Source organism: Notechis scutatus, chromosome Z (assembly GCF_049901735.1).
Source record: "Notechis scutatus isolate UNSWTSFEM ecotype Mainland chromosome Z, rNotScu1.2, whole genome shotgun sequence".
Classification (NCBI taxonomy): Eukaryota; Metazoa; Chordata; class Lepidosauria; order Squamata; family Elapidae; genus Notechis; species Notechis scutatus.
The window spans coordinates 98,242,664-98,304,456 of NC_142025.1; the positions used below are offsets into that span (position 1 = coordinate 98,242,664).

Genomic DNA, 61,793 nt, shown 5'->3' on the forward strand with positions numbered 1-61,793 from the left:
TTACAGCGTAAAAGGTTGAAATCCCCTCTAAAAGTAACATCTTTAAATCAGGCTTGACTCAGATGGCACCCACGTGGTTTTCATAGCAACATGAGTTTGTTACTGACTTCAAAGATGGCTTTGTCTTCTCAGTCTAGTCTATAATAATAAGCAGGTTCAAAGTCAGTCAAAATTCATGAGTGTTATCTAATTGGGCAAAATTCTTATCAGATACTAATACATTCTTATTAGGGGCCATGACAATAAAATATCCAAGCCTGATGGCATTCTTAATGCGGAGCTCCTAGTTATGAAAGGGATAGAATGTAACTCTTCCTATGGAAAATGGATTTTATATTGTTGTCTCATGGTGCCTTTAATGTTGGGATAATTGGTACAGTCCTGTTCTCCACAGATCAGATTTTGAAATTTGCTTCTTAATACACAGTATTTAGAAAACAGGTGCTGTGTTGTTCCTTGGTACAACATAGGTGGGATAGGGTAGGAAAAGAATAGAAAGAAGGAACTGGAATGAAACTGAGGAGAAAGGGATGGGAAGAAAGGCTGGAGCACACTGTAATTAAGGGAGGCATCTAATTTAGTATTACCTCATCCTTAGCAGTACTGCTTCTATCTGGTACAGAAAAGACCCAGAGCCACCACCTCATCCTCTGCTGTCCCTTTTCCCTTCTATCTTGCCCCAAATCAACATCTTTTCCAATGAGTCCTCTCTTCTCAATAAATGACCAACTATTTGCATTTCAGCTTCAGTATCTGTCCTTCCAAAAAACACAAAAGACAAACATGACACAACCTAATAATAGAAAAGCCAAGGTGTGCAATTAAATAGGTTTGTGAGCACAGCCAAATCATAACAAATATATTTAATTGCCTTAGTTTCTTTGGATGGCTATGTCTAAGTAGTGCTGGATTATAATTCTAGACATTTTTTAAATTTTGTTCATCTTCAGGTAAAGCTGTGTTCTAGTTCATCCATAAGATGTGCATCTTTGATACTGTTCCAAATGTACAGCACCTTATTGTTTGGGACAATATCTAATCAACATGTTAATGATGACTAGTTCATCTGAAAAAGATCCAGATGCTTTGCTACTAATTGCTTCCATGGAAGAGAATACTAAGTACCTATGAGAAGTTGTTGAAGATAAACAGGCTACTGGAAAAGCTTCAATTAGTGAATAAATTAATTAACTTGGATTCTTCACCAAAGTCCTGTGGAAGTTAAGAAAAGGGGAGCTTTGAAAGGACTATAGTTAATTCTGACGGGCTTTGTACATCTAGACAGCTCTCTCTATTTCAGCATTATAGCCTGTCTTGAATTTGTAATAGCATTTCATACTGCCACTTTGTACATTTGAAAAAAAATGTTGTATATCCGTATATCCATTATATCTTCCATCAGTATGATGATTATCTCACTCTTGAACATAATGCACAAGTTCTTTCTACTAATGGTATTTTTTTTCAAAAATATATTTTAATCACTTTTATGATAAATGTTTTGAACCATTGTGACATTTGTCTCCAGCAAGTTCAACACATTCCATATTGCATTAATACTTTCATTCTTATTTCTGTATATTGAAACTGTATATTGTTTATGGAATAATAAGCTAAATCCATATTGGAACTTAGCTTATTACTCCATAAACTGGACTATATCATGAACATAACTGCATGATTACAATATGACACTGACTAGAATATGGAAAGGCAATCTGGAAGGAAGCTTTGGTCGCCAAAGTGGGCTAATGATGCAAAGTAGGTGGGATGAACTTTGATGGCAATTCTTAGCTTTATAATTATGTTGATATTGTTATTAGTCCTAGATTACTTTTTTTATTTCTTTCATGTTCAAAATAGAGAACTGTTCCTGATTTCTGCTGCCCCAAGGGATTTAGAGTAGGAAAACATTAAATGATGGAACAAATGCATAAATCTCTTCATATGTAGAGAATAAAATTGCACTAAAAAACCAAAACCAAAATATAGCAGCAGTTAGAATTTGCAAATTATGGTACACTAGATTCACCAACCAGGATTTTTCTAGCAATACCTCACCAGATTTTCTTCTAAACCAACTTTGCAGAATTACTAACAATGACCTTAGTAGCTGGGAATTCTGGGAACCAAAGTTCAAAAATCTCAGAGGCTGAAAAGGGCTGTTATTAAAATACTGGCTATTGTGCTGCAGTATTTGTACATGCTTGCTGAGCAGAAATGTGATGCTCAGTAAACTTGGTTACTTGGGACACATTGACAGGGATGCAACAGTAGCATGTAGTAACAGCATTAAATTCCTAATTTTAACTAGGTGACTCTTATTTCAGATACAGATATCTATATCCAGATGCGGACAGATTTTTTGTGATACATTTCAGTGCTCAGAACAGGATAGTTTCATTGCTTTTTATTTGATGCTGCCTAGTTACACTGGAATGGAAGCAATGACAGCAGATGTGGTATTCAGCAGGTTCTGACCAGTTCTGGAGAACCGGTAGCGGAAATTTTGAGTAGTTAGGAGAACTGACAAATCCCACCTCTTACTGGAGATTTTACAGTATCCTTCCCTGCCATGCCCACCAAACCACACCCACAGAACCGGTAGTAAAAAAAAATTGAATCCCACCACTGAATGACAAGTTTTATTTTCTTGGCCTCCAAGATCACTACAGGTGGCAACTGCAGCCGTGAAATTAAAAGACGTTTGCTCCTTGGGAGAAAAGTTATGACAAACCTAGATAGCATATTAAAAAGCAGAGCATCACCTTGCTGACAAAGATCTCTGTAGTCAAAGCTATGGTTTTCCAAGTAGTAATGTATGGCTGTGAGAACTGATCCATGAGGAAGGCTGCGGGCTAAAGAATTGATGCGTTTGAGCTGTGGTGTTAGAGAAGATTCTTGTGAGTCCCTTGGACTGCAAATCAGTCAATCCTAAAGGAAATCAACCCTGACTTTAAAAGGACAGATAGTGAAGCTGAAAGCTCTTAAATGAGAAGACATGTTGGAAAAGACCTTGATGTTGGGAAAAATTAAAGACAGAAGGAGAAGAGGATGTAGAAGATGATATGATTAGACAGTGTATCATACCGAATGCAGTAGGGATGAGTTTGGCAGACTCAGGGAGATAGTGGAGGACAGGGGGCCCTGGTGCGTTATGGTCCATGAAGTTATAAACAGTCAAATACAACTTAGTGATTGGAAAAAAGTCAAACTGAGAGAGTAGCCCAATGCATTCAGTTTAACTAAAATCTTCATACTTTGTCAATAATCACCAAGGCATTTTGCCTTATAATAATCAATAATATACTTTTATTTGGCAGAGACATAGAGAAAAACTATAGTATAGCTCAATAAAATTCTGAAGACACCAAGCTCCAGAGGTAGAGCTGAAAAAGCCCTTCCTGAAAACTTGGAGATTTGTTGTGAGTCACTATTGATAATGAAATAGATGAAATGGACCAAGAGCCCCTGATTTTTAAAATGGATATTTCAGATATAATTAAAATATTAATTGTCCTTCAATTGTTTCTTTTTAAAAAATGACCTTGGAATAGCAGCAGAAGCTTATAACATTTGGTACTAACTTTTATGAAATGTGATGAATAAACTTTCCTTGAGCTTTTCAGCACATAAAGTAGAAGTACACTAATGACAAACTGAGCCAATATAGGTTAATGAGTTGGCTAGACGATCAATTAGGATTAAGACAACTAACTAACAAACAAACAAATCTCATTTATATATGTTTTCCAAAAATGATAGGAACATGATTAGGGAATATGGGCAGACAAAATTCCTTTTTGTGTTTTATGTTAATAAGCCAAAGAAGGACGTGCCATTAAGGATGTTTCTTTTACTCACTAAGCATTTTTGCTTGATTTTTCTAGTATTTCAATGGTACTTTTTCTTCAATGGTGCATATGCTAATATTTGCAAACTATAAATTTAAACAATATTTAACCACATTCTATACATTTTTATCTATATTTTAATACATAAATAATTTAGATCTTTTCAAGAACCCACTGAAAGGTTTTTTAAAAATTTCATTCTGGTCTTAACTGAATATATTATTATTATCTGAAGAATATGACAAAGGCGAAACAAGATCTCACAAATGTTTTCTGAGTTAACTAGAATGTATAGAATGAATGTGATTTGTGTTAGTCCAGGATATAGCCAGTCTGCAATGATACAATAACACTTGTGCAGCTGGCTACATATAGACCTATCAATAAAAAACTTTTGTTTAAAACATCACATTTAATTAATTCAAATATTTGTCCAGTTTTAAAATATATAACCTCCAATAGGCATCTATAAAGTATTTTTGAAAGTGGGGAATCACTGTCCTAAACTACCAAAGAATTAAAATTAAAATCATGGCCTTCCAAAAGCTGCTGTCTTCTGATTTACAAAGGAACAGATACAATGTACATTGACACTGATCTCCTAGTTTTTTTTAAAAAGGAAAGCTAATTTCTAATAACATTTTACCTAGATTTTTTCCTATCTGCAAGACATGGGGAGAGTATACAAATTCTTATCACCTCCAATGTCATATGTTACTGCCACTTCCTTCCCTCCTGCCAAAAACTTTTCTGGAAGGTCAGGTTATTCTTGTAAGTAAAACTGGAATATAGTGGAAGAGATGCAGAAAATATTTGGTTTTGGCGTTCTTGGTGCTCTCTGAGCTTGGTTGTTTGCTTGAAGACATTTCATTATCTGACTAGGTAATATCATTAATGCGAGCAAGTGCATTATTGCTACCCTTCAAAAAGACCTCGACTATGTATCAGAATGGTCAAACAAATAGCAACTTCAAATCTCAACAAATAAATGCTCTGTCTTACATATTGGCAAAAAAAATCAGAAAATAAAATACAAGCTGAATAGCTAAGACATTGTTGATGATCCAAACTCTGTCAAGGACCTTGGAGTACTCATCTCTAATGATCTAAGTGCTAGAGCCCACTGTAACTACCGTATATGCCGGCGTATAAGACGACCCGGCGTATAAGACGACCCCCCAACATTTCCACTCAAAATATAGTTTGTTATATACTCGCCCCTCTTCCCACGCCTTCCACTTTTGCACTTTTTTTTTTTTGAGGCACTTTTTGTGCACCGTGGAAAGCAGATCCCGTGAAGCCGAAAGGAGCAGCCAGCCTTCTCCCAGCTCCCAAGGAAGCGAGGCTCGCACCGCCCGGGCTCCGCTGAGGTATCCGGCTGGGGCTGTCAGGAGTTGTTACCGCTGGCACGGCTCCGCGCGGCTCCAGTCCCGCGTTGCCTCGGGAAGGGAAAGGCAAAAAGGAAGAGCCGCGGCGGTGCTTTGCAATGGCAGCAGCGGCTCCTGGTTTTGCCTTTCCTTCCCGAGGCAACGCGGGACTGGAGCCGCGCCAGCGGTAACAACTCCTGACAGCCCCAGCCGGATACCTCAGCGGAGCTCGGGCGGTGCGAGTCTCGCTTCCTTGGGAGCTGGGAGAAGGCTGGCTGCTCCTTTCGGCTTCACGGGATTCGTTTCCACGGTGCGCAAAAGTGCCTCAGCCGCTGGCAGCCGCAGTGCTTCCCAATTACTATTTGCCGGTATAAGACGACCCGGCATATAAGACGACCCCCCCAATTGGAGGCATGTTTTTCAGGGCAAAAAAGTCGTCTTATACGCCGGCAAATACGGGTACATAATCAAAAAGGCATTAAGAGTTGTTAACCTAATCCTGCGTAGCTTTTTCTCCGGTAATATAACACTACTAACTAGAGCATACAAAATATTTGCTAGACCAATACTTGAATACAGCTCATCAGTCTGGAACCCGTATTACGTATCTGATATTAATACAGTTGAGAAAGTCCAGAAATATTTCACAAGAAGAGTTCTACACTCCTCGACTTGTTGCAGAATACCTTATGCCACCAGACTTGAAATTCTAGACCTAGAAAACCTAGAATACGCCGCCTTTGGTCCGATCTAAGTATAGTATATAAAATCATACATTGCAATGTCCTACCTGTCAATGAATACTTCAGCTTCAACCATAAAAATACAAGAGCACACAATAGATACAAACTCAAGGTAAACCGCACCAAACTTGATTGCAGGAAATACAACTTCAGCAACAGAGTGGTCAATGTCTGGAATACTCTACCTGACTTTGTGGTTTCTTCCCCAAACCCCAAAAACTTTAACCTTAGACTGTCTACTATTGACCTCACCCCTTTCCTAAGAGGTCTGTAGGGGGCATGCATAAGCGCACCAACATGCCTGTCCTTTTTGTTCTTATATGTATCCATTTCATGTATTCACAACTATGTTTATACTTATACCTGTTATCTTATAATCGCTTGACAAAATAAATAAAATATAAAATAAATAAATAAATCCCATTCCCTCCCCACCCCACTGACCTGCTTTCCAGCTCCGTTCTCCTGTGCAGGGCAACTAAAGAAGACCCTGCCAATCAGCTGGGACTTGGGAGGCAGAGAATAGATGGGGGTGGGGACAGTCAGAGATGGTATTTGCTGGTTGTCCAAAATACTCAAAATTTCCACTACCGGTTCTCTAGAACTGGTCAGAACCTGCTGAATACCACCTCTGTTCTTGACCCTTCTTAAAATAAGAATCCAGGCCATAGGCAATTTCTTCCCCCTTTCCTTCTCCTAGCAGCACATTCACATTTCATTCCACATTTTCTAAAAAGTACCTGAAATGGAACTTTGGTAATAGCACAGTATTATATTCTCTATCACAATGAGAAATCCAAAGAGCAGCACTAACAAGTTGCAGAAAACAGTGAGTCACATCAATGGGAAACCTGCAGGAAGCAGAATTTTTGCTAGTATAGAGCTGTCACTGTCATATCCAAAATGTAAAGGCAAGACGTCATAATTAAAAGGAGTGAAAATATAAAAACCATAATTTTTGGGTAGCATTGCAAGGGAAGGTGACTACACTATGTTAGCCTAACTTATAACTCTGATGTCTGAAAGAGTGCAGTCTGAGAGGCCTAGAAAAATTGACTATTCACAAAGTGAAACATTCCTAGGCCATAAGGCCTGAAATGTAGGACCTTGATAGAGAATGAAATGTAGTACATGTATGATAACTATCTCCACATTTGTAATCAGTTTAGGCAAACATTAATGGACAGCAATATCATTGAAAAAGAGGAACAAGAAAATCAAGGTTCTTTAAAGCTACTGCAAGTAAGTAAGTACACATTTTGATTAATTCATCTTTGGTGCACCTCCATACTTGGCTTTAGATGCTGAAATGGCTGATAACCACATCTCCTTTTTGATTTTCTAGAGGCAAACCATTCTACACAACATTCTGGATGGGCGTTTCCTTCATTTTTGTTCATAGATACAATTTTGGCCCCCACCTGCATTTTGAGGCTTCCACAGCACCCCAGATTTTGCTATTGAAAATAAGTGTAAATATGCCAGTTTTGATCAGCATTTCTCTCGTCTCCATAATACAATAAAATTACAGCATAAACACCACAAGAATTTATTTATTTTGCTTTTAAAAATCTCCAACCCTCAAAAAAGCAGAAACAATTCCTTTTGAAGGCAGAAAATATTGTCTTCATTGTAGCCGGCAGCTGAAAAACTTGTCTGACTTATTTAGGGTTTCACCAAAAACCTGTTTAGAGAAAGTAAAATTGCAAAGAGCGTGTGAAAGAGGCATGAAGTTATTTTCTCTACTTTTTTAAGTCACTAAACAAGCATTTTCAGATGCCTCATTTCTAAAGAAAAAGATCCTTTACCACTTTAACCCAATTAATAGCTTTGTCAAGTCGTTTACGCCTATGTTTATGTGGGCACAGCCTTACCCAACACACCTGTTCAGGCAGTTGGCTCTTTCTCTCTTCAAACACAGCATTAAATTACAGTATTAAATAAATCTCGTGATGCAATGAGTTTCAAAATGAATACCACAAACACATACTTGATACAAGATATGACAAGGTTGATCATTCTATCACTTGTCAACTGAGACTATTTTTTTTGAGTTAATTTATAATAAACTAACTATTCTTTAATGTCTCTAGCTGTTCATTCAAAAAATGTTTTATGCGCTTGTTTGTTTTCAAAGTTTGAACACATTGAGGATTTCTGAATTGATATTTCTGAAGTATTTCTAGTTTTCTAGTTTTGAGCTTTGTAGTAAAGAACTGCTAACCCTTCAGACAAAATAAATTAGATGTTGCATATTTATAGAATCATGCACAGTTCTTATGTTAGCCAAATAAATACTTTCACTTACATAAGTTAAATGCTGAAAAACAAATTCTCAGTTTCTGTCAATTGATTTCTGACAAGGTTCAAATTGATTTATCTTAAGAAAACGTATGTGATTTGTAAGGGTTCAATACTAAGAACAATAACATACGACGTGGCTGGCAGTAAAAGAAAAGAAAGTATTATTATTATTATTATTATTATTATTATTATTATTATTATTATTATTATTATTACTACTACTACTACTACTACTACTACTACTACTACTACTACTACTACTACTACTATTTGATGAGAGAAAATGGAAAATGTATAATGTCTTTATAGAGTTCAACTACCAAATGAGCACATGCAAAGGAATTCATCAGGTCATCAGACAGCTCTATTTCAAGGATGTTTCAGCTTCAGCTAAATTTCCATCTCTTACTTAGTCTAAAGTTCTGACTGAAAAAAAAAACTGTTTATGTGATCTTCCTTGAAATGAAAACTGTAAAATTAATCCTTAAATTGACAAGGTCAACTTGTTTATAGATTGTATAGATTCTGTGTCTATAATTTTTATGTTACATTAAATTTAGATGGTTACCTAATACATATGATTTAGTTGTTAGGGTTAATTTATGGATATTTATTACATCCCCCCCCCCTCCTTTTTTTCTGTATTGTACTAGTTGCTGACTTTAATAAAATATATTTACCTAATCCAAAGAGTGATGGTAAGGTTGATTTGTTTGGAGCTATAAACGAATAAGACAGACAGATACACAACAACACCCAACTCACAATCAGTTTGTAGGGATTAGGTAATAAACAATTAAATAGTGATGTCAAATTTGGAGTCATACAGTCTCCAACAATGCCATTGACACATACAATATTTTTCTCAGGGAGAAAAGTACCTTTTAAATTCATCCAATAATTCCAAATTTGGAACAAGCTGTCAAAGGCACAGTGGGGTAATGGGCGTGTCAATAGAGAGTTGAAAGAACTGGTGCATGTCTAATAATGATATGAGAAATGAAAAATAGTAATTATGATTACGCCATTACTTTATCTTAAAGAACAGATATTAGCTAATGTTTGGTGGCCCAACATATTAATTCAGAGATTATAGGTGTTCCCAGATTAAAATTGTGTAACTTTCTTGTCTCATTCTCACAATTTTAGGCGTGAAGAGTTGTGCAGGAATAGACATTTATTTTGCAGCTTGTTTATAAAGTTAAATGTTAATGTATACAGGGAATCCTCGACTTACAACAATTCATTTAATGACCGTTCGAAGTTACAACAGAATTAAAAAAAACGACTTATGACCGTTTTTCACTCTTACAACCCCTGCAACATCCCGATGGTCATGTAATCAAATTTCAGGTGCTTGGCAACTGATTTATACTTATGACCATTGCTGTGTCCCAGGGTCTTCTGATCACCTTTTACGACGTTCTGATAAGCAAAGTCAATGAGAAAAACAGATTCACTTAACAATTGGGTAACTAACTTATCTACTGCAATGATTCACTTAACAAGAAAAAGCAAGAAAGATCGTAAAATGGGACAAAGCTAATTTAACAAATGTCTCACTTAACAACAGAAATTTTGGGATCAATTTTGGTTGTAAGTCAAGGATTATCTATATACATATACAATATGTGTATATTATTCTTGATCTGCCCTTCTTGCTGAGGATTATACTTATTTTTCAGTTCTTTGCCAGGAACCATGCTGCAAAACATGAGTTAAACAAGCCAGGACAAAAACTAAGTTTGATTTAATTTACATTAAATTTGATGAACTATTCCTCATATAAATAATACATTTGCCTTCTATGCTACTAAAATTTATAGTTCCAAAACAATTTTGAAAAGTATACTATGTCAAAACTTGAGAGAGGAAGGGGGATTTTTTTAAAATTTAAATATGTATTTGATGACTTTATTTCTGGTTGATATGCAAGCAGAACAATTTTGAATGAAGGGTTTACTTATACTTTCTTTTTTAGTGTTTTTTTTAAAAATGGAGGATTTGGATTACCAGATTGGCTTTTATACTATCAAGCATGTGTTCTAACATGGCTAAAAGAATGGATAACTTTTAAACATAAGAGACTACTATATTTAGAAGGAAATGACTTACAAGTTGGATGGCATGCATTTTTATGATATGAGAAGAATAAAAGCCACAGGTATTTCCAAAATCACTATGTAAGAAATTCATTATTGTTTGTGTGAGGAAAAATAAAAGCCAAAATCTACTTGAGAATCCTAGGATGGCTCTCAATGATGGAAACGTTTATTCACCAAAATCTGGTGAAGTTTGAGAAAATTCTGACATATAAAGATATTTTGAATACTGAAGGGAAACTATAATCTAAATAAGAGCTTGAAGACCAGAGCAATGAACTATCATGGTAGCCTCAGCTGCAAATACAATCTAGATATGACAAAGATGTGAAAATGTATGGCTTCTATAAAGAACAGACAACCTTCAATCAGATATTGTTGAACTCCAATGAAAAACTGATTAAGAAACGATATAACTTTCTACTAAATTTGAAAATGGAAGATGCACAAGTAAAAGAAATAATAATAGAATGGTCAAAAAACTTTGGACATAGTATAGAACTAGAGAAATAGCAAAATATATGGGAAAGAAATTATAAATTAACAATGGCAACTTCATATAAAGAAAACTTATGTTCAGAAATATTAAATGTCTATTAAATGTTGGCAATATAACAAAAAATCTGGCATATATTACCATCTGTGGTAGACTTGTAAACCCCAAAAAATTTGGGCAAAAATATACATCTTAGAAAAGATGTTAGGAAAACATGTAATCTTAAACCTGCACTTTTTTTTATTGTTTAATATCAGAAAAAAATTGATAAACAAGGTGTATATTTAATATTGCATGTATTAACAGCAGCGAGGATAGTATTTGCTCAGCATTGAAAAAATGCTAAATGATGAGATAATTAAGATATTGGACTGTGCAGAAATGGACAGACTTACATTGAAGATTAAACAGAAAGTAGATACAGAATACTATCAAACATGGAAATTATTTTATCAATGGCTGGAAAAAATAGTGGGAATATAATTTGTATTGTTATTGCTGTTGTTAAGCAAACAAAATACAGTGATCCAGACAACACGATGTTTATTAAGCACTAAATAAATATAATAGTAGAAAATTACTGTAATAAAACTTTATTTTTTAGAAAAACCAGTGTGCTACTCAGTTTTGAGATCCCAGTGATGAAACATGTTTTATTATTGTTGGATTTTATTGGACAAAAATCAGTATCCATGGTATATCCCAAATTACAAATTGTAGATGACCAAGATGAGCCTGGAGGCAGGATCAAATCCATGATCAGTTTGAAATCTCTAATCCTCCCCAAAGATGTAAGCCCAACCCTGTTCAGACTCTTGTGCATAGATAGCATGAAATAACTTGAAATACTTTTGATTTCTATCCTGCCTCCTGACATCTCGTACCTGACAAATAAATTCCCAAGTGCTTACAGCTATTAGCAAAAGCCACATTCTCCGACCATATTGAAAATGGAAGTAGCTGCTCATGCTTGCTGTATAAAATGATTTTTGCATGCTCAGTGTTCTACCGTATCATATTCAGTATGAATGAATTTCAAGTTTAAAAGGAGCAAAGATAAATTGTTACATAGATACATGTCACTAAACTTGAATTATCTGCAGAGACTTTAAAATTATACATAATACAATCTATTAAATGTAAAATTACGTTGTAGGTGTGATTTCAGCACCAGCAAAGAAGCATTCACCAAAACTTCCTAAGTAGTACCGAATATTTAAAATTCATACATGAACAGGACCTTCTGAAGACGTCACTTGGTTGTCAATGGCAACACTCTGAATACGGCGCCATTTCGCAAGGGTAATAGGCCCGTCATGAGGCGGTTATACGATTACGTCATCGGGTGGGGAGTGGTAAAGAAACTAACTGCATCTTTAGAGTCTAGAGTCCAAAGATAATGGTAAGAGGCGATTACATTTTCGAACGATAGTTGGTTGTTGCTTCTGTCAATCAAACCATCTGGTTCAAGGAACTAAGCGAACATTAAACGGATTGGGGAATTTATGTTGTCAATCAACGAACAGCGTAGCCGGCCCTCTAACCATCGTGATTGGCTTTTTTTCTTGACATTTTTTTTTGCCTCTGTTAACACTTTTATCTGTCTGGATTCTGACTGGCCGTTAAGCTGTCAGTCGCTGTGAGGTTCGTGGTTAGGAAGTAATGCTTACCTTCTGAGTGGGCAAATAAACTGTCATTCCTCTGAATCGTTAAAAACGATTGGACAAAGCTACAGAGAAGGCAGGAAACCTTGCGATAGCAGTCGAGTGCCGCTGTATGGGCTGAAGACCGGCATTGAGGCAAGGCCTCCTGAAGGTAGTCGCCCGTGCTGGACGGCGATCGCAGGACAGGGAAGGTATACAGATGAAATGATGGATTTCTACGACGGGAAGTTGGTGGAGAAAGCCTAAGCGGGGACAGAATAAAGGGGAGAAGTACTAGAGAATAAAAGAAGGGATTGCATACTGGGGGGTAAAATCTGGGAGAAAGAGGTGGGGGTGACCCAGGAGACGGCCTGCAATATATAAAGGAGGGGGAATTGAGAGGCGTTGGCGGGGATGGTTGAGAACATGGAGGTAAAAATACGAGATCGAGGGCCAGGTAAAGGAGGGCGCTGGGAGGAACAGGACTGAACGAATAATATGAATTGAAGAAAGGCGACTTTCTGCGGGGGAAACGGGACGGGGTTCAGATGCAGACTGGGCAGAAACGAGGTGGGGTTTTAACCAGATGAGGTTTGTGGAAGGAAAGAGATGAGCGGAAGGAAGGTCGGGAGGGAAGAAGGTAAATGAGTTCAGACGTGGGTGGCCTGTGGAAAGAACTAATAGATGGGGTAATATATATATAGAATTCAAAGGGCACTAGGTAGACTGGGAGAGAATAAAAAATAGGGAAAGTTAAGATATGAGGAGGTAAAAAGTTAGCCTGAGAAAGTGAGGAATGGAGAAATGCTCTTCCCTTCTTGTAAGGGAAATCCTATAAGAAAATTTAGGACAGGTAGGATTTGCTGAAAAATGAAATGGGGTGGGGGCGGGGGCTTCTGTGTGTGCTAGGCACTCCTAGAACATAAGAAGCGGAATGAGGTTAGTCCTATAATAGTAGAAATGGAGTAAAACCAGATAGTGGAGGAAATGCTAGCCTAGCAAAAGTAATGGGTGGGGAATTGTTTCTAGAATAGAAGCAGTTTGAAATTTAATTGTATTCTCATGCCACTATCCGGTTTTATTCCATTTCTACTATTATAGGACTAACCTCATTCCGCTTCTTATGTTCTAGGAGTGCCTAGCACACACAGAAGCCCCCCGCCCCCACCCCATTTCATTTTTCAGCAAATCCTACCTGTCCTAAATTTTCTTATAGGATTTCCCTTACAAGAAGGGAAAAGCATTTCTCCATTCCTCACTTTCTCAGGCTAACTTTTTACCTCCTCATATCTTAACTTTCCCTGTTTTTTATTCTCTCCCAGTCTTACTAAATGGATGTGTTGAAGGCCAAGGCTGTTCTGCTTAATTAAAAGAACATTTGCATGGTATTATTCTCTGACAATAATTAGCTTGTGGGAGTGAGCAACCCTGACCTATTTTTTCAGGGTTATTATATTTGGAACCCAAGACTTTTAGATAAATGAAAGTAAGAAAGTAGACAAAGAAAGAGAAATGTCGGATTAATTATAAAATATCAAGAAAAATATATATACTAAATTACATATGGATTAATTCATTAAGGAAAAACTCTTGCCGGTTGATCTCTTGTTTAGAATCTCATTAAATGGGTTGCACTCCTTACTGCACAGGAAAAGAATACTTTTGAATCTAGATAATGTTAACTTGTATATCACATTATAAAGAGATATTAAAAATATGACAGCAAAAGTAAAAAGCTTTGCTTTTGTTGGAGTTGTACTTCCTCATGGTTCTGTGTACTGTAAATAGGACAAGGTTCAAACTTTTGTGTAAAAAGATTTGTGATAGAATTCTCTTAAGTTCTCTCGTATGTCATTAGCTTGCATTTTGAAGAGCTTAAATCTTTAAATTGAGATTGTAGTGAGAGTCCAGAAAGTCTTAGCAATCGAGAAAGTAGGATTAATGAAAGAACATAGGAAAGAAAGTGTCTGGTGGAGAATGTTGGCTCTCATGTCTTTCAAAACAACTACTACTTAGAAATCATGCGTCTGATGGAAATAGAAAAAGGTGCTGAAATATGATAGTAGAAGCATAGATTGGATTAGTCTGAGTATATGGTTGCTGTTCTTAATAAATCAAGGTAAGGCTTTTGGAATTCTTATATTCTGTGTAATTTGTAGTGGGAGCAGATGAAGCAATAGTTGTGATGTAGATTTTAAAAACATTTCAAATTAATTGAAGGACAATTTGTATTGAAAAGTTTGACATGCAAACCAAAAAAGTCATTTCATGGCTTTATATTTAATTCTAAAAATTTGGGCTAGCAATGTTTTCTGATAATATATGTAGAATTATTGTGATATTGACCTTCCTTATCCTCATGTTTCTAACTTTTATCAGAAAATTGTTTCATATGTTTTTAATGTTTAATTCATTTTGATAGATACACTTTAATGGCAATTTAATGACTGTGGAGAGATTTTATTGCTTGAAGCTTGCTGTATACTTACATATGAAAGTATAAGGAAAGTATTTGATCATAAATGTCACCTTATCCATAATTTTAATTAGATAAATAATTGAGGGGAAAATGAAAGAAGTCCTATTCTTCCCAAATTCATTTCCCAAATACTGACCTACCAGCAGTTATAACTCCTCTTCCAAGAAGGAAGGCAACATGTTTTCTATAAATACTGACAATCAAATACTGACATTCTGATTGAGAATCAGAATGCTCAACAATTGGGAATCAGGGAGAAAGATGGGTAGAGATCACCAAATACCTGTAGGTATTAGTAATGCAAGGGTGTAGAATCCCAAGCCCTTGAGGGTTCCTGAAGTAGGGAAAAGAGCTAAAAGAATCTGAATAGCTAAAGCAAGGTTCCATACATATATTAGAAGCTATGTTCTTTATTAAATCCAGTAATTTCTTCAGTAGGCATGAAGTTGTAGGCATGACTTGGGAGAAATATTTGCAGACATAGCTCTTGTGCTGATAAATTGCAAAATCCCTAATGCTCAAAGTGAATTTAAAGTCCTTTTAAATTACTCAGAAATTTATGCTGAATTAAGGCATAATCAGCAAGTTTAAACATCACCCACAGTAAGCTCTCAGTGGTGAGAGAATAAAAGGAGACAAACACCAGTATTCTTTGGAGTGTTGATATTTGGCTCTTGATGGGTAATCAGATGCTAGAAGCCAAATTGATATTTCCTTGAACTGTTCCCCCCCACTTATGTTCACACGTGACTGATTCTCAGAGACTGCCTAGACAAGTCCTTGTAGTTTTCTTGGCATAGTTTTCCAGAAGTGGTTTGCCATTACCTCTTTAGTAGGGCTAAGAGAAAATGACTATCCCAAGGTCATCCAGTTGCCTTTATACCTAATGCAAGACTAGAATTAATGGTTTCCTGGTTTCTAACCTAATGCCTTCATTACTACCCCAGATTGGTTCCCTCTTGAACTGTAGGATAATGCTAAATTACTTAGCTTTTTTGGTCATATTTTTTGTTAAATGTGCACTCCACATCATATTTCTAGCCTGTATATAAAAAAAGTGTTGAACTAATTTAAAATATGATGCCTGTTAATGCCGCTGCTTGATATTTTTGGGTGTGTTTCAGTTTCTGATGAAACTTGCAGCAAGCAGCAGAAGAATCTTCCCTATTCTGGAACCTTGTATTCTTTAACTGCTCCTTCAGGAAGCCTTTTAGAGAAAAAGGAGGAAAGAGGGAAAGATCAAACTTGTAGCTGTTGTAGAAGACTTGTTCCATCTTGTAGTTGCTGTGGGAAAATAGAAGCTTCAAGGAAGTTGCTGGGTGGATTCATTAAGACAGTAAGTCACATGAGTTTATATGCTTTGTTTTGTTGTAAAACAATTTTGTATTCTGAATAAGCTGTTCCAGAATAAAAGTCCACTTAATGTGAGTTTTTTATTCCTGAAGATTTCTCAAATTTATTCATAATCTGAATGCATTTAAAATTTCCTTTAAAATGGAGTATGATCATTTGTTGTATAGTATAGAAAGATATCTCACAAGAGATATTTGAATAAAGTTATTCTAAATATACTTTTTCTTTCTAGAAATGCTTTCTCTGAAGAAATATTTCACTGAAGGACTCATTCAATTCACTATTCTTCTCAGCTTGATTGGAGTGAGGGTGGATGTAGATACTTATCTAAATTCACATCTCCCTCCCTTGCGGGAGATCTTTCTGGGCCAGAGCTCTGCATACACTCAAACACAGTTTCATAACCTGCGGAACACCCTAGATGGCTATGTTATACATCCCAAAAGTGTAGATCTGGACTACTATTTTACAGCTCGACGGCTTCTCAACCAAGTGAGGGCCTTGGACAGGTTTCAGGTGCCCACCACTGAAGTCAGTGCTTGGCTGGTACATCGTGATCCTGAAGGTTCTGTCTCTGGTGCCCAACCCAATACAGGCATTTCCCTTGAGAATGGCAGTAGCCTACAAAATGGAACTGCTTCAGACAATGTAGTCAGAGAAAATGCAATGGAACAAGCATACAATGAAGAGTTGGAAGACCTAGGTGCAGTGGCTCCTCCACTGAATGGTGATCTAACTAAAGAGGTATGTATAGCAATATTCTATGGGATAAACTAAGAGAAAGAAAATAATTGTTTGAGGATCTCTGTAACTTTCATTAATAAATATATTGATTATTGCCAATATTTAACATTTCTTTGATAAGAGTAAAACAACAGTATTAGTAATCTATGTTGATACATGGTGTATATCCAAAAGTCAGACTTCATAAACAATTTATTAAAATGTTGCTATTTTCTTCTAAAACAATGGTTCCCAAACTTTTTCCTTCATTACCCAAAACTGCTTATTAGAAAGTTGAACTTTGAGGACAGGTCATAAGTCCCTTTGTTCATCATCATAACTTTCAATAGTTACTGAATGCATGGTTGTGACTCAAGGACTATCTTTATTAAAAACATAATTCAGTAATCTTTACGTTATTTCAGCAAAGTGCTGTAATAATTTCATTGATTTTCACCTTAATAGGAATAGTTTGGGAGATTTTTGATTATTTTGGGTACACATCACATCTTTTGTGATGGGAAATACATTCAGGCAAAAGAAAAATACAAAGAAAAACTGTTTTTATCCAATTTTGGGTAACATACATGGATTTGAGAAACGTTCTAAACATTTCTTACTCATTTGACAAATGACCTTTGAACATTCCTAAGTACCATAACATTTTCTTTTGGGGAAAGGGATAATGAAACATACTGCAATAATAAGCCTATGGGACATCATTTTTGGTACACCTTGGATATTGTTACCTTAGGCTAAATTTTTTATTGTGTCTTTTAGGTTTTTTTAAACTGTTTCTTGTGGAGGCATCTCAGTTAATAATATCACTGGCTTAATTTGTAGTAATACATAACTTCATTGTAGGTATTAAGTTGGTGATGATTTAATCAATTTTAAATTCTTTCCAATGAATTTTTCTAGTATGTATTTAAGAAAGCAAATGCTTTATAGTCTTACTAAGCAATAAAAACTATCATTTGCAGTCTTCTTTTTTCTCTTTCTGCTATCCTATGTAATTTACTTTATAAGGGTCAGTTCTGGTTTGCTTTGTTTGTACTCTACTTGTGTTTTATTTAGTGATGAGTTCAGTTATTTACATGGATGCTGAAGTCTTTCTCAAACACATGGTGAGATAGAACTACTTCCAGACCATCCTTAATCCCTGGTAGCTTATGTTGCAAGTGGACTGTGTTACTAGAGCTGGTATCCAGGCTTTTTTTTTTTTTGGGGGGGTTGAAGCAGCTGTTGTGACTATCTTCCTCTCTTGTCATGTTGCCTCATCTCTTTCATAGGCAAATACAGAGTAAAGATTTCAAAGGTTTTGCCCTTGAGAATATAAAAATGACATATAAAAGTGACATTTGCTTTGAATGGGAAGCTTTCAGTTGAAGTAAAAGTAAGGCACTAGCAAGCTGAATCATTTTGTTATGAAAAAATAAATACTGTTTTTTTAGAACAAGAAATCAAACCACTTCTGTGGATCTTTCAACCCTCATAATAAATGGTTAAAATTGAAAATTTAAAAACAAGATAACCCTTCCCAAGTATAGTTATGAGGCTGACTAATATGAAGAATTATCTAGATTGAATGTCATTTAAAAAGAGACATTTTGGGTTTGATTGTGGTCGTAAGTCAAGGACTATCTATTGAGTTTTGTTTTTTACAGATTTGAAACCAAGATATTTGATAGTCCTTGGCCATGGATCTAAAAATCAGTACTGTTTGCCATTCTAAATTCAAGGGGCCTGCAAAATATGATGAAAGCGGTAAAGATGAATTTATTAAAGCTCATTTGATTTAGATTTTTATCAAACTCTGATTGATATGACAAGTCTAATATTTTTTTTTTGTGATAAACCTGCTTAGGAGCTTCCTTCCCCAGGAATGGTACCATAAATAAAATATCTTTCCATGATTTATTTTGAAGTTATTACTGATTATAGTTCAATGGCTACAATGGAACCAGGAAAAAGTACGCTATAGTTTTATAGCCAAGTATTTTGATCCTTGCTGGTCCTTTCGTTCTCTTAGACTGCTCATCCTTTTATGGCAGTTATGTATAGACTCTGTAATTTTTCACATTATAGAAGAATTTGAGCATTTGATCTGTAAGCTTATGAAGTAGCTTACTAGAAAGTGGTTTTCCTTAGAATAAATTTATGACAAACTTGAACTCTATATATAGCTATTAAGAATTTCTATAATAAATTATTTAATATACAGTATATGCTGCCATAAGATTTTTTTTTGTTTACTTACCAGCCAAAGGAATTAATTTTATGTGCTTCTGTATTGGAATCTAGATACAGAGAACACAAATCTATAGGGCAATGATATGGGCATAATATTTAGATTCAATGAGGCAGTATATGCTCTCTTTTCACAAGTGCAGGAGACTAAAAATACATGCACTTTGGAATATAAATAGATAATTTAAAAAATCATGAGATGGAAGATTGGATTTAGTTCAATCTTAATCAGGAATTCCATAAAAATATAATGTGGAATTCACGATAGATGACTTAATACATTTATTCTTGAGCTCTGGTTGTTTTGTGTACCGTTATATAGACTACATATAAATGAACAGAAATTCTGTGGAGGAAATAAGATACTCAGAAAAGCTTTCTAAAATATATATGACTTCAAGTGGACACTTTCCTGATGGTTCTTGGACTGATATTTCAAGGGTAGGATGTAAAACGATAAAGATTTGTACATTTTTTATTTTTAATATATATTTATATATTTGTAATACAAAATCTGGGACTACAGTATATAAAACAAATAGAATGTGCTAATTAATTAGTTTTTATACAATATTTCTCAATTATGTTTTCCACACTTTTCATGTTTATTACTGAAATTATTACTGTTGTATAATGGATTGGCAGTTTGCCAATATATCCAATTTCTTTTCAGTACAGTGCACAGGATATATTTTTTAAAGTAGAGTGAAATGAATGCAGTGGGCTGTCCATCCAACAAAACTTAGTGGTGGGGCATGAATTCTTGAATTTTTATAATATAATTGGCCATAGTCCCAGAACCCCAACTTTTTTCCTGTCCATTGGAGTATCATTGAATTTCAGTAACACCTCTGAAAATTTTGCATTGTCCTGCAATATTTGATACCTGAAACATAAAAAAATTGTTTACATAGTTAATTCTACCTCCCCCCCCCAACCCACAAAATTCTGACCCTCTTGAATTCCCTGCAAAAACTAGAGATGAACATATATATCCTCTATTCTTTAGGGTAATTTATGTCCTTGGTCTCATGGCCTAGATGTGAAATGTGGGCCTCAGTTATCAGAAGTGCATTAAAGTTTTTTAATAAGCTCTATCATGAAATTACTGTTATAGGAATTAGATGTATTTGAATTTGTTTTATTTATTCAATTTGTATTCCACTGCAATCTCACAATTTTTGGAAGTTTTTAAAGGAGTTGGGTACTGCTTTAGATAAACAAGTTCAAGTATTAACTTAGTTTTGAAACTAACTTTGTAACTTGTCTTAATTAGCTAAGTTCACAGGTTTTTATTACTACAGTTCATTTAATTCTGAAAGAATGTATTATGTGAATTCAGTCATTTATGACTTATTCAATAAACCATAATGCAGCATATTGGCTAAACCTAACTCTGAACTTAATTGATAGTTGTAAAGATATTTAATAGATTATTGTTATAAGAACAATGAAATAGTGCTATGCTGTTCCTTTGAAGGGTATTAATGTACTATGTGGCTTTAGACTTTATCTTGCTTCCTCTTAAAATGTCAGTTTCTGTAATGGGAAAAGTTACCCACCTCACAGGGTATTACTGAATCTCTATATAGAACATTCTTATTATAAAAATGTTTAGATTGCAGTGGAAAGGGCTTCTGAATAAAAGAACCCACCTCAATATAGATCTGAGCTTTAGGACCTTGATAACTGTTGTATTGTTACAAAATACTAGGAATGAATGCTGGGATTATTTTGGGGTGAGTCTAAGGCAGGGGTCTTCAAACTTGACAGCTTTAAGACTTGTGGACTTCGACTCCCAGAATTCCTCCTCCAGCCATGTTACTCAGAAATTGCTGAGCTAACATCACTGGAGGAGGAACTCTGGGAATCGAAGTCCACAAGTCTTGAAGTCCACAAGTCTTAAAGCTATCAAGTTTGAAGACCCTTGGTCTTAGGTGTTGTTTTCCTTTTTCTCCTCTCAAATTCATACAGCCTCCAAATGCATTCTAATTCTAAATATTTTAAAATCTCATTTTTAGTATATTTTCTTTACTATTGGATGTAGTAAGTTGAGGATTTTAAATGCTTAGACTGGATAGGAAGTAATTCATTCTAATCCAAATATGACAAGTAAGCATTATTCTGGCTTCAAAACATTATTTTCCTTACAATTTCCAAGGAAAAGTTTCTCTCCTACAATAGCCATGTAATATTCCTGAAGACATTGCTAGATGGGGTGGTTTATTAAATCCATAAATTTATGTCATGTTTAATTGTTTCATTTCTGATTGCTATTAAAATAGAGAAAATTAATTTCTTGTTGAAAGTTGAAAATTAATTTATGCGTTGTTATATCACTTTAGTTTTGGTAATTTTTAGTGTATAAATTGAAAAAAAGTATAATTCCTTTTAAGGATTTTAAATCACAGAAAACCTTTCTAGAGAACAGAGTCTGTGGTAGCAAAACCAAAAACCAGATGTTTAGTAATGTCTAGAATAGTTCTATTGTTGAGACCACTGTTTGATAACTAGTTCACAATGAGATAAGTACAGAATTCAAGAGTGTGTAGAATCTTAATAAGTAAGAATCAAGCTCCATTTATCATATTAACAACTTTAAATATTGATGTAAGGTTTGTTCAAAGTGTATCATGGTTATTTAATACAGGACGTTACTATTTTACTCATATCTTTTGGTTTAGTTATAATTGCAGAATGAGGAAAAGTTAGTGTAATAGCGAGTCTCTATATTGCCCATACACACAATTTTAATGAACAACAGGTATAGTTTTTGTAATTCTTTTTTCCCCTATGATGTTTGTTCTGCTTGGTTTTATTGAAATTTAACAGTGTTATGTCTGTTAAATTTAACAACAATTGTATTTTGTGTGCCTTTTTAAATTTTATTTTTCTAATTCATTGTTATTGTATATAAATACAAAGCCTTTATGTTCATAATGGATTGAAAATTTTAAAAAAAACCTGGTCCTTCACAACATATAGTTTTAAAAGCACTATTCTAGAGTTATTCAGGTGTAACAGAGACTACTGTTATTACTATTATATCAGCACAACAATGATTGGCTATTTCTAGAAAATTCTATAAGTGGGCTATGATATGCAGTTTTGCAAATGCAGAAAATGTGTGCAACTGCTTTCTATATATTATTTAGATATTCTTAAAACTAAGGAAAAGTTTATGAACCTATGAATTTCCAGTTATTATTAACTCTGTTTTTCCTATCAGCCTTGATTTTAAGTAAAGAAATTAATTCATGTTCCAAGGTTACATTCTGCATTCCCTTTCAATGGTTCTCTGGAACATAACCTTTGTGAGATTCTGTGTTCCTACTTGTCTTCAGACGCTTGAGTCATTCCCTTTTTCAATCCTGTTTCAGTTTTCATATGCGTCTTATATTGTGGGTTGTTTCTGTGTGTCCTGGGATTGAGTGATTAATAAACTAGGAAGTTACAGCTGCCCACTAAGTGGGTTTTTTATTTATTTATTAGCTGATAATCGGGAGTTGCCCAGGTATTTATTTATACCAATCCTGTATTAGACAGGAAAATCCTGTAGTTGTGACTCACATCGTTGTACTGTCTCTTGTGCAGTGTCGCAAGTCTTCTATTCCTCTCCTGGGGAGTTTCTTGTCTACGCTGTGTTTCATTTTTTTATTGCACTTGGCCAATCACCTGACGTTTCCTTGGAGGGCTCAGAGGGAGCCCCCTTGTGGAATACTGTGAAGCCGTTACCATGGCAAGTCCACTGTGCTATACAGTAGAAGCCATTTTAAGGCACACACACACCCTGAGGGGTGTTAGGGGTGTCTTACCCCCACAGTATTTGTTTCCATAGTGTAAATCATCTGTGTACCAAGTTTGGTTGAAATTGCTCAAGGCATTCCAGAGTTATGTTGACACACACACACACACACACACACACACACATATTTATGTGTATGAGTTTAAAGATTTGATAATGCTAGTACCTCTAAGATACCATTGCAATATTTCTCTGGCTTTGTCTTTTGGATTTTAAATATATATTTTTCATCTTATACCTTTTATACTTTTGTAGAGTAAATGCTACACGTGGCTTTTTCTACCAGAAAGCTTATTTTAATTATACTGTAATATTTCCACAACAAGGGATAAAAATAAATGTCTAGCTCAGGCAACATGTGATAAGAATTGCTAGAGTTTGTGTTGTCTTACAGTAGCATTTTTTATTTCAAGCCTGTCTCTATTTGGACAACATAGATTGTAAACATCAGCAATTGCTAAACATCTTGATTTTTTTCTTGTCTCAAGTGACCCCTGCTCTTTCCAACATGTACAAATTAATGAAGCTTAGCTAACATATCCTAATATATGATCAGATTTTTTTTGAGACCACAGTTGAACTTCTTCATGATCCTCTGGTGATGTCTAGTAGGACTTTGAACAAGGTCAAGCTGTTTAGCATAGAATTAGGATGATAAAATAGGATGCAAAAATTGAGACAAATATATTAAAATACATTTAGTAAAGGAAAGCACAAATCTTTAAAACATTACATTTTCAATGATAAAGCATATATCTTTGAGCAAGAATTCAGTTTAGCATCTTTTAATGTTTCAGTTCTATACTACAGTGATGCTTTTGCTATTAGTCTTATTTTAAGGGTTTTTAGGGATTGTCATGGTTTGACATTGTTGAGCAGCTGTAAGTTTTATGTAGGATTAGACCAGGGGTCTTCAAACTTGACAGCTTGAAGACTTGTGGACTTCAACTCCCAGAATTCCTCCTCCAGTCATGTTAGCTCAGGGATTCTGGGAGTTGAAGTCCATAAGTCTTATAGTTGTCAAGTTTGAAGACCCTTAGATTAGACTTTACCAGTCAGCTAGCAAGCCAGCCTGCTGTCTATCCATCCTTCACTGCCATATGTCATACCATTTTCTTATTGTTGATTATTTGTTATTATTTGCTTATTCTCATGATACTTTCTTGCTTGTTTTTAAATGACAAGAATGACAAAAACTGTTGCCACCAAGTTAGGAAGAAATAGAAGAAACTCTGTCTACATCAACAAGTCATGTAGGTCCTCTAGGTGTCTTGCTATTTTGCATTCTCCAAAACCGAGAATCAACTCTGCCTCCTTTCTGTGTACAATGGTAGTTTTTGCTGATCTTGCTGTGCAACTTTGATCCAACTGCACCCCTCTGCTTTTGCCTGAGACTTCAATTTTTAAACTCAAGTTCTCTTTTAATACAATATTTCCATTTGATGTATGTCTCAACAACTCTAGAACAGCGGGTCCCAACCTTTTGGGCACCCAGGGACCAGTTTCATTTTTTCCGTGGACCAGGGGAGCATTTGTTTCCTATGCTGTCTGGATCGAGCGTTTGTGTGGATGGGGTTTTGCTCACTTGCATGGCAGAGGTTGAGGACCCTTGTTCTAAATGGCCTATACAGCTAGTCCTTGCTTAATAACCATTCATTCAGTGACTGATCAACGTTATGCAGGTGCTGAATGAATGAATAACTGGCCTTCCAAGTTACAGCTCTTGTAGCCAAAGGATCACATGTTCAAAATTCAGATGTTTGGCAGCCTACCCAGGGCAGTGTGCACTTAAAAGCCTTGTAAAGGGCCAGCGGTTGCTTTGTATGTGGGAGGAAGAAGATGGTATAAATGGGAGGAAAAAGACAGTGATAGACAATAGGATGGCAGGACTAGGCAGAAGAGTGCAGGGTAGCTGAAAGGGCAGAGATGGGTGGGAAATAAGCAGGTTGAGAATTTGAAGCAAAGGCGAGTATGGCAAGTAGATCAGAAATTTGATGTCCTTGCCTAATAACAGCATGGTCCGGGCTTAACAACTGTAACCAGGACTACTGGAACTGTTGTTGCTCAGCAGTGTGATATATGATGTTTCACCTAACGACTGATTTGCTTAGTGATGAAAGTTCACTCCTAATTAGAATTGTTAACCAAGGACATGGTTTTTAGAAAAATAGTGCCATATCTCCAGGAGTATGATCCTATGACACATGTTTTATTAAAAAGTTACTACTGTTTCTACACTGGAAAGTCATGGGTTGTACAATAACTTGAGGCTAAATTGTGAAAATATTTTATTATTGCCATCTGTTACAACTGCTTGAAAAGGGGGTTGTAAGTTTGAACTCTGAAGGAGACAAATCCTGATGTAAGCTTTTGACAAGCTGTCAGAATATAATGTGAGATACTGGTTAAAATGTTGAACTAATTCTAAAAAAACTCAGTTTTGGTTTGGGAGAGTTTGGTTTTTTGTTTTTATTTTTACTACTGTTTTGTTAAATGTACTTTTTCCTATGAAAACAGATTAATCTTTCTCTGATCATTTAAATAATATTCCTGTACTGTTGGAAAGTATGTGGCTTGTCCTGGATGCAGACAGGCTATGTTGAATATCGGTCCAAGAATCCTGGAAGGTTTCTTGAAACAATATTTTTAAAAATAATGCCCAGGATAAAACTTAAATTGAAAAGAATGTTTTTACATAGCAAAGAAAATACTTCTTAAAGACTAATTATTCTGTGTTTACTAATGTAGCCTATGGTTTACGTGTTGCTAAAGTATAAAGGGAAGAAACTCAAAATTGATATTCGGATAAGTAACTATGAAAAGGGATATAAATGAAAATAATCAATTATGAAATTAAATAGGTTGAATATATACTATGTCAGCATCTTCTTCTTTACTAACACTTCTTTGAAAGCAGAGGTCATAGCATCAATAGCTGACATGATTATGGCTTTCAAAAGCTCTTTTTGTCAAAGAAGAGGCTTTCTTATTCTCAGCCCGATACATAATTCTTGTTTTTGTTTCATTTTTTAAAAGGTAGAAGATGTCCTAATTATCTAGTTGCCCTAATCTAGTGGCCTAGCCTGGGCCAACACAAAAACGCATTGCTGCACTATAGGATTTATAGATATTCAGCCATATTGGATACTGCTCATACTTAGAACTCTATTTATTGTGCAACAACACCTTATGGGTGGGAAAAAATGCATTTTTGAAGTATAACATCTAGCAAAGTATAGCATTAATTTCTGCTCTAAGATTCCTGTACTGAACAAACAAAGCCTCTCCTTCATGTCTGCAAAGCTAATGTTGTAAATGTGATGTAATCATAATAAAAACTTGTGAACAAATGGAATTTATAAACTGAATCTTCAGTGGCGGAAAGCTTTTGTTCGACATTTTCTTTCTTTTCTTAAAAATAAGAAAATAAAATGGACCAAAAAACACAACTGTAAGCAAGTTTATATATAATTACATTTAATTTTGATGCAGAATCTCATTTAATGTATGTTGTTTGTTCTAGTTTTCATTTCTTGTATCTGGTGACTTCTCCGCCTGTATTCCAGTGATGTCTCATTCATTGTTAGTGGAATTGGAAGAAAATTACTTGAGTAAAAAGAGAGATTGCATTTCATATTTTATTATTTTATTTTTGTTTTCTGAAAGCTGTAAATCAGAAACTAAAATTCCAGGGTAATTATTGATTGGGGGGACTTGGATAGAAGGAGATTCTAATCCTGATTTATAGGGTCAAAAAGTTCCTTCTAAGTTGATTTTTATCTCTTACCTGTATAAAACCCTCTACTTTGTTGACTGCCACTTTTCTGCTTCTTTTGGAGAGTGAATGAAATATCAGTTGATGAGAAAGAGAGAAGGAAGAGAAAATATTCAGGGCTATCTGGAAAGGCTTCTTTAATGTTGTTCCCCCTGCACCATTGCAACCAACATTGCCTGGTTTGGGTGGGGCATCCAGGCATGGGAGCTTTTCAAGGAGACAGAGACCTGAATGCTGCTGCAGCTCCCAGGGCAGCCTGGGTGGGGTGGAAGCTTAAAAAGCAATTGGCTGTGTGCTTTGCATCCTAGGTGACGAATGCAAGGAGGAGCACTTTCTCCTGCATCCTCAGCAGGGACCAGAGGCAAGGGATTGGTTCTTTCTGCAACCTAGGTAACCAGCACAGGGCGGAGCCTGGCTCCCTCTGCATCCTCCGCGGTGACCTGGGGGAGGGAACTGCCTCCGGCTGCAGCCTAGGTAACGGGTGTGTGTGGGGGTGTTGTCTCAGTCTCACTGCAGCCACAGCACAACACATGGGGTGGGGATTCCATCTCTGCAGCTTGGGCATTGAGCAGGGGGTGGGGATTTGACGGAACTCCTCTCTTTAAACGACAAGCAGAAGAGAGCTGAGGATTGGATCTCATGCTGGAGTGAGGGGAGGGAGGAGGACTAGCTATAGCACAGCACCTGTGGGTCACATGCTGGAAGGAGGGGGGGGGGCTTTCAAACAATTTGGGGGCAGCTAGCAAGCTTGCCAAAAAAAAAAAAAAAAGAGCAACTGCTAACTGAAACTGGAGATGTCTGTCCGGCACTCAGCTTGGGTCACCCAGCTCTGCCTGCCCGGAATCTACGCTCTACATAGACCATGATCTGGGTGGACAGCTCTGGGAGCGGCAGCTGGGGACATGAGAAAGGTATCCTTTCTTTTTAACTCTTTTCTCATCCCTCACGCCTGTCTGCCGCTTGCTTTTATGATAGATTCAGGCCAGATAAAGCTCAGGTACAATGTACTGGAAAGATGTGCAGTAGGAATCATTGGCTGAAGGGTAGATTGGAAAATATCATACAAATTGGAGAAAGAGGTATAATCATGGCTTGAATCTTTAATTTATGTGGATCTTTCAGTGATGCTTTGGTTATAGAAAGAAAATTATGTTGATTATGTATTTTGTGCCAGTGGTTTTCATAGAAAGTGGAGGGGGAGATGTTCAGAATTCTAAAATAAGAATACTTGTACGAAGAAGCAAGCAATTGAGGAAAAATAGATAGCAGTGTTTGAAATTAAGAATGTATTTGATCCATGTGGGTGTTTTGGCCTGCTTTACAATGGAAGTTGGGGTGAGCAAAGGGTGTACTTTATAAATCATTATCAGGTCTTTCCAGCCATACTGCCCAAACACTTCCAAACATTCATAATCTGGAAATAACTAGAAAAGGCATACATTTGGATTAGAATCTTCAATTTGAAGAAATAGTTGGTGAAGGGGTTAAAGGAGAGCGAACGATTGTTTTGTCTAAAAAAATCTATTTGCACTGAATGTTCCATGGAAGAAAGCTAGAGAGGGGATGATTTAAATTAATTTGAATGAATGCCATATAGGGAGATGAGGAAAAAGATATGATCCAAATGCATGTTTGTGATCAGCTAGGCCATGAAAAAATGCAATTGGGTCTTTTGAAGCTGAAGATGCTGAAAGTCTAGGGAGGTCTAGGGCAGTCAGTCTGAGGATGGAAAGAGGAGCTAGCAGTTACAGAATAGTTTGTTTGTAAATTCTGAAATACTAGACCAATGTTTTTGAGTGAATACTAGAATGATTAAATTAAGATAGAAGTATTAGAAATAAACTTATTCTGAATTATTGTTGGAACTATCAGTGCTTTGAAATTGGGTTGACAAATCAGAAAGATTGCAATATTGCTGTATTTTATATTCCCTGGTATTCTGAAATAAAGGGTGATTTAGTTTGTTATGTTCCTGTCTGGAGCAAGGAGAAATAACTTAAAATGAATACTAATTCAAGACTTCTTTGCTACTTATGTATTATATAGGGATAATGATAATTTGATGTGGAAATTGGAAATGGAAATGTAGAAGGGTGGAGCCCCAAGTGCTGACCCATCAGCCTCATTCAGCCAGGTTTGTTTGCAATAAATATTAAAAAAAATATCCCAAAGAATGGGAAGGCATTTCTGGGCCTGAATGAAAGGAACACCCTGCTGCAGTATGTGAATGAATATAGCTTTGGCTGAACTTTGTTTTGTAGTGGAAGAATTTGTAGGATATTGTAGGGCATGGGATAAAAAAGAAATTTTTAGAATATGATAAACCTTTTTAAAGACTGTTGTCGAGGAGGCCTGTTCACTGCTTTATGGTTAGAAGCAGGCAGATTTTTTTTAGAGTGCATCCAGCAGAGTGATTGTTTTCAGTTTGAAGGACTGGTTAAGGTAGGCAGCTCAGCTGTGTGGAGCTGAGGGAGCTGGCAAGGCATAGGACGCATGGCGAGCTGGGTTCTCAAGTTGCATCAGGTGGCTGAAAATGCAGAGAATCTCCACCCCTTTATGCAAATAGACAGAATGGCACCACAGGCTGATGCAAGCCCGCTATGGAGCAGCAATCCGGAATGACAATTGGCCCTCCCTCTCTCACCCAGCCAGCCGTCTGAGCAGTTAAAGCTGCAGACTCCTGCCTGGACAGAGAGAACATTGCTGCGTAGCATGGGCAGGGAGGAGGAGACAGCTCAGTTGCTGTCCATGGAGTCCCTTGTTTGGGCCCCGGAGCAGCCCCTTTGCAGAGCCACTCTTGGCAAGCTCCCTGTGCAGGATGGCTGTAGGGGGGGGGAAGATGTCTGGAGCATCACGGCAGCAGAGATGGTCGAGGGAAGGATCAGGGGAGGAGGGACCACACCCCAATCAGAATGAAGGGCGGCACTTAGAGGTGAGTGGGGTCAAATGATGGTGTGGGGCCTATGTCACAGAATGGATGAAGTTATGGTGGTGTTTTGGGTATAGAAGCTGGAGGCATTTGTGCTGGAAGTTTTGAGGGGGAAGTCATCCTCTCAAGTCTTTTTGATGAAGAGAGACAGTCATTATTTCTTTCTTCGGTTTCTTTCTTTTAGGATATAGATTTAATTGATATCCTGTGGAGACAGGATATTGACCTTGGTGCTGGGCGTGAGATTTTTGACTACAGCCACCGCCAGAAAGAAAACGACGTGGATAAAGAAACAAGTAACGGTGAAGAATGTGGGGATGGCTGGAGGAGCAGAGGGGACAGCAGCAACGCTGACAGAACTGAGGTAGTGGATGGCGAGACAGGGGAGAGCTTCCCTGCGCAGGTAAAAACACCCTGATGGAGAAGCACAGATTTCTTTCCTACCATTCTGATATTTGCTCCATACCTGTCCAGTAAAAAAGATTGCTACCTGTAGTTCAGTTAATTTTCCAAGAAGTAGACTATCTCCCATATTTTTCTTTGGGGTACTGTTTTTATATCTCCTCAAATTAATTGTTTATTTTTATGTGCTTACATACTAAACTAAACTGAGCTTTTTATTTTTAAATAAATAAATTATACGTATATAAATAAATAAATAAACTTGGAATCATATTAATTGGATCTCAGTGAATAGAGACTACATGGAGTTTGTTGCCCAAATTCTTGTGGTCTGTATATTCAGTCCGCTGACCGTCAAGTTTGGTCTTTCCAATATCTTCTTCTGCTTGGGATTCATATGCAGGGGAGAGAATAATCCTCAAGAGGGCAGAATAGGCTCTGGTTCATTGATACTTAAGGGCTCAGCTGCAACTGTTCTTTGGGAAGCAGGCATTCAGAATAATTTCCTGCTGCACTTTCTGTAGGTTTCGTCTAACAAGAAGTACAGGTAGTCCTCGATTTACAACAGTTCATTTAGTGACCGTTTGAAGTTACAACAGCACTGAAAAAAGTGGTTTTTATGACCATTTTCCATGCTTATGACCATAGCAGCATCCCCTCATGGCCATGTGATTTACACTCAGATGCTTAACAACTGATTCATATTTATGACCGTTGCAGTATCCTGGGGTCATGTGATCACATTTTCTGACCTTCTGACAAGCAAAGTCAAGCCAGATTCACTTAACAACAGTGTTACTAATTTAACGACTGCAATGATTCACTTAACAATTGTGGGAAGAAAAGTCATAAAATGGGGCAAAACTCACTTAACAAATGTTTCACTTAGCAACATATATTTTGGGCTCAATTGTAGCCGTGAGTGGAGGATTGCCTGTAAATGGAAGTTATATCTTAATTGTGGCACTTAAGTTTTTCTACAATTTGTTTGCTGCGTCTGGTTTTTTTAATTGGGATCAGTTATCAGATATATGTACTTGAGATGAGCATGAAGTACAGGTAGTCCTCGACTTACAACAGTTCATTTAGTGACTGTTTGAAGTTACAATGGCACTGAAAAAAGTGATTTTATCACCATTTTTCATACTTACGACTGTTGCAGCATTCTGTGTGGTCACGTGATTTACATTTGAATGCTTGACAACTGACTCACATTTATGACAGTTCCCAGGGTCATGTGACCCCTTTTGCGATCTTCTGACAAGTAAAGTCAGTGAGGAAACCTGATTCACTTAACAACCATTTATCTATTTAAGAACTGCAGTGATTCACTTAACAAACTTGGTGAGAAAAGTCATAAAATGGGGCAAGCTCACTTAACAAATTTCTAACTTAACAATAATTTGGGGCTCAGTTGTTGAGAAGTACCTGTACAAACTAGACAGGCCATTTGAAATTCTGCCCTTTGGATTAACTATATATTTACTGTTTGTTGAGAATAATTAATTTTTAAAAATTGCTTTGGATAAAATATATCAGATTTTGAGCAGATGATGCTATTTTGGACTCGGGTGGAACACCTTAAGTCATAGCTTTGCACATAGTCACACATGGATCTTTTCCTCCCTGTCCTCCAGAGTACTTTCTGACTAAAACTGCACAGAGCCACTTTGTGTGTGGTATGGGTGGTCTCCAAATTTGATATATAAATAGGATTAAAAATGGTTGTGTAATTAACTGACATTTTAAGGGAGAAGACCTAAAAACTATAAACTGTAAAAGAGACATAATGACAGTTAAACCATATTTGCCATCACCCTCGCAATTTCTTGAAAGCAAAAAATTCTTTTTCTATTCACTTGAAATCGTCACTCTACCCACTGAGGCTCCTGATAGCAAAAATTAAAAAGCAGATTCTGTGTATCCAAACATTGGCCACTATGTCCCTGGTTTGGTTTATATATCACATTCTAAAGGTCAGGAGTAAAAAGAAGTAAAGGAGAAAGAACATAAATATTAAAGGCTAGAAAACCACAGGAATAGATTATCTTCATAGTCTGGCCTTGTGTCAGTAAAACGGCCATTATATTGTTTTTTTTTCTAGGCGCCTGGGGTGGAGGATCAGACAACCTTGTCTTTGGAGGAGTGTCTTAGATTGCTGGAGGCTACATTTCCTTTTGGAGAAAATTCAGAGGTACATATTTTCACTTTGGAAGTAGAGCTGATCAGTTTGGTTGCCTACTGCAATGCTGAGCCTTCTAGATATAGCAGATTTCAACTCCAGTAATTTTCAGTCAACAGCAATGGTAAGTGGAATTGTGGTAGCTGGAGCCCAACACATCTGGAGGGCATCAGTTGGAGAAAGTTAGCTTAGTGTTCACTCTATTTGTCAGTTCCAGTGGATCATTCCAATTTAGCAATAGTTTGACTTTCCATCTCATGTCCTTGCAATAACCTTGTGAAATAGGCAAGTGTGCTATGCTTTGAGAAGAATAGAATGTTCTGAATAATCCAGGAATTTGCTCACCCATTAACCTAAATGCCTTGTCTGTTTTAAAATGACAGTATTTCATGTCTTGCAAATTGAACCCCCTTTCCCTCCCACCATCTTGCTTTGGTCTTATTCTATGTAGTTTTAGGGAGGTTAGTAGAATACAGACTGAATCTCACTTATTTTCACTCTTTCATGAAATTCTTTGCCAAACTTTATCCTTTATTCCATCCTATTCACATGATTTTTATGAACGAATATAATATATAATATCTTGAGCTACTATTATTTATTCATGCCTTTATAGAAGTATCAAGTATATTTAAGTAAATAATAAATCTTGGGAAAGAGAATGGCTTGCTCTAGCATGTGGCAAAAGAACCTCTAAATTTCATACACCGAAAGGAAAGGAAAATGATTTATTACTGTTTTAAAACCACCTAAAACTTTATTCGTTCACTCTGCTGTTTTGTTTTAGTTTCCAGCTACAGATGTTCCCAGCTTAACTGACTCTCTGTCTAATGAGAGTGGGCCTTCTGTCGTGTCAGACGGGCTTCTGTCTCCCCTTCTGACAGAGTCAGAGTTGCCCTTTGATCTGGAGCAGCAGTGGCAGGACCTCATGTCTATTATGGAAACACAGGTGAGGAAGGCGTGTGTTAGTTTTTCCAGGACAATATATGTAGGGTAATCTATGCTTGGTGGATTTAGCATTGCTCTTTGTCCTGCTTGCATCAGTTTCCCACAATCTATAGGTACAGTCCTGGAAGTGGAAGAAAGTTGGATTTCTCCATATACACATAGTTCCCGGCTTCAGTTTGGATCAGAGAATTTACTTAACAACATTGCTATTGAATTGCTATTGTTTTACAAGCCTTCAGTCAAAAGTAAAGCAACATTTTATTTTCTTTGTAATATCTGTAGTGTAAGCACTTTTTTTTTTTTAGTCCTGCTAGGACTTTTTTTCCTGTAGCATTTGGTAAGATAATAGAATGGAACACTCATCACAAAAAGGATAAAAGCAAAATTCCGTAGAGTTGTAACTTTCTTAAAACCATCATCTTGTTGAATGTATTCATCAAAATCACAAAAGTGAGTGGCACTAAATGGTTGCCAACGAGAGAGTGAAACAGAGACACTTCCAAACCATTTCTTAGGTGGGAAATCCAAACAATTTTCAGGATTCTAATCATTCAATGCAACCTAGGAACAAATCCTTCATATGCCCAACCATGCAGCATGTCTGTACTTGAATTATATCACAAAGCGTTTGTTCTTGCCAGGATTTTTTTTTAAATTCTGCCAGTAATGGATGCTCTCTCCCTGGAATTTTTTGAAAAATCTCTTTTATTTCTAGAACATGCTAATGTGTTTAGATCAAATAGCTACTGGTCTGGCAGCAGGATGATCTATAACATTGTGTTAAATGTTTAGCTTTTGTTCAGGAATCCCCTTCTGTTCATTTATATAACAGGTAATTGTCTTCCCTCCTTCCACTTTTTTTTTTTTGCCAAAAACCTGGTGGCTAGAGGGCAGAATTGGGTAGGATACGCATTTGTATGTAGAAAGTATCTTGAGGGGAAACAATAGCTAGGTCTTCCTAGATGCTTTCTTGATGATTAGAGGGCAGTAACTAATAAGATTGTTTTTTAAGAATATGCTATTTAATTTCTGATTTGTTTACAGTAAACTCCATATCTGAGTTTTTTGTTCATTTAAATGGATGAGAAGACTACCATAAACGTTGATATGTACAGGTAATCCCAAGGTTACGAGCGTTCCCTTAGCGAACGTTCGAAGTTACACAATAAGCGCTCCCTAGTGTTTACAAACAAGTCCCAAAACTATGAATCTTGCAGCATTACGGCAGTTGTTTGCCCTTATGAACAAATGCAGAGGCTCTGCAACATTCATCCTGCACTTTTTTGGCCAAAACAGAGTTTCAGAGGGGCTGGACCACCCTCCAATGCTCCATTTTGGCTTGCGCAGGCCTCACCTGGCACTTTGCAGGCCAAAATAGAGGGTTTTTAGTGGCAGCCTGCCTGTCTGAACCACTATTTTGGCTTGCAAAGTGCTGGGTGAGACCTGTGCAGGCCAAAACAGAATTTCGAAGGGGTGGGCCAGCCCCTCTGAAGCTCCGTTTTGGCCCAAAAAAGTGACAGACAAGGCCTGCATGGGCCTAAACGGAGTGTCGGAGGGGCACGCGTAGCTGGGAGGCCGGAGAGCAGATAGCTTGCTAGATCTTAATAAGGTAAGTGATCCAGTGCAGCAGGTTGGAGGGAGGAAGAAATTGTGGGGAATATGAGGTATTTCAGTAGGTTGGGGAGACCTTGGGTGGTCTTAAGCAGGTGGCCTGTTCCATCACTAGGCTCCCATGGCCTTTCCTACCCTGAAATACCTCGTGCACTTAAGGAACTGCACATTTGATTGGCGAATGTGTGAGCAAAAGGGTGGGAGGGATTCCATTCAAGGTACGAGATCCACTCCCAGGAATCCTTGGGTTACGAGTGGAATGAGAAGGCTCCATTCCATTTGTAACTCAAGGACTACCTGTACATGATTCCAGGCCAATGTGCCAAGAATATAAGATACTAGGTTTGGAATTAAATCCAATATACTGCCTCTGCTATCTTCTATGCCCCTTTTTCTGGGAGACAGGAGGTCTATTGGATCAGATTTTATCTTTGTGTTAAGTGTTGTAAGCAGTGAGGTAAATTTGATCCACCAGTAATTCTGCTTTTGGAAACATAATCCATTGTTACTTTTTTCTTGGACTCTTTATATTTTATGATGTTGATTGAATTGGACAATATTGAGACCTGCAGAATCTAAACAGTCTCTTTTTCCTTTGCAGAGCATGGAGGTAAATAGCACTACAGCTGTAGAAACTCTATATAACAACCCAAATGGAAATCTTTTGACAGCCAACTACAGCCTTGCTCCATCTACCCCTATTAACCAGAATGTCAGCCTGCATCAGGCATCGCTAGCTGGCTGCACACAAGATTTTCCTTCCCTGTTCAGCTCTGAAATTGAAAGTCCCTCAGTGGCTGGCAGCTCAGCTTTGCTGCAGCTGGTTCCTGACAACTCCACTGGCTTCAATACCACATTTGGCTCTACCAACCTAAGCGGAATTTTTTTTCCGCCCCAGCTAAACTGCACTGCAAATGAAACATCTGGGTCTGAACTCCCAGACCCTCTTGGAGGGCTTTTGGATGAAGCCATGTTGGATGAGATTAGTTTAATGGATTTGGCTATTGAAGAAGGCTTCAACCCAGTGCAGGCATCCCGCTTGGAAGAGGAATTTGATTCAGACTCAGGGCTGTCTCTGGACTCAAGTCATAGCCCTGCTTCTCTCAGCAGCTCAGAAGCATCCTCCTCCTCTTCAGCCTCTTCCTCCTTTTCTGAGGAGGGAGCTGTGGGCTATAATTCTGATAATGAAAATGTGGATTTTGAAGATGCAGAAGGGGCTGTTGGGTATCAGCCAGAATACAGCAAGTTCTGTCGGATGAGCTACCAGAATCCTCCTCAGTTGCAATACCTGCCTTATCTTGAGCATGTGGGTCACAATCACACATATAACATGGCCCCCAGGACCTTAGACACTGATGAGTCCCAGCCAGCTAGTGTAGGAAAGAAGAGTTCCAAAGAAAAGCAAGCTGATTTTCTAGATAAGCAGATGAGTAGAGATGAACATAGAGCCAGAGCCATGAAGATTCCTTTTCCCAATGAAAAGATCATCAATCTGCCAGTAGAGGAATTCAATGAACTCCTGTCCAAGTATCAATTGAGTGAAGCACAGCTGAGTCTAATCCGTGACATTCGCAGAAGAGGTAAGAATAAGATGGCAGCCCAGAACTGTCGTAAAAGAAAACTGGACACTATTCTCAATCTGGAGCGGGATGTAGATGATTTGCAGAGAGACAAATCAAAACTCCTCAGGGAGAAGGTGGAATTCCTCAGGTCCATCCGCCAAATGAAGCAAAAGATGCAGACCCTCTACCAGGAGGTATTTGGCCGCCTGCGTGATGAGAATGGCCAACCCTATTCCCCAAATCAATATGCTCTACAGCATGCCAGTAATGGCAGTGTTATTCTAATACCACGTTCCTTGGCTGACCAGCAGGGACGGCGTCAAGAGAGGAAACAGAAAGACAGGAGGAAGTGAAAGATGATGAATATCATTTGGAAAGCATAAAACTTGCTGAATCTGCAACTTCGAGAAGGGCTGAGCCCAGAAGAATTTGGAGGAACTTTCATGCCTTCTTATCCAATATATCTTCTCAAACCATGATAGCTGCCAGCCAGTGTATAGGAGCAGACTGCTGGGCAGGGGGCCTACAAGTCTTGTGAGGCGGAATGGCAAAGCATGTTGGGAAAGACCTGTGCTTCCAAAAACCTCAAACCAATTGGACATTATGAGAGTGTGAATTAGCTGGCATAATGTGTGTTTGCGGGGGGAGGGGGGAAATATCAGCAGAGGATAAAAAAAATTGAATTGTTAAGGCTGGCTTTTTGTAAAGGAAGAAATGTTAAATGGATAGCTTGAGAAGACCTAAGAGTATTTTTTTCCTTTGAATTCCCAAGTCTTGGATATTTCAGGTAGCTGGTTGGATTTTTTAAAACTAATTTGACATCAATTACATGCAGTTCAAAACCATGCCTAAATCTGAATACTTAGCCATGATTTCTTCGTAAATCTTTATGTACTTAACTACAGAGAGAGCACAGAAAATTGTACTAGAGAAACATTTCCCTCAAGCTGAAAGTTAAGAATTTCCCATTCAAGTTTATATGTAGTACCATTTTGTACTTCAACAATTACAACTATTTGGCAGGGTAGGAGCGGAAAGTGTTAATAGGATTACTATAGAAATGCATCTTTATCATTCCTCATCAATTGAATACTTTGTTAAAGATGTTACTTGCCCCCAGTGAGGAGCCAGCATTAAATCTGGGCCAATATCAAGATCCATTACAATATGATGGTGCATGGTAAAATTGCATGCTATAAAGCTGTCTTTTCCCATTGATTGGTTTAGAGAGACTGCTTTGGGTGAAGGGAAGTGTAGGGCCAAAGATGTAGATCTTCATTTGACTAGAGTCTGCAAGGTGTGTGACCATCACCATTTGGTCTACATCACAGCAGGTTTTGCTTCTATTAGGTGGGCATGCTGTGTTAAAAGCCATCTACAGCAAGCCTCTTTTTGAATGGGCACTTTGATTCTAATTTATTATGGTTTAGAACTCTAGGTTCCTATATTGTTTCCTCTCCCCTGTAGGGCTATAGAATGAATAGTATGCATGTAGGATAGAAGGGTGGTACTTCCCCTGAAGATCAAAGCTACTGAAAGTTTTTTCTGCCATAAAGACTCAAAATGTGTTAACGGTGATTCCACAGCTGGCTTCCCTTCTGTCCTTGGATGTCATTCCAACTTCCCCTTTCCTCCATTGAAAAAAATAAAATAAGGCGAAGGGTGAGGGTAGTGCCTTGAACACAGCTAGCCTCAAACTCTGAGGCCATCCCCGAAGCTGTTAACTTGCAGTATAGCACAGCTGGAAGTATTACTGACTTGACCAGCAACTGTAGAGCTAAATGGCTTTGGTTTTTTTCCAGCCACTCAGTCCTGTGTATGTGATGATATGTGAGGGCATAACACTGAAATGGGCATCCTCCTGAGAATTGTAGAGATAGAGTGCATTGTTTAAATGGTATAAAGCAATGTTTGCAAACATACTAGGTTTTTTTGAAGGCCAAAATCTTAAAAAAAAGTGGATAAGAAGTATATGTATGAAGCCTTCTCCATTTCTCATGCTTTTAAATTAACAGCATGAAATTTGAAGCACAAAATGTGTTGGAACTGTGACTTGTTGGATGGGTAGGATGGAGCCCTGTTGTGTGCATGTGTTAATTTATTTCTGAGGTTTCATTCAGAAAGGTTTCTACTATGAGCTATTGGGAAAGTGAAGAGAGTGTGAGCACAGGACAAAATAAAATGGCTTATTCACTATTTGAACCTTGATTTGTGTGTCTTCTTTACCTTGGATTAAACCTAATGTATATATTTATAGCAATGCTCTGATTATTCTGTAGGCTGATGAAGCTGCTGCCTTAAATTATAGTCACAGTGAATGCACAGATAGTTCTTAGCTGTGATAATAGGAGTGCGTCAGTGTAGTTATTAAAACTTTCCTTTTGTGAAACTAATGTATATTTTCAAGATCATGAAGAATCTGATGTTTAGTTTCTTGTAAGTATATATAGTAAGATCTCCTTACAAATTGATTTGAGATATTTTCTTTTAACAAATTCTGTACCATAATGCTTATGGGCTACAGCAGTATGTATTGGGGGAAAGGGATTTTTCTTCTTTTAGAATGTCTCATCTAGTGCAATAGTTCTGAATCTTTTCTTCACCATCGATCCCCTTTGTATACTTTTTGTGGCCAGACCAGCCATGGACCTCCAGACTTAATTCAAGATTTAAATAACATTTCTTCAAGGCTTCACAAACTCTGGTGATGACATTGCGGGTCCCCCAGGGGTCTGTGGACCATGGGTTGAGAACCACTAGTCTAGTTAATTTACTATCATATGAATTGTTTGCAAAAATTAATGGAATATAATTTGGTACTCTTGAACAAAATCTGAGCTAGCCAAGAACTGTAAGAGGATGTCCTGTCTTGGATTGTTTAAATGAAAAGAATAATCACAAAATGTTCATGATATAATTAGAACAAGCCATTTTCAGAATTTGTTCAAAATAAAATTGATTGTAAATGTAGCCCACACATGGTAAAGATTCCTGGCTCCTAGCTTTGTTTTGCACTTTTAAAAAAGAAAGCTAACGTTCCTGGAATCTGAATCCAGGGATAGCTTGAATGTGCATTACTTTCTTTCCAATTTTAACCATGTACCCTGTAGACATCTAGATCACAACTTCCATTTTGATTCCCTTAGCTGGGGTCATCCACATTTTCAATTCAGTTTGTATCTTCACTAGCATGCATTATCAGGCAACAATAGAAAACAAGTATTAAAAAGATTTTAGCATAGATTTGATGAATCTTAAATTACTAATAGCTAGGTCCTGGAGAAGTCTGATGTTCCTGTTTCTTAACGTACACTTTACAGGTGTAGTCTCCATTTAAACTCATGCCACTTATAGAACAAGTTCACTAGACCTGAAGAACTGTTCCAATATTAACATTCTGTTCTCTTGTTCAATTTGTTGCATGACAGCAAGATGTTAGCATAGATATGCTTTGGATACAAATTTGCAATGTGTAAATATGCTCTTCCCCCAGGACTTGGGCAGGTTCCGATTTCTCCACTGCCATGCAAGAAAAAAAATCTTACTTTCTTATGCTTTAAGATTATAGTTTGCTTGCTTACTAGCTTTCCAAGTGATAGAGGTATTGGTGATGATTATAAATAGCATATTAAGTTGTGTATAATAGGTTGTTCTTAAGTTTTCTCGAGAAAATGCAGAAGTTAGTAATTAAAATAAAAAGTAACGTAAATTAGTAAAAAAGTAAAATAATTAAAATTAAATAAACCCAGAAGGGAATTACAACACTCATGAGCAATATAGCTACCTGTGTTTTCCCAAAAATAAGACAGGTCTTATATTAATTTTTGCTCCAAAAGACATATTAGGGCTTATTTTTCAGTTAAGTCTTATTTTGGGGGAAATGTGATACTAGATATATTCCTCTGGCTGACAATTTTAACAGGCTTATTTTTGGGGTAAAACTTATATTACAAGCATCCTGAAAAATCATGCTAGGACTTATTTTCTGGTTCGGTCTTATTTTCGGGGAAATAGGATACTACTTGAAGCAAGATGACTAGAAGCAAAGATGAGAAATGGCTCGACTTAGTTTGGCCTCTCTTCTACAAAGTGCCATTTGTAGTAAACTAAACAGGATATTTTGTCATTCCATATCTTATTACGGTAGCAGGACATAATTCTCTGTATGATATATACTGTACAATGTCATGAACAAATTTAAAGCCATGTATTTTCCCCTAAATTCTAGATTCACGTCCCATTATGTAAAACTTGCAAGGAAAACCTTGCCTATAGGGAAAAGAAACAGAAAGGTCAGGATTATAAATCTAAAATTTTATTAAGACAAAAAGACAGATCATTATGAAGTTAAATCCAAACACTTTTAGACAACATTTTCACAGAAGCCTACACATGCTTTATCTTAAAAAAGATTTGTACAATACAATTCTACGTACATACTGCCCTGTGAAGGAGTTGGTGGCTTACAAGGATTTGAGCATAGTTATTGGTAAAATTATCTCCTTTGTAAAAACAGAAGTCTTACATTGAAATTGGTGGCAGACCAAGACAAAGAAAGTAATTAATGCCCAAGTCTGACAGAAAGTGTTTGCAGAATATTCTGCAACTTATTTGTGCGGTAGAAAATAGTTTTTTCTTCTTTCTCCTCACCACCACTCATTTAGATTCTCAAGTTCACATACATACAGGAAACTAAAAAAAGTAATTCTGTGGAAAAAGAAATTAAAAAGATGCATTATTTAGAACAAGGTGTTGCCAGTTCAACTACAGGGTTTAAATTTTCATCTTCCCTAATTTTAGATGCATAATTCTTATTAGCAGTCTCAACTTTTAATGCAGTCTCACTTGACACATCTGCTCCATCATTTAAAATTGAATTTTTACTCAATTAAGAGTAACTTAATTGCAATAAGATGCAGTTTTCCTTTAAAAAAATTATGACTCTGGCTATAGAATACTGTGAACCACTCTATGTCTCAAGTCAGTTGAACATACCTACACTTCCCACCCCAACAATACACAAATAATACCCTAAAAAAGGAACAAAACCTACACACACATGCTAAAAATGCTGTTAACACTATTTGAGAAAAAGGCTGTAAATTTCAGGTGATCTTTAGAGAACATGCCACCTCCACCTGCTGTTTCTCTTGGTGGCCTTCATTCTTCCAATAAAGGTGACAGATTATGAATATATATGTTATATGAATATATATGTTTTATACATATACATATATATATAAACATAAACACACTGCCATAGGGAGAAATCTTGTCCTGTTTCTACAGAGTGCATCCTCCTCAGCCAAGAGCTTCTTCACTTCTCCCTTATGTTCAAACCCAGAGTCTGGTATTTTAATACAAAAGTCAGCCAAAGGAGGGATGAAGACAGAAAGACAAGCAGATTAATTCTTGTCATCCTTCTTATCGTCGTCCTCTGAGGGATAAGAGTGCCATGTGAGCCTTTCCTCATAAAATGAAATGACCACTTGTGGACACTTGATGTTAGCTTCCTTGGCAGGAACCAGATCAGCTTCATCTGAGTTTTTCCTATATAATCAAGAGAAAAAAAGAGTTTAATATTTAACATTGTTGAGCTCGTAAGTTGAGATATCATGTGACCAAATTCAAACTTACTACTGGTGAGTTTGGTGGTCATTAAGCAAACACACAGTTATTAAGTAAATCCATTTTCCCCGTGGGCAATTTTTCTGGAAACCAAAACTGAATGCTGGAAACTGACAAAAAAATTGCAAATTGCAGCCATGTGACCACATGATGCTGCAAATGGTTGTAAAGGTGAGTTGCCAAGGACACAGCATACAATCACATGACTGCATACGTGTTTCTATTTATGACCACTGTAACTCCAAAAACAGGTTTTAAGTAGCTCTGGAAATCCACCTTAACATCACTCATTAAGTGACAGGTCATAAATCAAGGACTGACTGTACAGATAATCCTCCATCTAAGACCACAATTAGGATTGAAATCTTGGTAGTTGAGCTAACAATTAAATGAGACATCCATATGACCAATTTGTTCAATGACCACAATCTTGGCACTCCCAGTTATTGCTATTAAACAATCTCCTGGGTCCTTAAGTTGACTGTCTTAGATAAGGAACATGGAGGCATCTGGGGGAGGGTCTATTGGGGAGAAAACTAACTGGGCTGCAGGGGTGGAGCAATATTTTTCAGGAGCTACAACCTGACAAAGATTTCCCCCACTCCCAGGGAGGAGGAGGGTGACGGGAAAGAATCTTGAATGATTTTAACTCTTTCTGCAGCCCAAGGAAGGAATTCCTCCCAGTGGACAGAGGGGAGGAGAAATCCTCTGTTGTGCTGAAAATCTCAGTTCCACAGAGCTGAGAGTCCTATTCCCCCAGTAGGCATCTCCTTCAATCAGCCCTCAGATACCAGAGGTAGTCCATTTGGCAGCAGCTTACAGCCTTCCTTACTTGCTTCTCTACTCACTTTTTGGGGAAGCCAGCAGCAAATGGCGATCACAAGATTACAGGGTCCCTGGCAACCAGTTGCAAGTGCGAACAGGTTGCCAAGCATCTGGCTTGTGACTGCATGAAGATGGACTGTAATCACGTGAGGCATAGTGTTTTACAATGGTCAGAAGTGTTTTACGGGGTATAGTATAAAGCAACCTTTATGAGATCATTGTAGTTTTGAAAGTTGTTAGATGATCAATTGTAAGTCAAGGACTACCTGTAATTTAGCAAAGCCAGATTTTGAAGGTTTGTAGTTATATACAAAACATTTCATTCCAGAGACAGAAGCTGAATTTTCTTATTCTTCACAAGATCACATTTATCTGACTGGGGTTCTCAAGATGTCAATCTTTTGGAACAAGAAATATTTCATAATTCACTCATTAAATGTTCTGCTGGTTTATACTTGACATTACTAATAAGACAATTGTAATGAAATGTCTCCAAATTGAGCAATCACTTCTAAGATCTTATACAAATAATTATGTTGCTTGAAATGAATTTATACAGCATTTTTTCTTTAATGGAAAATCTAAAGCCAGATCAGACTACATCCTAGACTTATGACCATAATTGCACCCAACATTTATGTTGGTAAGCAAGACAGTTTTTATACTAGTCATACCATTTTTGCCATGGTTGTTAAGTTAATCACTGCAGTTATTAAGTGAATCATGTGGACATTAAGTGAATATGGCTTTTCCCATTGACTTTGCTTGTCAAAAGCTAGCTGGAAAGGTCCAAATGGTGATCACATCACTCCTGGACAGTGTAACTGTCATTTATATATGCTAGTTGCCAAGCTCCAAAATTTTAATCCTGTGACCATGGGATGCTGCAATGGTCATAAGTGTGAGAACCAATCATAAGTCACTTTTTTCAATCACTTTGAATGGTTATTAAATGAATGGCTGAAAGTCAAGGGCTACTTTTGTAGATAAGACAAAATGCACAAAATAATAGTACCATCAACAGACTATGCACCTTGCTTTAATGCTAAATGAGCAAACTAATTTAGGACAGCATATAGAGGCATGGATATATATGCCATTTCAGCTGTCAAGCAACTCAAGAGCTTAGATTCGGCCATGGGCAAACAAGATTAAAACAATAAAAATCTCAGTAATGTTGGGGCAAGTCAAATCGGGGAGGAGCAATGGAAAAGACCTGCCTCTGAGAACATATGACACAGTAAATGACATTTTTAGAAAAGAGGAAAACCAGAAGGAAACCTATTCTTCTGGATTTAACTGGACATGTGGAAACCATCAGGAACAGGTAGCCCCATAGTTTAAAGGCTGAAGTACAAGATAACAATTTGCACCTTGAAACTAATTGGTAGCTAGTACAGATGGTGGTGGAGTTACATGGGCATGCTAGAATACTGTAGCTGTTTTTTTGGATCAGATGAGCTGCCTTTTCAAAGGCAGTCCAGATGGAAGTGCATGGCAATAATCCAAACATAGGAGACTAATTTTGGTAAAGTGAGTATGGCCTCATCCAGAACCAAAGATGGAACCAGATTGCTTCAAAACTCCTAGCCACTGTCTTTTTGGGATTTAGCCTGAATTTATTCTTCCTTATCCAGCAGTCTGACATTAGGTCACAACATTTCCTCAACATTTATACAAGTAAATGTCATATTTCTATCTGAAGATGTGCAATGACAGCTTCAAAAATTAAAGAACAAATTTACCATTTCATTAGGAACATGAGCTCCCCACTGGAATCTGTGGCACCAATAATCCGTTCTGGCTCAAACCCTCTTGCAAATCCTCGAGGCTTTTCAGCCTAACAGCGAAACAGAAATGTTAATATTGCTGCTTTTAGAGTTTAGCACAAACAGATCAAGCACTGAAATTAATATGGAGTGTCAGATAACAAAAATATTACTTCCAGAAAATGGTTTCTACTATACTCTAGAAATGAAGGAATCCTAAATTAAGAATATCACACATATATTATTAAACTATGGAATTTATATTGCTCAAAACTGTTTGATTTCATGAACCCTAATCTCATGTAATTTTAAGGACAGACTTTTAACAAAATTAAACAAAGTGGAGCTGTTATTTTTGTGAACTGATCAGTTAATGGCAGCTTACCAGAGACCATGCATTCCTTGAAATTCTAGATTCTAATGAAACAATGGGCTATAAATATTAATGAGATAAAAACTCTACATTAAATTACAATTAAAGTTTTACGGCTATAAATTGGGAGTTTAGCTACACTTCGAAGGATGAATGGAAAAAAAATCTATAAACAGAAAAAACAAAAACAAAAAAGGAGGAAACAGTATGTAAAAACAGAAATAAAAATGCTAAGTACCTAAAATAATGTTAAACAAGATTAAAGCAATAAACCTGGAGGAAAGAATAAAGTTCTTCAAAATCAGGTAGCAAAACAGTTATTTAAAGATATTTACATATCTCAAAGATATATACTGTATAGCTGTAAACTATAATTATGCCCCTCTGTTTAAAATATCTATCCAACTTATTTTTTTTCTCTTTAACAATAAGATATAAGTAATCTTGAGCGGATCACACGTTGAAGGGATTTGCCTTTACCTCTTCCCTTTTTTTCTTTGGTCTGCTTTCTTCCCCCCTGTCCTCAGAATCTGACTCGGCCTTGCGCTTGCTTCCTCCCTCTGACTTGTCGGTTTCGTGTGCCGTTTTCTGGGATTGCAGGAATTCTGCAATTAGGTCAGGGCAGTCGAGATTCTCCTCTGGCTCCCATGTGTTATCATCACTGCAATGCAGCCAAAATACCGAAGTTTATAACTATCATTTTTATACTTCTATCACATATGATCAGAAAACAATACCTGACTGATTATGAAACATGGAAATTCTTGGCATATCTTAAGAGCAACTTTTTATAAATGGAAAAGTATTAAAACTATAGAATTTGCACCACAAGCCTTTTATTTGATATCTGTCGTAATTGTTGACATTTTTATGAGTACATTAAAAAAAAAACTTTTCCTATGTATAAATAAGTTACAAAACCTGGGAATATGACTTAATTTGAACTAAAGCAGAAGGAATGTTGCATGATATACACAGTGTATGGAAGCGAATTACTAGGATTTCAGTGGTTTTATTTTGCTGTGTGAATCTTGGTTTTATGAAGCAAGAATTAAAATATGGATTATTTGACAAAACAAAAAAGAATAGCAAACTCAAGCTTTTGTGCATTAATAACTAATGCAGAACAGTTTTTCATTTTCCTCATTACTAATAAATATATGGTTTAGGTAAGGCTCTTGAAAGGCAAGCTGTTTTAGATAACCCATGTATTCAAGTGCCCCTCAGAGCAAGCATAATGTATGGCAGTGACAGTAAATGAGTCCCTGGAAAAACATATAGAAACATCTGCATAGGTCACCAACCAAACTAAAATGTAAGCAAAGAACTGTCCAAATCGGAAAGTATTTTTTGGGAAGAACAATCTACATCTGATTTTTAAATACATTGTTATCCTGCAGGAACATATGATTCGTATTACCACATCTCTTCTTAAAGTGTCACATTTGCATGGAGGCTGCCAAAAGGTACAATTAAAATAGCATAAATATAAAACTTTTTTTTAAAGTGGAGTAGGTTTAAAGCTCAATCTAACAGTGGAAGTACATTACCACAAGGTAAGATTTTTAAAAAGTTGAACTGGATTTTTAAAAAGCCATCATTCTAATAAATAAGCACTATGGAATTTAATACAACAAGGTCTGAAAAACTGAAGTCAGCTGATCTTTCTTTTCAATAGAACTGCAAAATAAAGGAATGTAGCCTTACTCTGAAAAGCCTTTCCACTTGAGCAAGTATTCCACTTTGCCTTTCATTACCCGCCTGTCAAGAACTTTCTCCACCACATATTCCTCCTCTTCCTCTTCCAAGACCTCCTCCACTTTCTTCTTGTTTTGCTTTTTTCCCATTGTGCTCGCCAGCTTTGCAGTTTAAAGGAGGCTGTTACAGAAAATGAAAGAGACATCAGGAATGAAAATGCTGATTGGGAATCTTTTGGAATTACAGCAGCAATACTAAATAGAAGTTGTTTTCTATCCAGTATTCAACTATAAAACAATAATGGAAAAATTATAATGGAAAGATACCTACATGGATAGAAATACAATCACAAGAACACACATGGGAATATGTAAGTCCTATCAACATCTATGGTCCACAAATAACCACATAATAGCAATAGCAGCTAGACTTAGATACCACCCTATAGTCTTTACAGCACTCTCTGGGCAGTTTACAATGTCAGCATATTATCCCCAACATTCTGGGCCCTCGTTTTACCAATCTCGGAAGGATGGAAACCTGAATTAATCTTGAGCCCTTCAGGATCAAACTCCAGGCTACGGGCAGAGTTAGCCTGCAATATAGGAGTCTAACCACTAGGACATAAACCCAAACCTTGCTGAATGCATTCATATATCCATTATCTGTGATTATTTGATTCAATAAGCATAGCCTTTTTAATTAATAGAACATACATATCAACTCTGGGATCTGATTCTATCAGAATGGCACATGCAACCTAAGGCAGCAGTTGTCAATTTAGTTCTATCCAATTTAGTTTTTCTTCCAAGAACAGAATAAACTGCAGGAAACAGAGCATTGTTTCAATTTTAAATTTCTCAAAATGAATCTTTATGTTCACAGCAAGAAATATTAGCCATCACATTTTATTTTGCTACTCTCAGAAAAACCAATAGATTCTCTACATATGGTAGAACAATAATTTGATAAGAACAGAGGAAGGTAACATTATCAAGTAGTAAGAACAGCATAAGTGTATCCAGCAAGCAAACTAGATTAAACAGCTTGCTTCTCCTGGAAATCAAGAATTACAGTCTACTGGAAAAAGAAAAGGCCTCCTGCAGGCAAAGCATGTCACAGCAGGAGGATACACTTGTCTCAGTTGGGGTTTGATAAAAACAGACAAAAGCACAGCTAGGGTTTAGAAAAGGGTCTAGTTTGCAATGAAGAATGGTTGTCTAGGGAGATGCCTATGAAAAGGGGCTGAAGGAAGGGAAATTTCTAAACATGTTTTACTAAGCTTAAACTGGCTTCCAAATGGTGGGAGCTCTAGTTTTGAGTTGTTCTGAGTGTAGTTATGGGTTATTAACATTCTTGGCACACCAACAAGTGTTTTTCTATCTGTACTCCCTTTTCTTTGTATAACTTGGTCTTTTCCCTTTGTAAGCTTGAAGCCAGTGTCTTTTTTTAAGTATGTGAGTTCCTTTGATGCATTACTATTTGAAAAGCAGAATAAAATATACATGATTGAAATAAGGTAATAATGGAGCTATATCCAAACTAATTCAAATTAATGACAATTAGTGAAGACAGAATTAATTTTCTACAGTACCTGCATACAGATTTAAGCAAGAGAATCTGAATTTCCTTGAATTAAGGCTATTTCTATTTCTATCATATACATATCCCCCCTCAAACAGGAAAGGGAAGAACATACAATTGCGCGCGCGTGTGTGTGTGTACGTTTTCTTAAGTTTTTGCGGGTATTTATATGCATGGTATTCAGCTTTGTTCAGGTATTTTCCCACATCATTATAGTTGTGCTTTTAAAGTTGTAGCAACATTTCAGCAGAATCTCATCTGCCATCATCAGGCTTCTGTACAGTGTTCGTGTGAACACTATACAGACAAACACTATACAGAAGCCTGATGATAGCAGATGAGATTCCACAAAATGTTGCTGCAACTTAGCACAACATAATGACCTGGGAAAATATCCGAACAAAGCTGACTCATACATATAAATACCCGTGAAAACAGGCACATATATAGGTCTAGGTGTGTTTGGGTCTTTCCGTGTAAGATTAAGAGTATCTTGGCGACATTTCAGCAGGTTCCACTCGCCATCCTCGGGGCTGGTGCTTTCGGCTTCGTGCCAGTGCAAGCAGTGGCATGGCCGTCAAAGCACCAGCCTGAGGATGGCAAGTGGGATCCTCGCCAAAACGTCGCCAAGATACAATCTTACACGGGAAAAGATCCTAACACACCTAGACATACATGTATGTATGTATGTATGTATGTATGTATGTATGTATATTATTCAGCTTTGTTCGGGTATTTTCCCACATCATTATAGTTGTGCTTTTAAAGTTGTAGCAACATTTCGGCAGAATCTCATCTGCCATCATCAGGCTTCTGTATTGTGTTCGTCTGTGAGTCAGACTTTTACAGTTGTTTCAGTTTAAAATTTGGGGCTAGCCTACTGCTGTACCAGAATGGTTTTTTTCTTCATCCTGATTGGTTGAGAGTCTTGGTCTGTTTATTGGTCTTGGAGTTTGCTGTGTTTTGCTTGATTGGTGTTTCTAATATCTTCTGTCTGTTTTGTGGCTTTTTTTGTCTTGGTTGGCTGGCAACATTGTGTTCCTGTATTGGAGGCTTTTAGTGCAGCTTGGCTCCGAGTAAATGGACGGCTATCATTTGTTAGGAAGCTAGGTTTCATCTGAGTGCCTGGTTGGGGTGTGTTTGAGCTGGAGGTATCAGGGGGGATCTGTTTGTGCCCAGGTGTTTGCCTGGCTTGTGCTGTGGAGATTTTTTTGTTTGTGAGTGCAGGCTTCCAAATAATTGACAGTGGTGGAATCATCTCTTCTATTCATGCTTTCAGGTCTTTTTTCAATCTCTATGGCTTCTCTGATAATTTTGTGGCTGGGGTTTTCTGTAGTGGCTAGGGTTTTGGTGCCATTGAAGTTGATGCTATGACCTGTGGCTTTCATGTGTTGGACCAGTGAGGAAGCGTGTTCCAGCTTTTTTACTGCATTTTTGTGTTCATCCAGGCGGGTACTTATTCTTCTATTGGTCTGTCCAATGTATGTGGCCGGGCATGATGCACAGGGGACTTCATATATGCCTTGGTTTTCCAGGTCAATTTTATCTTTGGGGTTTCTAAGGATGGCTGCTATTTTTCTGTCTGTTTTGAAGGCAGTCTTGATGTGATGCCTGTGTAGTATCTTACTGATTTTGTCTGTAGTACCTCTTATGTAGGGCAGGAGCATCAACTTCAATGGCACCAAAACCCTAGCCACTACAGAAAACCCCAGCCACAGAATTATCAGAGAAGCCATAGAGTTTGAAAAAAGACCTGAAAGCATGAATAGAAGAGATGATTCCACCAGACTCTCAATTATTTGGAAGCCTGCACTCACAAACAAAAAAATCTCCACAGCACAAGCCAGGCAAACACCTGGGCACAAACAGATCCCGCTGATACCTCCAGCTTAAACACACCCCAACCAGGCACCCAGATGAAACCTAGCTTCCGAACAAATGATAGCCGTCCATTTACTCGGAGCCAAACTGCACTAAAGGCCTCCAATAAAGGAACACAAAGTTGCCAACCAATCAAGACACAAAAAGAGCCACAAAACAGACAGAAAATATTAGAAACACCAATCAAGCAGAACACAGCAAACTCCAAGACCAATAAACACAGACCAAGACTCCCAACCAATCAGGATGAAGAAAAAACCATTCTGGCACAGCAGTAGGCTTCCCCAAATTTAAAACTGAAATGGCTGTGAAAGTCTGACTCACAGACGAACACAATACAGAAGCTGATGATGGCAGATGAGATTCTGCCGAAACGTTGCTACAACTTTAAAAGCACAACTATAATGACGTGGGAAAATACCCGAACAAAGCTGAATAACATACATGTAAGTACCCGTGAAAACTTTATATATATATATGTGTGTGTGTGTGTGTGTGTGTGTGTGTGTGTGTGTGTGTGTGTGTGTGTGTGTGTGTGTGTGTAAATAGTCTTATATGATGCCAAAACTCAGAATAGTCCAAAGCCATAATGAGATGGATATCTTAGAAAACAATGAAGCTCTTGAAAAAAAGATATATCTTAACTGAAATCCAAGGAACAGCAGGCAAGCATTTGATTGATCTCCCCCAACCTTCAAATACTATACAATGATTCAAATCTGAAACTGTATGTTCAACTACATTCATTCTAATCAAGAATTTGCACAAGATGAGATTTGAGTATTATTTGTCTTTTCTAACAAGTATATATTCCTTATTGGCTTTAAGTATTAATATTTTTTAAAATTGAATTTTTTGTAATTTTTACTCTGAGGTGCAATCAATTAAATTAGACTCATAGCAGGGCCCATAGCAAGGTTATGTTCTACCAGTACAAAAATCTCTCCGGACTGCATGTCTTAAGAACTAGGTAACGTTCCATGAAATTCAAGGAAGGTCAGTTTTATCTCTTGAAGCTACACAAGGACTGAAGGATATATTCCCTTATTTAATCCCTCCTCCCTGCCCAGCTCGAAGTTTCCCAACACTTACAGACTTTATGTACATTTTCAGTTTTTTACAGTAAAATGACATTGTAAGTAAGACTTTTTGTCAAAATTTATCATTTCAATTAATTACTTTTCCATGATACACCAAAATTTTGTGCTTAAAGAGGTGGCATGGTCAGAAAAGAGACTTTCTTTGCTTTTTCATCTTCTAATGGTATTTCCCATTTCTGAAATAGATGGGAAAGGTTACAGCTTTTAATGTTCACATATCTTTGAAATTGTGCTTTTCAATGACTCTAAGACGTAAAAATATTTTTTCTTTACTTAATTTCCATTTCCTCATCTACCTCCTCCAGATTCTTGAATGGGGAAGAAAAGCTAAAGGAGAGGATTCAATTACATATTCCTCTCCTTAACCTCCTGATTCAAAATGTCTGCTTTATAACAAAAATGCAGAATAGCTTTATCATAGGGCAGGGATGTCAAACAATTTCACTGAGGGCCTCATCAGGGCTCTGGTTGACTTCGGGGGCTGGGCGGACATGGCTGCCTGGGTGGCTGTGACTAGCTTGATGCCACTCCCCAAATTGCTGGCATGTTTCCTTTTCGCATTGGGTAGACCGGGCAGAAGCTACGCTGGCCTGATCTTTCCTCTTTGCACTGGTTAGACTGGGCTGAAGCTACCGCTGGTTTGATCTTTCTTCGCACTGGGTACACTGGAACAATCTTTCATCTTCACATTGGGTAGACTAGGATGGCCTCGTGGGCTGGGCCAGATCCGGCCTGCAGACCTTGAGTTTGACACCCCTGCCATAGGGCATATATGTTGGCAAAACTTCCTCCTACCAATATATCATCTTAGTTTTACAAAAACAATATTTTAATTATTTCCCTTTTTTGGCTTCAACTATATCTTTATTATGAAAATAATCCTTTCTTCCTGTTTTACTATCTCTCTTCTCCGTTATATCCAACTGTTACCCTACAATTCTTCAATAAACTAATTTCCCTACCTCCAAAACCATATACTTCAAAATGCATTGAGGTTATTTGATCAATACATATAATTGAAAAAGCAATTTGTTTCCTTATTCATATATAGATAGACCTTGACTTATGACAATTGAGCCCAAAATTTTTGTTGTTAAGTGAGACAGTTAAATGAGTTGTTCCATTTTACGACCTTTCTTGCCACAGTTGTGAATCACTGCAGTTTTTAAGTTAGTTACAAAGCTGTAAAGTGAATTTGGCTTCCTTATTGACTTTGCTTGTTGGGAGCTCACAAATGATCACATGATCCCATCACAAGGCAACTGTCATAAATATGAACCAGTTGCCAAGCATCTGAGTTTTGATCACATGACCAAAGAAATGCTGCAATGGTTGTATGTGTGAAAAACAGTTGTAAGTCATTCTTTTCAATGCCACTGCAACTTGAATATTCACTAAGCAAATGGCTGCAAGCCGAGGACTACCTGTAAGAGAAACCGAACAAAAACAAAAATGTATAGTTCAAGTAGGCAGTATTATAGACATCAAGACAATACAAGTAAGTATGTAAATAACTATTAAAATTAAGTAAAATATTTGCAATTTATTTTCAAAATAATTATTGCTGTAACAAGAGGTTATAACAATACAACACAAACTTAGGCTTCATATAATTTCAGAATGTGCAGCATAGTTCATTTATTTTTATTATTATGGAGGGAGCCCTCCAAATTGTAATTTCACTTTCATGACCCTACATTGCATCACAATTAAATTCCTATTAGATACTCAATGCAAACATATTTTTATTTAATTATTATCCTACAAATTTCCTTCTTACCAATCTCACCAAAAAATACTGCCAAGCATTTCTAGACCTGATTATAGTATCTGGGCAGTTAAGCAGAATAGTGAAGAGGAGATGGGCATGTTTATAGTTAATATAACAATGAAGTGATTTGCAATTTTTAGTAGTTTCTAAGCATAAAATGCATTAAATACTACATATTGGTAATAGCTTACTAGTTCTTGGTACATACTATTAAGCCATAAACAATTATATTGGATAATGAGTGACCTGTTTTCCTTGCTTGTTTTTTGCAGAGAAAAGTGTTGTAATCTTTCATAAGGATATCAGATCAGTCCTAATGGACTATGTATATATTAACCTAAATTTTTATTTAAACCCTGGCTATGTTAAGAGGAAAAAAAGATTAACTCATAACAAAGCAGGAGAGCAACTAATGAATTGGATTAAACTTTTGCCGACTGACAGAGTTTGAAGTGAGGTATTTACAGAATTCCTGTATAATTGGTATATGAACATCACTTTTTCTTTCTAGTTCAAATTGATACTACAGATAATCCTCAATCATTTATTTAATGACTTTTTGAAATTACAATAGAACTGAAAATAGCGATTTATACAAGTTTACACGCCTACAACCATTGCAGCATCCTATGGTCACATGATCAAAACTCAGGCATTGGATAACAGAGATGGTACTTAAAACTAAGGACTATGACTCAGCAACTACAGCCAGCCAATCACACAACCTGAAATGAAAGGACTCAGGAAGATATTTAAAGGCCAGTGCTCCCCAAAACAAGCACAATCCAAACCACACTGAAGGTATATGGGGGACGAAACATTTGCAACCAAACTGCCAAGCTTAGAGCTCAAACCAATAACATAACTGGATAACTGCCATATACTATGATAGTTGCATTGCCCAGCCTGGATCATGTAATCACCATTTGTAATCTTCCCAGCTGGTTTCCAACAAGCAAATTCAATGGGGGAAGCCAGATTCACTTAACCATATGATTCACTTAATAACTCATAATTCACTTACAGCTTAATGACTATGGAAAAAAACATTATAAAATGGGACACTACTCACATGTCTTTCTAGCAATGGAAATTTGGGGCTCAATTGTGGTCATAAGTTGAGGACTACCTGTACTCTCACCCAGTTTTATTTTTACATCCTGATCAAGGTCAGTAACTACCCAATGAATGTAGACTTGAACCTGGGTCTCTCTGGTTCTTGTCCAACCCTCTTAACCATAACACATTATATTCAAGTTCATACTGTTACATTTGCAATTTAGTGCTTCATGGTTTATTATATTGTAAACTAACCTTGTGAACATGAATTAGTACTGAAATCCCAGGAGCAAGTACTTACTATCAGGAGCAGCAAAATGATTGAGTGTTCAATGAAGAGCTCCTGAAACAATTGAGCAGGGTTGCAGATACTGCTCTTATCAGCATCACTGACAGTGTCTGTTTAACTCTTTGGATCTGCATACCTAGGTGCATTAAACATATGTCAATGTGGTAAACGAATAGAGTATTAAACCTGAACTGGGGAAACCTAGGCTCAAGTCAGATAAGAATATTACAAATTACATTAGACCAATTAATATAGTACATTTTTGCCTGATCTAGCTGTACTGATGATAAAGTATGATAAAACCAAACTCCTGACAAAAATGTAATAAAAAAACCACAAGTTAGTATTTTCCAACATAACCCATCACAAATACTTAATACATCATAAGTGTATCTCCGTAAATATATTTTTAATAATATTTCACCATCACAAATAAATTTCACATCAATTTTTAAGGCATAGACCTGGAGGTTCTTTTCACCAATTCTTTCAAGATCTACTAACATCTCAATAAGCGGCTTATCTATGCTCCAAATAACATCATGTATTCATTGAACAGATACTTCTCACTACCAATAGCTTTTGGGAATGTCTGGGACTAGGCAACTCTCTCTACAGAAAAATGAAATTAAATGTCTTATTAATCCCCCACCAATCTTAAGAAGGGAAAATCCGACTTGATTTCTGAGGATCTACTCCATCCCTAATTATATTTCTCTCTCTCTCAAACAAAAAAAAGCCTCCGAGAACCCCGAATTTTTTTTTGGAGCATCTTTCTCAGTCAGAAAGGCTGGATTCCCCCCACCCCCAAACCAGGTGTGCATCTATTTGGAACCCAACGTTTTTATTCCACCCCCCTCCCCCATTCCCTAATCCCTTTACATCATTAAACTTCTATTTCATCCATATGAAGCACACATACTTAGCATTTCCGATTACAGAATGTTTGTTTTCTGAAAAGCCCATCCAACAAATGACAACTTGTGTACAGCCCTCCACCCCCATCCCCCAACCTGCTGCTATATTTTACGGTGCTTTCGGTCTGTCTGAATACAGTAGTATACACACCTCATCAGTTTCACCACCCCCACCCCGAACACCATCACTCTGGCTAAACAAATAATTCCCTCAACACTGTCCAACTATTTACAAAGTGTGCACTATAATTACTATTAACCTTCTCATCACTCCTTATCACCCATCCCCTCCCACTTCTGACTGTATGACTGTAACTTTGTCCCTTGTATCCTTTACGATCTATATTGACTGTTTCCTGGTATGATTCGATTGCTTATTGTACCCTATGACTATTATTAAGTGTTGTAGCTTATGATTCTTGACGAATGTATCTTTTCTTTTATGTACACTGACAGCATATGCACCAAAGACAAATTCCGTGTGTGTCCAATCACACCCGGCCAATAAAGAATTCTATTCTATTTCTATTCTGCCTTACTCAGACTTACCGTTTCTTCAGGCAAAGTGCCCCGCCGTACTCCGTCGGGTATGTTTCTTGTTCTTCCCCCTTCGGGCCAAATTAGGTTTCTAAACTCAGCCCACTCGTAATTCCCAAACTATACCTTTCGTTTCTCTAGCCCCCGCCCCCCCACCCGCGGGAGACCGTTCCGAATCCTGCAAGATCTCGAGATCTCCCAAAGCCCCTCTTGAAACCTTTTCAGCCCACCCCCAATATGGCCGCTTCGCCCTCATAAGCAGCGCGCGAGTTATCTGGGAGCCCTGTAACCGTGTTCCCTTCTCTCCGCTTTACCTTGGTTAGCCCCGTCAACACCTCACGAAATGGAAACGTAAAAACAAAAACAAGCACGGAGAAGCAGAAGAGCCTCGGCTGCAGTCGGGGGAAAGCAGGTCTGCGTTTGAAAGGAGAGAGCAACGGCTGGGAAAAGGCCCTCTCGCTTTCGATCCGCCTCCCGCCAAACAAAAGAGCGCTGAAACCCCTCTACCCGCCGAGATGCACTGCGCATGCTCTCTGCAACTCTACGCCTCCCCCCCCCCTTTTTTTTTAAAGTCTCTCGAAGCTATCCTAGCCCGCGGCATTCTGGGACCGGATGTTGTTGTTTTTTCTACTTTGCTGATAGACTTAATCTAAATCATATTTGTTTTCAGGAGTTAAATTTCGTTTTTCCTAAAAAACAACAACACGAAATTTAACTCCTGAAAACAAATATGAAGTCTAGAATTTTAGCCAACATCTTACCTTTCCCAAAGAGTCGATTTTTGCTTCATTACACTGGCAACCTGACTTTGTTTTTAAGAGTGCTTAAGTTTTAAGAGTTCCATCTTCTATAAATTGATTCCACTAGACTAGAGTTTTGTCCCGAAAAAAAAAGTTCTTACTGAGCCTTAATAAAGCTAGTAGTTGTAGTAAGCAGATCAGTGGAAGAAAAGCCTTGTGCTGCAGTTAAGCCCTGCATTTAGCCTGCAAACATATCTGAAATTATTTCTGAAATGTTTTGCTTCTTGAGGAATAGTTTTTATAAAATGATTTTTGGTAGAAATTTAAAACAATATTCTATTGGCCTATGATGTTAATGCAATAAGGATCTTATCCATAACAGTAGGAATATTTTTTTAAAAAATAAATATTAAAACTTTTTTTCCCACATAAAAAACCTCTTTGAAATGATTAAGATATCTTTTCATCTTTACAGAGTGATAGTTTCAAGATCATGTGAGGTGATAATACCACTTTATACTGCACTGATGAGTCCAAGCTTGGAATGCTGCTTCCTGTTCTGATCACCATGATACGGAAAAGATGTTGGGACAGGACCCTAGAAAGAGTGCAGAGAAAAGCAACAAAGATGAAAAAGGTCTGGAAGCTAAACCATATGACGAACAACTGAGGGAATGAATATGTCTATTCAGGGGTGGGATTCAATTTTTTTAACAACCAGTTATGTGGGCATGGCTTAGTTGGTAGGCGTGGCTTGGTGGTGATATGACTGGCTGGGCCTAGGCAACCAACATCACTCACATCGAGGCACACATCTCCTCGCCTGGTCTCTTTTGACTGTGGGGATGCTGCAATAGTCGTAAGTGTGAAAAATGTAACTTTGAATGGTCACTCCACACAAGCAAAGTACCAACAAAGGAGGGAAAACAAACTCTAGAGAAGTTCCTGAGACAGGAAGTCTAGTCCTGCCAAAAATGTAAAAAGGGTTAACGGAGAGGCAGTTTCTGTAAGCGACACCAGAATGTTTCCTTCCTGCCTACCTTACAGGATTAGGCCAGTAATTTCTTCTAACAACCGGTTCTCCGAACTGCTTAGAATGTTTCTCTTATTCTTCTTTTATTTTTCTTATATGTACCCATTTCATGTATTCTCAACTATGTATACACTTATACTTATTATCTTGTAAACAATTGGCAAATCAAATAAATAAATAAATAAAATGTTAACAACCGATTCTAGCAAATAGGTGCGAACTGGTAGAATCCCACCCCTGGTCTATTCCAACAAAGAGAAAGACTAGGGGTGATATGATAACAGTTTTCCAGTACTGTCACAGAAAAGAGGGGATTAACCTATTCTCCAAAGCACCTGGGGGAAGAACAAAGTCATTAGAGAGAGATCCTACCTAGAACTAAAGATAAATTTTCTGACAGCGGGAACAATTTTACTGATTTACTGATTAATTTATATATCACCATCGCACGTCATGTTGATTCTAGGTAGAATGCAAACAATCAGTGGAATGGTTTACCTCCAGAATTTTGGATGGTACATCACTTGAGGTTTTCAAGAAGAAACTGGATAGCCATTTATTTTGAATTTCTTAATCACTAGACCAAACTGGCTCTCTACTGGCTCTTGGGCAAATTTAACATCTAGGAGAGATGGGAATACATGTGTGGGACATAGTAATTGCTCCAAGAATAACTTGTCCAAGAATAAACTTATCCAAGAAAAACATCAATTTCCTTGAAACTTAAATGATGAAACTTCCTCCAGGCAACAGGACAAGGCCATGCAAAAATAGGATTTGCCCAACAGAGTCCAACAGAGCAGATCTGTGCAATATGTAGAAGAACAAGCAAGTTGAAAATGCAGGATCCTGTTAAAAATAAGGCAAAAATATGGTCAAATAGAAAAGTTGCTGCCAATGACAGTAGTTGATGTAGAGGATTTGCAGTTATATCCTTACAAGAAATAAAAGTGAAATCAAAGGCCCATTTGAGATAATTATAAAAAAAGTTCTTTTTAGTATACCATAATAGTTTCGTTACTGAGATCTGATATTGCTATGGAAAAGCTCTCACTTTAGCAGGTCATACCTACCATTCCTTTCATTCGGAATCAGGAGTTCAAGAAGGTCAGGTGAATTGTTATGATGAAGTACAACTCAATAAAAACAATAAAATTACAAAACTAGTCCACTTCCATAGCACGATGCACCTCCAAGTGCACAAATAGTTTTCAAAGCCTGGTCTGCAATAAAAAACAGTTTGTAAGGAATAACATACTAGTTAAGGCTATCTTGCCCATTGTGGGCAAATATTTGTCATTATGCAAGAGTGCTATGGAAAAACATCATGAGTCACACATGAAACTGACAATAATTTTTGGAAAGCTTGAGAGTGTTTCTGGGGACCACTGGTGGTCTATGAAAAAATGTTGGTGGTCCGCAGAGAAATGTCACCAACAAAGCACCTCCAAAGCAATTAATCCAGGATGCATGGGAACACACGGGAACACAAACTATTGTGTCTACAAGGCTGCGCCGCCCACATGGCCTGCAGGAACACAAGGCTTGCGTCGTTTACATTGTGAACAACATGAGGTAGTGAGGGGAGGGCGGAAAGAGTGGAGGGGGGAACTTGCCCCACTTGCCCCACGCACCTGGCCTGGCCAGCAGGCTGCTTCTTTCTGCTTCTGCTTTTGGCTACACGCAAGGAAAGCAGCAAAAGTCTTTCTTTCCCCCAAACTCTGCCAGAAATGAGTCTTTGCAAGGCATCCGGCTTCAAGAAGTTGTGCTGGCGCAACAAGTCTCACAAAGACTCATTTCTGGAAGAATTTGGGAGAGAGAAAGAAAGACTTCTGTTGCATCTGCTGTTTTCCTTGCATGAAGCGAAAAGTCTCTCTCTCCCCCCAAGAACAGAGCTGGAGACGGTATCCTGCGATCCCAAATAAAGAATGATCGATCAGTAGGAAAATGGGGAATTTTCCTGCAGACTTTTTTGGGGATTTTCTCAGGGTCTCTGGTCTGTGGGATTTAAAATTATGAGTTTGGTGGCCCCTGAGATCCAAAAGGTTGGCGATCTCTGTTTTAAATAGTGACTAAGGTCCTAGTCCCAGATCCTGAGATGACTCATTCTGAAGACATGATACCCAATAACAGTCACAACCATTTTCATTAGTCCTGCAACTTGGAGATACAGATGGATACAGCACAGTAACTTCTAGAGAAAGGAACGTCCAAGGTTAACTTACAAATCACGAAGAGTCAGAGTGTCTCTTAACAGAAAAAAGGTTAAGAATAAAATGTGTCTGGGTACAGCTGCATTTGGAGACAGTTGCAATACTGCAAGGATTTTCTAATCAAGTGTAAGATATGGGGTAGGGATGGCTTGATCAAGTAAACTGGCTTGAAGGAATAGATCCAAGGAATGCAATCAGTTTTACTTACAAACTTCAAACTATTGTACTACAATAGTTTACTTACAAACTACAAACTATTGTATTATCTACTACATGTACAGATAAATTAGATTTTGTTTTGTTTCCCTTCAATTCACAATCAGAAAGCCATATATTTGAAACAGTTGCTTTCTGGTTATCGTGATCTCAAATTTCTCCTTCAACAAATTGTTGACTTGAATATATCTTCCTATAATTTTGAGTGTCATTTTATTAATATATTATTATTCAGTAGATTGAGTACTTCTCAGCATTGCTCTTTTTGATATTAGAATATAAATTAGTATTTCTCAGTCTTTTGACTACTGCTGGGTTTACCTGCTCACAAAATGCATGGAATAGTTTAATATTTTGTAAGACTTTAAATGATGTTATTGGTAATTTATCATTTGTGAAGTTTGCCGATAGTAATGTATGTTAAGACTCATTTAGCTTCACTTTCCAGAAGTGCTCTAGGATCCAATCTGGGTTGGTCAGTGGGACCAGAGGTTTAAGCTTCTGAGCTTTTGGACTTGTGCTGGAGCCCATCTTCATCCCCGCCCCTGAAGATGGGCTCTAGCATGAGTCTGAAAGCTCGGAAGACTAAACTACTGGTCCCAGTTACCATCCCAGATTGGATCTTGCAATGGGACGTGTATATTCACCTTCATTCATGAGAAGTGTTCTAGTTCAATGAACAAACTTTCATATATATCATCTACCTTGAGTCTCTTTTGCATAATTCTACGTTTATTATAGAATAGAATAACAGAGTTGGAAGGGACCTTTGAGGTCTTCTAGTCCAATCCCCTGCTTAGGCAGGAAACCCTATACCATTTCAGACAAATGGTTAATGCAATCTCTTCTTAAAAACGTCCAGTGTTGGAGCATTTAAAACTTCTGGAGGCAAGTTGTTCCACTGATTAATTGTTCTAACTGTCAGGAAATTTCTCCTTAGTTCTAGGTTGCTTCTCTCCTTGATTAATTTATACCCATTGCTTCTTGTCCTACCTTCAGGTGCTTTGACTCCCTCTTCTTTGTGGCAGCCCCTGAGATATTAGAACACTGCTATCATATCATCCCCTAGTCCTTTTCATCAAACTAGACATACCCAATTCCAGCAATCATTCTTCGTGTTTTAACCTCCAGTCCCCTAATCATCTTTGTTGCTCTTCTCTGCACTCTTTCTAGAGTCTCAACATCTTTTTTTACATCAAAACTGGATGCAATATTCCAAGTGTGGCCTTACCAAGGCATTATAAAGTGGTATTAACACTTCATGTGATCTTGATTCTATCCTTCTGATTATGCAGCCTAGAACTATGTTGGCTTTTTTGGCAGTTGCTGCACACTGCTGGCTCATATTTAAATAATTGTCCACTAGGACTCCAAGATCCCTCACAGTTACTGCTATTGAGCAAGGTACCACATATACTGTACCTGTGCATTATGTTTTTCTTTTCTTTTTTCTTTTTTTGTTTTCTTTTTTATTGGTTTTTAAAACAAACATAGACAAACAAAACATAAAAACATCAAGACATCTTCCATATATATACATACTATTTAGCAAGGTACCACACATACTGTACCTGTGCATTATGTTTTTCTTACCTCAATATACAAGTTTACTTTTTTCACCATTGAATTTCA

The 61,793-nt window shown here is 37.2% G+C and overlaps 2 protein-coding genes across 7 annotated transcripts; one reads left to right on the top strand and one right to left on the bottom strand.

Annotated features, from left to right (window-relative positions):
* Positions 1-12,197: 12,197 nt before the first annotated feature.
* NFE2L1 (NFE2 like bZIP transcription factor 1) lies at positions 12,198-38,730 on the top strand. 3 transcript variants are annotated; one of them, XM_087945332.1, is made up of 7 exons: positions 12,198-12,721; positions 16,113-16,324; positions 16,574-17,085; positions 30,008-30,226; positions 32,330-32,419; positions 33,195-33,356; positions 35,568-38,730. In XM_087945332.1, exons 3-7 carry the CDS (start codon positions 16,576-16,578, stop codon positions 36,879-36,881), a joined length of 2,295 nt encoding a protein of 764 aa, XP_087801458.1. In that variant the 5' UTR covers positions 12,198-12,721; positions 16,113-16,324; positions 16,574-16,575; the 3' UTR covers positions 36,882-38,730. The 3 variants fall into 3 exon arrangements, with proteins under 3 accessions (XP_087801458.1, XP_087801459.1, XP_026525546.1); XM_087945333.1 differs by lacking the exon at positions 12,198-12,721 and adding an exon at positions 14,531-14,628; XM_026669761.2 differs by lacking the exons at positions 12,198-12,721; positions 16,113-16,324; positions 16,574-17,085 and adding an exon at positions 29,456-29,826.
* Positions 38,731-40,827: 2,097 nt separating this feature from the next.
* Positions 40,828-56,496, bottom strand: CBX1 (chromobox 1). Of its 4 annotated transcripts, XM_026669757.2 has the most exons (6): positions 56,274-56,496; positions 54,518-54,641; positions 46,831-47,001; positions 45,604-45,784; positions 44,727-44,821; positions 40,828-42,078 (listed from the first exon to the last, which is right to left on the bottom strand). In XM_026669757.2, the coding sequence occupies exons 3-6, from the start codon at positions 46,968-46,970 to the stop codon at positions 41,934-41,936; spliced, it is 561 nt and encodes a 186-aa protein (XP_026525542.1). In that variant the 5' UTR covers positions 46,971-47,001; positions 54,518-54,641; positions 56,274-56,496; the 3' UTR covers positions 40,828-41,933. The 4 variants fall into 4 exon arrangements, with proteins under 4 accessions (XP_026525542.1, XP_026525541.1, XP_087801461.1 ...); XM_026669756.2 differs by lacking the exon at positions 54,518-54,641; XM_087945335.1 differs by lacking the exons at positions 54,518-54,641; positions 56,274-56,496 and adding an exon at positions 55,972-56,132.
* Between the last annotated feature and the right edge of the window lie 5,297 nt (positions 56,497-61,793).

Excerpts from the sequence above, each read along its gene's own strand:
- NFE2L1 (XM_087945332.1), top strand. The coding sequence starts at position 16,576 with ATGCTTTCTCTGAAGAAATATTTCACTGAAGGACTCATTCAATTCACT. Across the intron at positions 17,086-30,007 it reads ATGGTGATCTAACTAAAGAG|GATATAGATTTAATTGATAT; the intron begins GTATGTATAGCA and ends TCTTTCTTTTAG. Across the intron at positions 30,227-32,329 it reads GGGAGAGCTTCCCTGCGCAG|GCGCCTGGGGTGGAGGATCA; the intron begins GTAAAAACACCC and ends TTTTTTTTCTAG.
- CBX1 (XM_026669756.2), bottom strand. The coding sequence starts at position 46,970 with ATGGGAAAAAAGCAAAACAAGAAGAAAGTGGAGGAGGTCTTGGAAGAG. Across the intron at positions 45,785-46,830 it reads AAGTGGAAAGGCTTTTCAGA|TGATGATAACACATGGGAGC; the intron begins GTAAGGCTACAT and ends GCTGCATTGCAG. Across the intron at positions 44,822-45,603 it reads CAAAGAAAAAAAGGGAAGAG|GCTGAAAAGCCTCGAGGATT; the intron begins GTAAAGGCAAAT and ends TTTCGCTGTTAG.